We start from the raw sequence: 72,089 nt of genomic DNA, 5'->3' as shown, positions 1-72,089 counted from the left end.
GGAGGACACCGGAGCCGGTCAGTATATGCCCGGAGTGCAGGGAATTTCTATTTTATATATATATATATATATATATATATATATAAGAAGTAGAATCAGATTGGTTGCTGTAGGCAACATCCCATCTTAAACAGAACTCCCATATTAGTAAATTTACCCCCATGTGTCTTAAATAACTTAGCATGCTTGTATCAGTCTAAGAGCTAGATGCGTCATCGCTTGGAAAGTGATAAAATGGTGAGTGAAAAAGCACCAGCCAATCAGCTCCTAAGTGCCATTTTTCAAACACAGCCTGTAACATGGCAGTTAGGACCTGATTGGCTGGTGCATTTTCACTCTCCATTTTATCACTTTCCAAGCGATGACGCATCTAGCTGTAAGTTATTTAAGATGCCAGGAGTGCTGCACCTGTCAATATGTGTATGTATATGTATATACATTACTTTATTATCAATATCAACGTTTCAAATGCCTTTTATAAACACCTTTCGTCAGGATAATATGATATAAAACAAAGTTTACCTTTATACCACCCTGTGCAAGTGAAAGACACATGGTCACAGCTGCCCCCACACATTTCCGGTTACTTATTAAAATACGTGGAGTGACGCCCATTTTCTTACTGTATCACTGGTATTTCCATGTGAAAGGGAAGGTACCCAGGTTCCCTGATTGCTTTAATTGGATGGCCGGTCATCCATGGGAAAAATAATTTATATATATATATATGGGATCCGGTCTGAAGATCGACAGTATCTAGGTCGACAATGTTTAGGTCGACCACTATAGGTCGACAGTCACTAGGTCGACATGGATGGAAGGTCGACAGGGTTTCTAGGTCGACCTGTGCTAGGTCAACAGGTCTAAAGGTCGACATGAGTTTTAAAAAAAAAAAAAAAAAATAATTTTTTTCATACTTAACGATCCACGTGGAGTACGATTGGAACGGTAATCTGTGCTGAGCAAAGCGAGCGAAGCGAGCTATGCGAGGGGACGCGGTGCACTAATTTGGGATCCCGGTCACTCTACGAAGAAAACGACACCAAGAAAAAAAAATCCTCATGTCGACCTTTAGACCTGTCGACCTAGCACATGTCGACCTAGAAACCCTGTTGACCTTCCATCCATGTTGACCTAGTGACTGTCGACCTATAGTGGTCGACCTAAACATTGTCGACCTAGATACTGTCGATTTGATGAACCAAACCCATATATATATATATATATATATATATATATATATAAAACAAACAGAAACAATCCGGCACTCCACTCCAGGTATAAACAGCAGCTGCGGTGCCCTCCCAGCCAGTGACATAAAGTCCCAGGTATAAACAGCAGTAGTAAGGGCGGCACTCAGTCCAGACTTCACAACTTGATGAAAATTTTACTTTATTGGGCCAACATGTTTCGGGGAATAAACCCCGTCCTCAGGGCCAGACAAACCACAAGCAACACAAAACAGAGCTTATATAAGAAAGACAAGACTAACACTAATGCTGATCGTACTCACCTGCTCCACGGCGCCACCGCCCGCCAAGCCGTCCGGCCGCACTTCCGCGTCGCCTTCCAGTGACGTCACGGCGCGCCGCGTCGCAGGCGAGTACCCATGGCAACAGAACGACACTCCGCTCGGTCACCTACGGGGAGGCAATGGAGACAAATAACAATTGGTAAAAATGACATGCATGTAGTACATACAAACTGTTAAAAACAAAGGTGTACAAATAAATCCTGAGGAACTATGGTGATGCTAGACTGAGTCAATGCAGGATAGGACTAACTTATTACATTCAATGCAGATATAGCTGGACATAACTATAATACCTGATATAGGATAGAATAGTGGTTTTTTTTAGAGGAAACACTGCAGTCCCAGATTCTCATTGAGACCACCGGGTGACAGTGTGCCCAATTTATAAATCCACCTGGATTCTTTTTGTAATAATATTCTATCTCTATTCCCACCCCTTATCATACGGGGAACATGGTCTATCAGGATGGCTCTAATACTAGCTACCCTATGGCCCAGGAGCACACAATGGCGAGCAAAGGGTTGCTCACTGTCCTTCTTTTCAAAGGCCTTTTTTATGGCACTTCTATGGAGAGCCATTCTCTCACGGAACTGCCTAATGGTCTTGCCGACATATGCAAGACCACATGGGCACGTGAGGAGATACACCACATGAGTCGTGGTGCATGTCAGACGATATTTAATTGGAATTTTACGACCCGTAGAAGGATGATTGAAGGAAGTGCCTACTATTAATGTATTACAAGTGGCACATCCCAAGCAACGGTAACAACCAGCTTTAGCTCGTAGGAAATGAGATTCTCTATTAATGGCCAACTCAGTAATGTCTAGTTTGACTATGCGGTCACCTATGTTCCTCCCTCTGGTGTGACTCGGCAATAACGCCGTATTCTCCATGGAGGACATGGCCCCGTCAGTTTGTATTATAGGCCACATTTGTTTAGCTTTTTTTACTATTTGTCCGCTCTTGGTAGTATATTTATTTACCCAAGGGAACACTTCTCTATTGCGTTGTTTGCGGGCATGGTCAGGCTGCAAAACCTGCTGTCTGGTCATATCTAAGACACGTTTTTTAGAAACCTCAAGATCCCCCATAGGGTATCCCCTTTCCACAAATCTATGCTTCATGGTATCCAATGCCCTGCCTGTCTCCTCAGGGTCAGATGTGATTCTCCGTACACGCAAGAATTGGGAGTACGGTAGTCCCCTCAGCAGGGGAGGTGGATGGAAACTCTGAAACTTCAATACAGTGTTCCTATCCGTTGATTTTACATACAACGAAGTATTAAGCCTACCATCCTTGTTGGTAATGGTCACATCCAAATAATTGATGGCATCTTTATGCATTACATAAGTGAACTGTACTGGATGACTAGACATGTTATGATTATCCAAAAGGGAAATCAGATTTTCCATGGGGCCCTGCCATAAAATGAGCAAGTCATCAATATAGCGCCGGTAATAAAAAACCTGCATAGATACCTCAGGATCTATGGAAAACATCTGGCCCTCCAACTGGTACATAAATGCATTCGCGTACGACGGGGCCACCGCCGACCCCATCGCACATCCTGCGAGTTGCAACCAGAATTTGCCATTAAAGACAAAATAATTTCTATTGAGTATTTTATCCAAAAGGGACTGGAGGAGTAAAGCCGTTGTATCTGTGTACAACTTATACCGTCTTATCTTAAAGATACCACGGCTTTACTCCTCCAGTTGCAGGATCTGGGTCCTTTACCTGAGGAGTTGACTTTATGCAGCGCTGACGTCACTAGCCTCTATACGTGCATTCCACATAGTGCAGGTATGGAGGCAGTGAGGTCATTGATTGATAACAACCCCACTTACAAAGGGCCAGAGGTTGGGTTTTTCCTGTCCCTTTTGGATAAAATACTCAATAGAAATTATTTTGTCTTTAATGGCAAATTCTGGTTGCAACTCGCAGGATGTGCGATGGGGTCGGCGGTGGCCCCGTCGTACGCGAATGCATTTATGTACCAGTTGGAGGGCCAGATGTTTTCCATAGATCCTGAGGTATCTATGCAGGTTTTTTATTACCGGCGCTATATTGATGACTTGCTCATTTTATGGCAGGGCCCCATGGAAAATCTGATTTCCCTTTTGGAAATGTTTGGAAATGTTCTTTTTGTACGGTGAATGGTTAAGTTTTTAATCACTGGTGTACGGCCCGTTTGGGATGACGTCACCATTCAGTGCGACGGCGGGGTGGGTGTGCAGTCCCGGCCCTGACGCCAGCATTTCACTTGTGGTGGACATGCATAAAAGGTATGTTGTATTGTTATTTTGTATCCTGAAGACAATATATAAATATTGAAACGTTGATGCAATAGCTACTTTGCTTTTGAAGTCTGTTTATTTGGTACGAGTGCCGCACCTTTGCAAACTCTATATATATATATATATATATATAAATCATTATTATTATTTTATTTATTTATTTTTCTTTACCTTTGAGCCGGCACTCCTGCAGTCCCCTTGCTGCTGGAATGCTTGCTTGCGGTGCCTTCCTTAGTGGAGTGAATACCCCGATGCATAACTGAACAATGAATGTGGAACTCGAAGACTTAAAACTAGAGATGAGCGGGTTCGGTTTCTCTGAAACCGAACCCGCACGAACTTCATGTTTTTTTCACGGGTCCGAGCAGACTCGGATCCTCCCGCCTTGCTCGGTTAACCCGAGCGCGCCCGAACGTCATCATGACGCTGTCGGATTCTCGCGAGACTCGGATTCTATATAAGGAGCCGCGCGTCGCCGCCATTTTCACACGTGCATTGAGATTGATAGGGAGAGGACGTGGCTGGCGTCCTCTCCATTAGAAATTAGATTAGAAGAGAGAGAGAGATTGTGCAGAGTCAGACAGAGTTTACCACAGTGACCAGTGCAGTTGTTGTTAGTTAACTTTTATTTATTTTAATATATATCCGTTCTCTGCTATATCCGTTCTCTGCCTGAAAAAAAACGATACACAGCAGCAGCCAGTCACACAGTGTGACTCAGTCTGTGTGCACTCAGCTCAGCCCAGTGTGCTGCACATCAATGTATAAAAGGCAAAGCTTATAATAATTGTGGGGGAGACTGGGGAGCACTGCAGGTTGTTATAGCAGGAGCCCCCAGGAGTACATAATATTATATTAATTTAAAATTAAACAGTGCACACTTTTGCTGCAGGAGTGCCACTGCCAGTGTGACTAGTGGTGACCAGTGCCTGACCACCAGTATAGTAGTATATTGTTGTATGTATTGTATACTATCTCTTTATCAACCAGTCTATATTAGCAGCAGACACAGTACAGTGCGGTAGTTCACGGCTGTGGCTACCTCTGTGTCGGCAGTCGGAACTCGGCAGGCAGTCCGTCCATCCATAATTGTATTACAATATATACCACCTAACCGTGGTATTTTTTTTCTTTCTTTATACCGTCATAGTGTCATACTAGTTGTTACGAGTATACTACTATCTCTTTATCAACCAGTGTACAGTGCGGTAGTTCACGGCTGTGGCTACCTCTGTGTCGGCAGTCGGCAGGCAGTCCGTCCATCCATAATTGTATTATTATTATAATATATACCACCTAACCGTGGTTTTTTTTCCATTCTTTATACCGTCGTCATAGTGTCATACTAGTTGTTACGAGGATACTACTATCTCTTTATCAACCAGTGTACAGTGCGGTAGTTCACGGCTGTGGCTACCTCTGTGTCGGCACTCGGCAGGCAGTCCGTCCATCCATAATTGTATTATTATTATAATATATACCACCTAACCGTGGTTTTTTTTTCATTCTTTATACCGTCGTCATAGTGTCATACTAGTTGTTACGAGTATACTACTATCTCTTTATCAACCAGTGTACAGTGCGGTAGTTCACGGCTGTGGCTACCTCTGTGTCGGCAGTCGGCAGGCAGTCCGTCCATCCATAATTGTATTATTATTATAATATATACCACCTAACCGTGGTTTTTTTTCCATTCTTTATACCGTCGTCATAGTGTCATACTAGTTGTTACGAGTATACTACTATCTCTTTATCAACCAGTGTACAGTGCGGTAGTTCACGGCTGTGGCTACCTCTGTGTCGGCAGTCGGCAGGCAGTCCGTCCATCCATAATTGTATTATTATTATAATATATACCACCTAACCGTGGTTTTTTTTTCATTCTTTATACCGTCGTCATAGTGTCATACTAGTTGTTACGAGTATACTACTATCTCTTTATCAACCAGTGTACAGTGCGGTAGTTCACGGCTGTGGCTACCTCTGTGTCGGAACTCGGCAGGCAGTCCGTCCATCCATAATTGTATTATTATTATAATATATACCACCTAACCGTGGTTTTTTTATTGCGCCTCATTGCACCTCTTTTTTTCTTTGCGTCATGTGCTGTTTGGGGAGGGTTTTTTGGAAGGGCCATCCTGCGTGACACTGCAGTGCCACTCCTAGATGGGCCCGGTGTTTGTGTCGGCCACTAGGGTCGCTAATCTTACTCACACAGTCAGCTACCTCATTGCGCCTCTTTTTTTCTTTGCGTCATGTGCTGTTTGGGGAGGGTTTTTTGGAAGGGCCATCCTGCGTGACACTGCAGTGCCACTCCTAGATGGGCCCGGTGTTTGTGTCGGCCACTAGGGTCGCTAATCTTACTCACACAGCTACCTCATTGCGCCTCTTTTTTTCTTTGCGTCATGTGCTGTTTGGGGAGGGTTTTTTGGAAGGGACATCCTGCGTGACACTGCAGTGCCACTCCTAGATGTGCCCGGTGTTTGTGTCGGCCACTAGGGTCGCTTATCTTACTCACACAGCGACCTCGGTGCAAATTTTAGGACTAAAAATAATATTGTGAGGTGTGATGTGTTCAGAATAGGCTGAAAATGAGTGTAAATTATGTTTTTTGAGGTTAATAATACTTTGGGATCAAAATTACCCCCAAATTCTATGATTTAAGCTGTTTTTTAGGGTTTTTTGAAAAAAACACCCGAATCCAAAACACACCCGAATCCGACAAAAATAATTCGGTGAGGTTTTGCCAAAACGCGTTCGAACCCAAAACACGGCCGCGGAACCGAACCCAAAACCAAAACACAAAACCCGAAAAATTTCAGGCGCTCATCTCTACTTAAAACTAGAGATGTGTGGTGGGCATTATTCGTGTTTTGTGTTTTTTGTTTTGGATCTTGCTCCCCACTTGTGTTTTGGATCTGGATAGATTTTGCCAAAACCACCCTTTTGGGTTTTGGTTTTAGACATGGATGATTTTTGAAAACAAAAACAAAAAAACAGCTAAAATCAAAGAATTTGGGGGTAATTTTGATCCTACGGTATTATTAACCTCAATAACATTCATTTCCACTCATTTCCAGTCTATTTTGAACACCTCACACCTCACAATACTGGTTTTAGGCCAAAAGGTTGCACGAGGTAGCTTGATGACTTTACTAAGTGACACAAGTGTGCGGCACAAACACCTGGGCCATCTAGGAGTGGCACTGCAGTGTCAGACAGGATGGCACTTTTAAAAACTAGGCCCCAAAAATCTCATGATGGAAAAAAAAAGAGGTGCACCGAGGTCGCTGGATGACCAAGCTAAGAGACACAAGTGGGCGGCACAAACACCTGGCCCATCTAGGAGTGGCACTGCAGTGTCAGACAGGGTGGCACTTTTAAAATCTAGGCCCCAAACAGAACATGATATAAAGAAAAAAAAATGTCTTCCTGGAGGAATTTATAATTCATTTTGATGAACATCATCATCTTCTCCACTCTACGACTTATACGGCAGTACCCCTGGACTTATAATGCCGTATAATGCAGTGCTTTGATTTAAGACATATACTTTTTGGGGGTCGCAGCCTCATTGTCAGGATGATGCAAATTTAAAAAAATCAATGAACCTTAACCTTAATGTCAGAGGTACTCCCTGCCTGGCTTCTGGTCACATCTCCTCCAGTCCTCCTGCAAGTGACAGAACTCCAGTCTGTCCAGCATGCTAGGATAATGTAACCATAGTAACCCACATAAATAACTACACCAACATAATACATTATGTCAACTGTTCATAATATCAATTAGTCATACAAATATAACAATATAGTGAAAAATGTTTTGTCTGCAACCAATTACTTAATAAAGTGCTTGAAGTGTTGTGCATATAAATCAATATATAAAAATAATCTATATCTGGACCCGTGTATAGGGGGTTATTGGTGATGAGATGTCTAATCGCTGCCACACCTGCCCCATGGCTTATTCATGTACATAGACGCGTAACATTTATTGAAGCTAGTGTAATATCAGATGGAAGTTTGATTAGCATATCAAGTTTTTTCAAAAGCATAAATGAATCTTTTAAATGTGTATAGGTGTTCTATATACATTGTTGTAAAAACACATCACTTTATACTGATAAGGCCTTGCATAACAATCCCCTGGCGGAAAAAAATTGGTCAGTCTGGGGGGTTAAGCGGTTCCTTATGAAGTTTGGGAATCACATAGAAACCTGGAACTATCGGATATTCTTTCAACAGAGCTTTACTGACAGTATGCAGGATAATATTATCAGCCACTGCATATCCCAGTAGTACATTTAACTCCAACTTAAATTGAGTTGTTGGACCTGTTGTGAGACAGACATAAGTATTTTCAGCAGACAATAATCATACACATTCAGCTTTATATTTGTCAGTATCCATAGTAACTATCGCCCCATCCTTATCTGCACTTCTAATAATTATGTCTCCCTTGTTCCTAGATTTTTCAATGCTGCCCTTTCTGCACTAGGCAGGTCCGAATAATATCTGGGGCAGGGTTCATCTGCAGCTATTTACACCATCCTTTGAAAAGTCTTAATGGATGGGTTGGTTGAAATAGGTTCAAAGGTAGGTTTGGTTAGTTTTCTAACCTGTGCTGGTAAAGGTGGTGCCTCCCCACATTCTCTCATCGATTCTTGCTTATTAAAATGTTATTTCAATTTCCATGTAAGTTTAAAGGTGTCTATTTTCCACTGTAGTAGGTCAAGGTCACTGGTGGGAATGAATGACTGTCCCCTACTTAACACCTTACTTTCCACTGTTGTAAGCAGTTTAGAAGATAGATTAAATGCACATGCTGGATGGACCAGAGTTCTGTCACTTCCAGGAGGACCGGTGGAGATGTAACTGAAAGCCAGACAGCGCAGCGTGAGGCGGCGGGGAGTACCTCTGGCATTAAGGTATTTATTCTCTGATTTTATTACACTTGTATCATCCTGACAATGGGGATGTGAAGAAGCAAAAGAATTTTTAACCAAGGTTAAAAAATCGGGCGCAAGTTGGGCTGGTGTTCTAATTATAGCAGCTGCTAAATAACAGGTCTAGTCAGTCCTGTAAGCACTATAGACAATAAACAACAAACAAAGTAGCAGCGCTGTGAGATTAAATATATAAATCAATAAATATATTCATTAATCATGGTGGAGATAAAGACACGTGGAGCTGAATGAACTAAGGGTGAAAAAGGCAACAATTTAATAAAAATGATACATACAATGTAGCAATAAAAATAATAATTAATGAAAATAATAATTAATGAGAATGTTGATAAAATTACAGCAGACAGAAGACAGAATCACCATGGAGCTGCCTTGATTGTGCTATCCGTTTTCTTAATTAGTGTGGACTAAAATGACGGTATTTGGAGTTGGGTGACAACTGGACTTTTTAGCACAGTCCTGATGGCAACAGTGCCACATGAATTACCGCTGGAGGAGGGGGTTCTCTGGAGAGCGTCCCTTTAAACGGGTAGAACCAAAGCAATTTTGTATCCTCACCAGTATGCGGAGTCCTCAGTGCTGAGTAGCAGGGCTGTGTTACCAGTTGACAAGTTGTTCACCTGTTCCTCTGTACGTAAATCGTCGAAGTCCACTAAAGATCCGGATATCGTAAGTGCAGCTCTCAATTGATGAAGGTGATCCTGATTCAAAACACCTGACGCGTTTCGCTGCAGTACCTGCAGCGAAAACGCGTCAGGTGTTTTGAATCAGGATCACCTTCATCAATTGAGAGCTGCACTTACGATATCCGGATCTTTAGTGGACTTCGACGATTTACGTACAGAGGAACAGGTGAACAACTTGTCAACTGGTAACACAGCCCTGCTACTCAGCACTGAGGACTCCGCATACTGGTGAGGATACAAAATTGCTTTGGTTCTACCCGTTTAAAGGGACGCTCTCCAGAGAACCCCCTCCTCCAGCGGTAATTCATGTGGCACTGTTGCCATCAGGACTGTGCTAAAAAGTCCAGTTGTCACCCAACTCCAAATACCGTCATTTTAGTCCACACTAATTAAGAAAACGGATAGCACAATCAAGGCAGCTCCATGGTGATTCTGTCTTCTGTCTGCTGTAATTTTATCAACATTCTCATTAATTATTATTTTCATTAATTATTATTTTTATTGCTACATTGTATGTATCATTTTTATTAAATTATTGCCTTTTTCACCCTTAGTTCATTCAGCTCCACGTGTCTTTATCTCCACCATGATTAATGAATATATTTATTGATTTATATATTTAATCTCACAGCGCTGCTACTTTGTTTGTTGTTTATTGTCTACAATGGGGATGTGACCCTGAAAAGTAGATGTCTTAAATCACTACAATCCCGTATGTTTGAAGCCTTCTAGTGCCGCTTTCATTGTTCAGTTATACAGTATATATACTATGGCAGGAGAGGTAATTTGCCACCTGTAAGCTACACGTGGTCCTGCGGGTAGGAGGGAAGTGTGGATGGACCAGGTTCCCATCCTTTTGGCCCAGACCAGGTCTTTTAGGCTTCTTAGCCCAAGAAGCTGCTTCATCAGCCAGCACCTGGGTGCTGAGTTTAAAGCAGACTCTCCCCAATGAGTCAGGGCTCCTGAAGGCAGTTAGTGTCCAGGTGATAGGCCTGCTAGGGACAGTTGATCCAGGGGGCTGGGCCACTAGTGTCAGGATGCCGGGACCTGAAGGGTTCCTTATTAAGTAAGAGGGAGTGAGGCAGGGCCTAACCTCCCTGGTAGATTATTCTAAAGACAGTGATCTTTGTTTTATGTATATCTTTGTTTTTTAGCTACCTGAATAAAAGGTATTTGTTGTTTCTGCACAAGCCTGGAGTCGGTCGTTGGTGGAATTTTAGTAGCAGAGCACATACTAGCAAGACTCCTGTTACACTACCTGTGCAAGTCATGAGTGTCCCAGTTAAAAGGGATAGTGTGGTAAGCCTAAATAGGTGTATAAATCGGAGGAAGACCCAGTGGGCACCAAACAAGTGCAACCAATAATAGAGTTAGTGCAGTGCATGAATACTACCAAATCACAGGGCCAACCCGACCGTTACATCGCGGAGAGTACCATATGTGGAGGGTGCTGCCGCTGCCTTCTCATCTCCTCCCGAGGTGTGCTCGCACCCCTGCTGCACTGCCCAAAGAGAGAGCCTGGATCACAGGGTTTAGATTCCGCTGCTGTGTCAATTACAAATTGGAGGATTAAGACTCCTTGTGATCTATTCCAACCTTTTGGTACGCATAATACCCACAGAGGTGCTGAATATCCTTCAAATCGATACAACAATACTGAACCATGAGAGGTGTTTTTTATGTTTTTTGTTTATAGCCCTCCTTTGTTGTGAGCAACAGACTGAAGACCAGAGCAATAGTGTTTGATGTGCATGATACAAAATCCCTCATCTGGTACGCAGATTACCTTTATGAGTGTTTTTGCGTCACTAAACCAAGTGTGAAAATTACTGCACCATCAGGCGCTTGTCCTCTTCCGCTCTCTTTCCATATATATATATATATATATATATATATATAAACGTCCATCCAAAATACGGCACTCAGCGGGCTAAATCATCTGCAGTAAATCACAATGTAGGCAGCATAAGCTTTGCAACGTTTCGGCAATTTTATTTGCCTTTTTCAAGCAGCATAACCATTACCAAACAGTGTTATAGTGAGTCTTAAATACCCTTACCTCTCTCCCGCGCAACTCAGCCTCCCTCCCGTGTCCGGACACGTCATCACCGACTTCCGGGTGTAGCACACTTCTCCTTCCGCACACGATACTCCGTAGTTGCCATGGAAACCCGCGTCTATTGAAAGTCGCGCTTGTTGCCAGGTTTCAATCAAAGTCAGTGCGGCTCGGGGGCGCCTCTCCAGATAAGTCACCTGGCGTTCCGTATGCTGAGGATATGGGGGACCCAGGCATCGGGAGAGGGGAAATACCTTAAATCGTGAAAAAACAATACATTTAAAAACATGACATAAATATTAAAAACAGATAAGACACAGCTCATGTACATATATAATGAATAAATCCAAAGATAGAGAAAATAATCATTGTACGGTAAATTATCATAAAGGCATGGTTAACATTTAGTTAATTACTAATTCATATGAAAACACTGAGATTCAATTGGTCATTCAAACCCCTCGGTTTAACAGTATCAAGTAAATGAATCCATTTAGCTTCGCACTGTAAAAGTTTTTTATGTCGATCCCCTTGTCTCCCATCATTAGGGATGTGATCAATGATCATGTGGCGCAAATTGGCCATATTGTGTCTGGCTTCCCTGAAGTGCCTCGCAATGGGCTGATCTGACCCCTTACCATTCAAGGTCGCTCTGATAGCTGATCTATGCAAGGCCATCCGTTCCCTACATGTACGGATGGTTTTCCCCACATAACAGAGCCCACATGGGCATTTAATCAGATAGATAATATAGGAACTGGTGCAGGTTAACGGATGTCGGATCTCATATCTACGACCTGTATGTGGGTGAGAGAAATATTTACCCACTATCATATGGCTGCAGGTAGTACAACCTGTACATTTATGACAACCATTCACCCGTGTAGTTATACCTTCTTTCAATGTCATTTGTTTGGTATTATCCGTGTGCACCGTCCAGTCCCGGATATTTTTACCTCTCTGATAGCAATGTCGGATGTTAGTATGTTTGAGGGTTTTTATATCATTCTGTATCACGGGCCATAGAGTTGCACTACTTTCTCTGATCTTATTGTGTGCTACCGTATACCTATGGACCCAATTCAGAGAATCTTTGGACCCATCACTAATTCTTTTTGTGAACGTGCTATCCCTTGATTTCAAAGCAACTTTGGTTCTAGCAGAATTAAGATTATGGTCATTGTAGCCTCGTGCTCTAAATTTATCAGTCATGATGTTCAGGTTATTCTCTAACGTACTCGTATCGCTAGTGATCCTCTTTGCTCTCAAAAACTGAGAGTAGGGGAGGCTATGAATTGTTGCTTGAGGGTGAAAACTATCAGCCCTTAATAGTGTGTTTCTATCCGTTTCTTTAGAATAAATGCTAGTATGAATTCTGTTATCTGCATCTAATTGAATTCTTACATCAAGGTATGTGATTTCCTCCCGACTCAATGTGTATGTGAACTTGATAGGGCAATTCCGCCCATTAATTTGTCCAATCAAGTCAATCAGCTGTTGGTAAGAACCATTCCAAAATAGTATGACGTCATCTATATAGCGCTTGTAAAACACTATATAGTCACGTGCTTCACGAGTGAAGAATAATTGTTTCTCAAGGACTGACATATATGTATTAGCATACACCGGTGCCACGGGAGATCCCATGGCACAGCCGGAGCACTGGTTGTAATATTTACCATTGAAGTAAAAATAATTTCGTCTAAGGACTAGATCTAACAGCACCAAAAATAAATTAATATCAGGACCTTCATACAATGGATTGTCAGTCAATAAGATACCCACAGCTTCCAACCCCCCTTCATGAGGGATGTTGGTGTAAAGGCTGTTAATATCTAATGTACACATCCATGTGTTGCGGGGTAATTCACCCAAATCATTCAATTTTAATAGTAAATCAGTTGTATCCTTTAAGTATGTGCTCCCCGCCTGTACGCATGGCTGTAAAAAATGATCCAAAAATTTGGATATGTTGTTATACAATGAATCCCTGGCTGAAACTATTGGCCGTCCAGGCGGGTCGCACATACTTTTGTGGATCTTGGGTAAAGTGTACAACAAAGGTACCCTAGGGGCATCAACCTTCAAGTAGCTTCCAACATCAGAATCAATGACATAATCTTTTACAGCTTTATCCAATATCAAATCAATCTCTGCTTTATATAGATCAGTAGGATCGGAAGACAGGAGAGTATAGACTTCAACATTAGCTAACTGTCTATAGATTTCAGCACAGTACATTTCGACATTCATAATTACAACCCCCCCCCCCCCCCCCCTTATCTGCTGGTCTAATCACAATGTCATTGTTGTTACTTAAGTCCTTAAGGGCTAACCATTCAGCTTTAGTGAGATTGTTCTTATGGGGTTTAGGGGCTTTCTGGTCATTTAAGACCTGAATATCGAGAGTCTTAATAAACGCTTGAATAGCTAAGTTATTGGACACCGGGTCAAATTTTGACTTTCTTTTAAATGCTGAAGTCTTATTAGGAAGTTCTTTATCAGGTTGTTCCCCAAAAAATTCACGAAGTCTCAATTGTCTCCCTAATCTGTACTGTTCTACCTTCCATTCAAAAGAATCGAATGGGGTCGTCGGGACAAATCCTAATCCTTTATTTAGTACAGATTTTTCAGCTTCGGATAGAATATGGTTAGATAAATTAAATACAACCTCTATTTCTTTGCTTTTATGTTCTTTCTCCCTCTTCCTCCTGCATTGACCGCCCCTTCTCGTGTGTTTCCTCTTCCCCCGTGCCCTGCACGGGTTTTCACCCCTAAAGGGGTTTTTCCTTTGGAGGTAGATGGACCGTCCAGATCTGTGGAATCCTCTCCTGACGAGGAGGGGATATCGCTGTATCGCATGTATTCTTTACTAGCACGGTTTCTTCTATTGGTTTGCCATCTCCGTCCAGAGTAATTGCCTTCTTGACTACCTGATAGCCACCGATACACATTCATCTCTTCATAATCTAGATTAACTCTTTCAAATTTCTTCTTCTTGAACGCTATGAGATCTTTTTTATATGTCGTGACTTGTGAGCTGAGTTTCTCCATCCAGTTGCAGGCATGATCCTGCGTCAGCTGTTCCTTGAAATCTTTCTCCGTTGTTTCTATTTTGTTCCTCAACACTTGCAGTTCCCTTGCCGACTCTTCCACCACCAATGTCATTAGATCTAGGGAACATTTGTTGAGTATGGCAATCCAGCGGCGTACAAATTCTTTGTTATAACGCCCTATAGTAGGGGTATTGCGTACCCTGAAGCCTCTAGGGATTTTCTTTTCTCTGATGTATTCGGACAGAGTGATCCCATGCATTAGGAAATCAGTTTCCTTCATCTTATATTTCAATAGTAAATTAAATGCATCATCGTTAGAGGTAGTTCCTTCTGTATCAGCAAACCTTTCCTTGAATAACGCTGATTCGGTTTCATTTTCGGAGAAGGATAAAATTTCCCCCATGGGAACATCAGTCCATGTAAAACCACTGGCTTGATCCATATTCGGTGGTTTATCAGTAGCTGACACGGTTCACATGTACCAGCAACCAGATGAGCAGAATCTGAAAATGCTGTTCACTTTTTCCTCCACATGGTATTTATGAAGGGTATATAACAGGTTGTGGGTGCTGCAGGTTTTATGGGTTATCTATCAGATATACCTGAACAAACCCCAAATAACTTCGTACAACCGGCACTCACACTTCTTTCTGAATACTGCCGCGGTGCTCATTCAAAAAATGTGCAAACGTCCATCCAAAATACGGCACTCAGCGGGCTAAATCATCTGCAGTAAATCACAATGTAGGCAGCATAAGCTTTGCAACGTTTCGGCAATTTTATTTGCCTTTTTCAAGCAGCATAACCATTACCAAACAGTGTTATAGTGAGTCTTAAATACCCTTACCTCTCTCCCGCGCAACTCAGCCTCCCTCCCGTGTCCGCACACGTCATCACCGACTTCCGGGTGTAGCACACTTCTCCTTCCGCACACGATACTCCGTACGTTGCCATGGAAACCCGCGTCTATTGAAAGTCGCACTTGTTGCCAGGTTTCAATCAAAGTCAGTGCGGCTCGGGGGCGCCTCTCCAGATAAGTCACCTGGCGTTCCGTATGCTGAGGATATGGGGGACCCAGGCATCGGGAGAGGGGAAATACCTTAAATCGTGAAAAAACAATACATTTAAAAACATGACATAAATATTAAAAACAGATAAGACACAGCTCATGTACATATATAATGAATAAATCCAAAGATAGAGAAAATAATCATTGTACGGTAAATTATCATAAAGGCATGGTTAACATTTAGTTAATTACTAATTCATATGAAAACACTGAGATTCAATTGGTCATTCAAACCCCTCGGTTTAACAGTATCAAGTAAATGAATCCATTTAGCTTCGCACTGTAAAAGTTTTTTTATGTCGATCCCCTTGTCTCCCATCATTAGGGATGTGATCAATGATCATGTGGCGCAAATTGGCCATATTGTGTCTGGCTTCCCTGAAGTGCCTCGCAATGGGCTGATCTGACCCCTTACCATTCAAGGTCGCTCTGATAGCTGATCTATGTAAGGCCATCCGTTCCCTACATGTACGGATGGTTTTCCCCACATAACAGAGCCCACATGGGCATTTAATCAGATAGATAATGCTACACCCGGAAGTCGGTGATGACGTGTCCGGACACGGGAGGGAGGCTGAGTTGCGCGGGAGAGAGGTAAGGGTATTTAAGACTCACTATAACACTGTTTGGTAATGGTTATGCTGCTTGAAAAAGGCAAATAAAATTGCCGAAACGTTGCAAAGCTTATGCTGCCTACATTGTGATTTACTGCAGATGATTTAGCCCGCTGAGTGCCGTATTTTGGATGGACGTTTGCACATTTTTTGAATGAGCACCGCGGCAGTATTCAGAAAGAAGTGTGAGTGCCGGTTGTACGAAGTTATATATATATATATATATATATATATATATAAAACTGAACAATGAAGGTGGCACTATACACAGAGCTGGGGCTCACTCCTGTAGTGGCAATTAGTTATCACAGTAAGTGATTGGTTTAAAGCTGTCCATGTTCGTGAAATAATCACTTCTGGACTGAAAGTCTCTCAAAAACCATGCATTATGTCAACAGTACAGTATAACACATCAGAATGTGTTGCCAAAAAATATTGGTAGTATATCTCAGATGGAAACTAAGTAAAAAAGTAGCATATATGTTGCCTAATAATGGCTTCTACTATGGGTTGTCTATTCATACGGAAATTGGATGGCCAATGAGAAGGCCTTTGATAATTACAGCAACATATAAGATTAGATAAACTGTATCTGGTTCTGGCAGTTGTCAAACCTACAGAAATTGGTATTCCCCAAATGGCCTACAGTCCCAGAACTAAAAAGGACCTAATGCTGTAACACTTCCAAGCTGAAATGGGATTGGGCATTTGATAGTGTGGCCTAACCATAGGCAGTGTCAAATGCAGGATTTCTAGAGGGGGTTTCCAAATGCAATCCACAATTTCCCACTCTGTGGAACATTGGAGCAAGTGCAAGAGTCTGTGGTGGAGGTAGAAAAGTCTAGTAACAACCCTGGACATTAATGTAAACATTGGTATTTTTATACACTGGATACTGTATGGAATGCAGTATTAATATTAAATACTATATATAGTCTATAGTATAGGCTGTATCAAACATTTTTAAATAATATAAATAAGTGGTCGGGAAAAGGTTTACACCTACCATAATAAATAAATTCACAAACAAAATAGAACAAGTACTGCACTTTCTAAGCACACATTAGCCCATGTCATGGTAAGACTCCTGTCTCATCTATTTGGTAGCTAGTCTCTCGTCCAGTGCACTGACTGAGGACTCAAATCCACATATATAGCAAACTTGCTAGAAGAAGCTACTACTACTACTGGGCATGTGCAGCAGTATTTCTCAGTCCCTTAAACTGCATGATGTGGCAGCAGCTCTAGGAATCATATTATATACCATTACCCATTACTATTGTTCTCATAATTTGAGTCACTTGCCAAGAGGAGAGTGGTTTCTGGGAAAACAGACCTGCACCCCCTCCAGAGATTGCCTATGGTGGGTACAATGACAATTTTACCAGTGAGAGTACTTAGAAAAAAAGTGTTTTGTAAAGAAACATTTTCAATTATAAATATATGCAGGAGTACTGAGCTTTAATTATTGAGAGTAAATACTAAATAATAATGAAAAATAATTCTAGATACTTATATATTTGACTACTACCTCCACAAATTTATATCACCCTTAGTGCTTGACAAATAAATCACTATCCCAACATATCCATGCCAACTGCTATGGATCTGTAGCTACAAGGACCCCTTTTAACATCATTAGCCATAGTCCTTATGATAATTAAGATCTCACTACAACATAAGTTTAGAGCGAGGATCACCTCCATGCACAATGGGCAATACTGCTAACATGGATGTCAGGAACCAGCCAATAAAATACTAGTTCTTTATGTATATATAAACTACTGTCACTGACACTGTGTCTCTCTCCCCCTCTCTCCCTGACACTGTCTCTCTCTCCCTGACACACACTCTCTCTTCCTGACACTGTCTCTTTTTGCTCTCCCTTACACTGTCTCTCTTTCCCTGACACTGGGGATCATTCCGAGTTGATTGCTCTCTAGCAGATTTTAGCAGCCGTGCAAATGCATTGTCGCCGCTCACCGGGGAGTGTATTTTCACATTGCAGAAGTGCAAATGCCTGTGCAGCAGGGCACCTGCAAAAACATTTTGTGCAGAACAAGACCAGCTCTGGACTTACTCTTTGTGTGCGTTGATTCTAACGTTGGAGGGCTGGCTTTTGGCGTCACACACCCGCCCAGCATTCGCCCAGCCATGCCTGCATTTTCCCCGGCACGCCTGCGTTTTTCCAAACACTCCCTGAAAATGGTCAGTTGCCACCCAGAAACACCCCCTTCCTGTCAATCTTCTTGCATTGTGCCGTGCGACTGAAAGCTTTGCTAGAACATGTGCAAAACCGCAAAGGCCTTTATACCCGCATGACGCGTGTGCACATTGTGGTGCATGTGCATGCGCAGAAATGCAAATTTATAGCCTGATCACTGCGCTGTGAACAACGGCAGCTAGCGATCAACTCGGAATGACCACCACTGTTTTTCTCCCCCTGACACAATCTCTCTCACTTTCACTCTCTCTCACTGACACTGTCTCTATCTCCCTCTCTCTGTCAGAATCTCTCTCTCCATGATTCTGTCACTATCTCTCTCACTCTCTCTCACTGACCCTGTCTCTCTCTCTCTGACACACTCTTTCCCTGACACACTCTCTCTTTCTCCCTGACACTGACTCTCTCTATATCTCTATCCCTGACCCTGTATCTCTCTCTCCCTGACACCATGGGGGTAATTCCAAGTTGATCTCAGCAGGAATTTTTTTAGCAGCTGGGCAAAACCATGTGCACTGCATGGGTGGCAGATGTAACATGTGCAGAGAGAGTTAGATTTGGGTGTGGTGTGTTCAATCTGCAATCTAAATTGCAGTGTAAAAATAAAGCAGCCAGTATTTACCCTGCACAGAAACAAAATAACCCACCCAAATCTAACTCTCTCTGCACATGTTATATATGCCTCCCTTGCAGTGCACATGGTTTTGTCCAACTGTTAAAAAATGTCCTGCTGCGATCAACTCAGAATTACCCCCCATATCTCTCTCTCCCTGACAGTGTCTCTCTCTCCCTACAAAATCTATCTCTGACACTGTCTCTCTCTCTCTCCCTCTTTCTCTCCCTTACACTGCCTCTCTCTCCCTGACTCACTCTCTCTCTATCTCTGACACTTTATCTCCCTGATGCACTCTCTCTCTCCGTGACAATCCCTATTACTCTCTCTTGCTCCACTCTCTTTATCTCTCACTCCCTGACACTTAATCTCTCTCAGTCCTTCTTAATTCCCTCCCTCTCTTGCTCCTCCCCTGCCTCTCTCTATCTTACTGATGCCATCTCTCTATTCCTTCTCATCCCTTTTCTCTTTCTGGCATTCTTTTTCTTTCTTCTCTCTGTCTCTTTCTCTCTCTTTTTCCATGAACCCCCCTTTCTCTCTCTCTCTCTCTCTCTCTCTCTCTCTCTCTCACTCTCTCTCTCTCTCTCTCTCTCTCTCCCTGTCCTCTCCTCTCTCCTTTCAAACACTCTCTTCTTGCTCCTCTATCTCTCTTCCCCTGACACCCTTCTTGTCTATCACTCCCCTCATGCTCTCTCTCTCTCCTGCTTCCCTAAGGGGCACTTTAGTGACAACGGCAGGGGGGCTGTCAAGATTTTGCTATGGGTCCACAAAGTTCTAGTTGCACTCCTAGATATTTAGAAAAAAGCCTACATGGTGTATGACAGGAGAACAGTGTATTATGACAGTAACCTATATTTTTAGCATATGACTATTGCATACTATATTATATGAATGAGCCTTTTAAATGTACTGTTGTTATTTTGCAATTTTGGAAGAAATGCCATAAACCTATTAAAAACCTGTATAATCCTCAGGCTATGGACTGGTTTGTCATTTTGAGTACTACAGTGTATTACACAGTACGCATGGGAGGCACATGCCTAGGGGTGACACTTGCTGGGGGGGCACAGCCAATCCACATGTTTTACGACAAGTGCCGGTTTTTCTGACTGTCTGAAAAACAGCACTGTCATTGAATAAGTCGAATGCAAATTTGACCTATTTCTGTTGAAAAGTGCCGGTTTTTCCAACTGTTGGAAAAACCGGCACCAATTTAATAGATCCCTATGGATTTTTCTGACTGTCTGAAAAACAGCACTGTCATTGAATAAGTCGAATGCAAATTTGACCTATTTCTGTTGAAAAGTGCCGGTTTTTCCAACTGTTGGAAAAACCGGCACCAATTTAATAGATCCCTATGGGGCATATTTAACAATAACAGCAATCTTGGCCAATTAAATATCATTTCTTATTGCAACATATTGGGACATTCTTTGCAGGTGATTTCTTGCACATGACTTTCATTACTACCTTTCTTGTCAATACAGGAGGGCTGGCACATCATGCCAACCCTAGTCACCTCATTCCCATCCCCAGGACCATCATGCTCTATTCAACCACAGTAGAAGTGTCCCACAAACCTTTACTTTATAGAAATGTGTTAGTATGGTATGCCTATTCATCTCTCCCCCTCTTCATCCTCCATTATACACTCACCAGGCTGCCTGTAGTATGCCTGTGTTCTCAGATGTTTGCTGCTATAATCTGCTGAGAGCCAGCATAGAGCAATGGTCCTGCAGTCCTCCCTTCTGCCTCTGGGTGTCAGCTGCTTAGATGAGTGTCGTCTTCTACTTGGTGCTCTACTTCCCAGCATATCCATATACATGGGTCTGGCCCTGCAGGCCACAAAGTGATGGAGCAGGAGGAGCTAGAACAAGCAAAGCCTGCTAACCTGCACATGCTGGGAGGTGGAGGCACACTTATGCAAGCAAGCTGTGCTGAGTACAGCAGCACTGCACTACTTCTGATTCTGCTTTGATCTGTTTGGCAGTGCTGCAGATTGGCATAAAGTTACCAGCTGCAGGATCTGTTTGGAATCTATTTCACTCTCTCCTTTTTACTAAGCCTTGGATGGAGATAAAACCCACAGAGATAAAACCCCAGCCAATAGGCTCCTAATTGTCATTTCTCAAACCCAGCCTGCGACATGGCAGTTAGGAGCCGATTGGCTGGGAATTTATCTTCGTCGGATTTATCTCCATCCAAGGCTTAGTAAATAGACCTCTTAGTGGCCTATGCAACAGGCACTGACTAGCAGGGAAAGGGAACCTTTGGCCCTCCAGCTGATATTGAACTACACATACCAGCATGCCCTCCAATAGTTTTAGCATGGCCAAATAGCAAAATTGTAGCAGGTGTGTGTAGTTCAACAACAGCTGGAAGGCCAAACGTTCCCCACCTCCGGACTAATGGGTCAGTTTAATGCAGGCCTAAAAGTGTTAAATATTGCTGTGGCCCCAGGTACATGTCACCCTGCCACCTGGCCCAGCCGCCACTGCTTGTCAGTAAGTAAACACTTTGCAATAATACGGTGATGACAGTGACTATTATGAGACACTTGATTGTATTTTTTGTCAGGTAGTGTAACTCAGGGATACTTTGTATACAGTGCTACAGTCATTTCTTGATAAAATAAAATCAAGAAAAATGTTGTTTGCACCAATTACATTAGCACACCTTTATATCACAACTGGTCAATAACAAATATATTTAAGGTAACTTTACTTACTGCCGCTCACTAGACCCAATTGAGTTTTCTCAACATACAGTAAGGTTTTCTTACTCACTCCTTTGGATCTTTGACTTAATTAATGACAATACACATTTGACTAATTTGACAGAAATTTTATTGATTAAAAAAATCATTCAGGAAATAAAGCAACAATCAAGACTTCTCCAAAACATGGGCGATCCAATGAGAATGATATTCCCAGGAAATCATAAATATTGGTTTGCAAATATTCGGAAACAGTTTTCTCCTTTGGAAGCAGATTTGCTTCAATTGGAATCCTGTGACTCTGCAAAATAATAGGTAACAATATATAAATACATGTAAGAACATACTGTAGAATAGGCTTTCCTAACCTCGGTCCTTTAGGGACACCAACAATGCAGATTTCAGTGATATCCAGGCTTCAGCACATATAGTTATATTAAAATAACTGAGTTACTATTTGAGTCATCTGTGCTCAAGCATGGATATCACTAAAACCTGGACTGTTAATGTGCCTTGAGGACTGAGGTTGGGAATGCCTGTTGCAGAACCTTGAATGCATCAGTAAGTTACCACATAAAGTAGGGTGGCCATAATATCCCTTTAATCTGGTACACCTATGATTTACACAGGTTCTGTGGCTAGCTAAACTCTAGCCTGAATTTCATTTGGTTTTAGCCAGCCACAAAACCTGTGTAAATCATGTGTGTCCCAGATTAAAGGGATATTATGGTCACCCTACATAAAGGGGATTACTTAGGTTTGTTAGCAAAGCAAAAAAGTTAACAATTGGACAAAACCATGTTGCAATGAAGGTGAGGCAGATGTAATATGTGCAGAGAGATTTAGATTTGGGTGTGTTATATTGTTGCTATGCATATCATATACTGGTTGCTTAATTTTTACACTGCAATTTAGATTTCAATTTGAACACACCCCACCCAAATCTAAACCTCTCTGCACATGTTACATCTTCAACACCTGCAGTGCAACATGGTTTTGCCCAATTGTAACTTTTTTTGGTTTACTAACAAACAAACAAACAAACAAACAAACAAGACTGCCTTATAAAGATAGGTGACATTGGTCTACAGGGAGGGGCATGGCTAAAGTGACGCAAATCGTGTCATTTTAGCCCCACCCTCTCCCTACAGACTTGCGAATCATGGAATTTTTCTGAAGGCTCCCGAAGTTCCCTGCAGCATCTCCTCTCTGGGCTTCTCCAGGAGATTAGAAATGAAATGCCAGTAAGTATGGATATATATAACCACAAGTCCCACATATGCTAAACAGCTCTGCATACTGTAGATAACTATCAGAGTTCTATTTACAGTATATATGTATAGTGTATCCAGGCAATACCTATATCCATGTACTTTTTCTGTATGACTGATATCTATAGGATTTACACTGAGGATAACTGCATGTGTTTGATTGATCCTTGGATTACGTATATCTCATTGTCAGTTCACTTTTATGGGGCAATTTGTGTCTGGATCATTTGTGATGATTTGTGTGATATTATACTACAGGTGAACAACAAACCAACCGTGCAATTACCAGCTTGTGCCATATGTGTAACATGTATTACAACAATTTGAATACAATGTTTAAGAATTATATTATATATATTTAGTTCATGATGACTTACATGAATGATTTGTCTTGAGAATGCAGACACCTCAATGTCATTACATGTCTTTGAAGCAATTTATATATCTGCATTTTTGGCATGACTTTGTCACTTACTGTAGTTATGTTTTGCACCATATGCATTACTTGCATTGGAAATACAATACTGCAGGACATACTAGCCTACTCTCCCACAAGTTGCAGGAGACTCAAAAAATATTTAGACAGTCCCCCGCCCCTACAGAGGAGTAGCGGCATCTCCAGCTCCACACCTGCTTCCTATTGAAGTGGGCAGGATAAGAAGATAGACAGGAGAATCCTGCAGCAGAATGAATGGGATGGGGATAAAAGATCCACCACCTACCCGCAAACTGCAGCATTAGTGGGAGCGGCCTACGGATGTGCAGTCTGGCTTTTCCCCCTGCAGTGGCTAGATGTGTCTCATCTCCGGGCTACACCTAGGGGTGAGATTTTTAATGTAGACAAGTATGCTACAGCATCACATTCTATAAATGACACACACTGCATAAATTCTGTCCTAGTCTCTCAGAGATCTAATACACTAAATCTGACTGCTGTCCATAACAAATTAGGGGAATTATCACAAATTTTTCTGCAAAAAGTTACAGATGAACTCATCACCTATCTACTACCAGTGCAGAACCTGGGAGTGTGTGTGGGGGGAGGGATAGTGTTAGAGGGGCAAGTACCCCAGCCGCAGGATTAAGGGGGTGATGAGGGCTATGGTTGTTACGAAGCCTGATGTCTGAGTTTTGCCTTTGGGCCTGTCTCCCCGTCATCATGTGCTCACCTCAGACTATAGTGATCCTGATTTCGTGGGGCTTTTACTAAATATCTCCCAGGCCATCTACAGCTGCATCAAGTGCAGTTCCCTTAATAATTATGGCACCAGTTGTGGTGGAAAAAAACATTAGACATGCCTACTTTGATGAGGGACATGCTCCCCAGTAATAGCCAGGATCTCATCTCTCAGGGCAGCAAGTGACACAGTGCAGCCCACCCTACTGGCAAGAGCTCTACAGGCAGTAAAGGATCCCTAGTGGGTAGTGCTTGAAATAGATTGAGGCGCACTTCCTCAAAGATGTCCACCTTCTTGGACTGCAGCATCAGAGGCCTCCATTAGGACACTGTTTCATCAACCAAGTAGATGGTGTGTGCTCCAACACCCGGACAGTTTTAAATGCATATATTAAAAAAGAAGCACAAGTGTGTTTACTCACTGCAATCACTGGAAGCTCTCTGGAGCAATCTTATCACATGAGACTGCATATGGGTGTATAACGTGAATGCTTGTTTATACAATACCACTTATAAATGTGCTAAAATAAATGAAATTAATTGCATTGGTGATAATCTGAACTCACACTGCATACATGAAGTCATTTTTTTTTTTCGTTTCATCTTATCTATTTAATTAAAAAATATGATGTATATTATACATTATTTATACAATATACATTTCTTTGATTATTATTATATACTGTTTTCCAATACATGCATCATTATGAGGTCTTTTTAATTTACACCTACAATTAAGGATGGGGGGAGCCAAAATTCTGCCTTACCCCAGGTGATATAAATCCTAGTTTTGGCCCTGTTACTACTGATATGAACAAATATTTTGCTTACTACCATTGGACTCATTTTATAGAGCACGTTTGTCTATTTTGATGTAAATGTATGTCCTTTTATTTAACCTACAGTATTTTTAGAAATTTTAATAATTAATTATAATATAATATAAGTATTATTATTTTTCTAAAAGAGTGTCCCCACAATGATGAGAGTAGGTTTGTCTTCTATTCTGTGACTAATGATTTGGTTTTGCATAGATGTTAAAAAACATCACAGTGATGCTGCTCACCATACTGACATAATATATGGATGAACACAAATGTCTTGATATATGTAAAATGCACAAACTGTGCACCTGGAACAGAAATATATCATAATAAAAGGGTAAATATTTGTTGGTTAGTTTGTAATTTTTTAATTATTTATTAGGAACTCTATAGAATTGATTTTAAGATATTGTGTATTTCTATTGTTTGCTTCCTAAGTATATTACACAAGGGTAAGGGAGCCTCTAGTAAGAGCTATGCAGTTAGAGGTGTGCTTGCTTGTGTAAAGTGCATGTGCAGGACTGCAGGTTTGTCAGCGTAATAAATTGAGCCCTGTTCAGTGCATTAAAGGCAAATCACTTGGCAATATGACTTCAATTATACAATAATACAAAAAGAGTTACTGCCAGAGACAGCATTGTTCCTGCTGATAATAGTTTTGTATGGGGAATCCTATGTAATACATAATCATACGTATTCACCATATCAGAATGATGATACAATCAATGTTTTGGTAAATCTGTCTCTAAGCTGGTACATGCATGACCACATATACTGCCCCCATAACTGTAAGCTAACCTTTATGATTGGGGGCCACTAATGTCAAGACAACAATGTAATGCAAAGTTGACCTGGTGACATGTTTTGGGTAAATTGCAGTGAATAAATAAAGTAGACATATAGATATGACCAAAGCTTGATCAACTCAGCACTCCAGCAGTAAAGGAACATATTCATACACCCATCCCATTATATTTATATCTGTGACTCACTTACCATTTGCCGACTGGATTTCCAAGTGAAATTCCAAGACCTAGAAGACCTCCATCCTTACATGGAATAAACAGAAAAATATTCTAAGCAATGTAAAAAAAATATATACAATGGTATCACAAAGTGTTTTTCCATTTCATCAGGTTTTATAGAGAGTGTACATCCATGAGAGTCTAAAACATATTTTCTTGGATTTTTTTTTAAATCTGTAACTAAAATTCAAGGACAATAAGAAAGTGGGTATAATAGTGCCTTTATCTACTGTATACCAAATCCAAGTCTGAGAGGTAGGCAACATATGCTATAGTCCCCTAAAATCATATTGTACGCGACCATTGGGCACTAATGCATGCAGGTGATAAGACATGTATAACCAGAAGCCAGCTATGGAGTTACAGCTATCAGATTATTCCTATATGATCAGATTCATGTGCAGCCAGCACCATATGGGAATAGTGGTCTCAGATGGCAACTAAGGATACACGTTGTTAGGACAGATCTAGTCTTGCATATGGGGATCAGATGTCACTTTTTTTCCTGATATGATTTTCATTAATTAACATTCTCACTACTATTTGGGACATAACCAAACCCACTTTACATTAGTATTAGTAACACATTTTATTTTTCTAAAGTCAGGTATTTCTGTCTTTATATTGTTCACTGCTACTCTTACATGTTTAACATCACTATCAAATACATTTCTATTTTATATAGTATTTCACTCTTACCTTGTTACAAAGAATGGGGTTTAAAATGCCTCCTAAAAGAGTTCCCACGGTGTCTATCACAGTATTCTGAAATAAAATGATCCTATAAGTTTTGCTGAAAAATACACTGTGCAAAATAAATTTACCGTATTAACTAAATGATCCACACCATGCTTCCAAAATGGTAATCTGTCATTTCTCCAATATATGTGTTATGAAAACAAATCTCTGTCCTTTTGCACAATCCAAGGTTAGTTTTAGTATTATGATTTTCTGGTAACTTTTTGTTGGGGGGAGGGGTGGTAGTTTACCATTTACAGCAGCACTTAATGAAAGTTACATTTTATGTAGTTTATGGATCTATACATATTCTGGTAATGGGAGTGTGAAAGTGAAATCATTTTGGAAGAAGTGTTACAGATATCCAACCACATCTGATATCTATTTTTAATTTCTGCATTTCAGTGTTTTGGAGCTTAGTATTTTTATTATATACTGTGCATGAGGTGTTTTGAAATTATATAATCTCTGGCACAATCTGTAACATATTAATCCCAATGTAAATGAATGTTCATTTTTAATCATTATGAGATATTATTATCTATGGCATAAATTATATTACAATATATACTAAAGAGGACTATTGCTTCAAATAGAAAAAATAAAACCCTTCCTACAGTACATAAAATAATATGTTTATTAAATTGCCTTGTTACTAAATACTAATATCCAGAGATAACATTTACATTGTTAATGTGGTATTCACAATGATAAAACTCAGGGGTAGGCAACCTGTGTGCGCCAGCTGCTGTGGAACTACACATCACAGCATTCCCTGCTACTATGTTGATGTTAGGGCATGCTGGGATGTGTAACTGGAGTACAACAGGTTGCCTATGCCTGGTGTACATCACTAACTGATTTGTAAGTGTAACTGTAATTGGCCCCACTTACAAATATTGTTTTAAATTTGTAAATGTAACCATAATAAATGCATTAGACTGCTGCAGGCTTAGGAACTCCATATTTAATAAGACATAACACAAAAAATAACTAACACCATATTCACAAATGTTGAAATGGAATAAAAATGGATGTGTAGTTGTCAGTGACCACTTTTAAGATCTATTTTTTAATTTTGATAACATTAGTCTCTAAAATTAGAGAATCCTGTATTTTAAAAATGTGGTATTAAAAGAAATTACAATACTGAGTACAGTTCTGAGAATGTAACTCAAAAATTAAGTGTTAAGACCATTCCAACAGTTTGAATTTCAAATATTATGTAATTCAAACTTTATAGAGTTATACTGTATCACCAAAAGATTATGTACTTTACTTATATTTATACAGCACACCCATTCAGTATTCCACAGCACTCACCAACAAAGGATCCAAAGTTTTTTCCACAACACCATTAAGTAAGCCTATAGCTTGACCAGACAGACCAGCCTGGAAAATATTATATTGTTTCAGTTATACAGTGCAGTAAATCATATTGGAGGCACAGCACATATAGAATCTCCGAAATGTTAAATATGCTCCACATATGTCTTAGGTCTTTCATTAATGCATGAAAACTAATATTTCTATACTTTATTCCTGCTTAAAAATGGTCTCAGAAGATATATATTGTACATCAGGGTCATTTGCGAAAAACAATATTGTGATAGCATTCAATGCATGAACTGGCAGCTTTTTCAAGATATTGAAAAAGCAGCAAGTACTGAGTAGTGAAACGCGTTGATGTACCTACCTATACCCACCCACTGGATTGTGCAAGTTACCTAAAGAGTCTGAACCAGCTTTCAGATTTGTTAGAGGAAGTAACAGCTTGCTGGGGATTATATGAATTGGACATCCTTGCTTGGATCTCACCATCAGATGACACCACATTCACCTGAGGATTCTATATCTATATTCGGCCCCGGAAGTATACACAGGTACAGGCACATACAGGACTGTAAACTAATTTTCTATATACAGATGTGGCCATGCTCATCTAACTGCAATGCGGCATGCTGCATCGTGTGCCAGGCTGCAACGATTCACAGTCAGCAATTGCTTCAGCTATATCTGTATATGGACAGCCTTATGGGTGAGATGTCTGCTCATATTATTGATATATTAACTTTTGTTGTATTTGTATTTTTTAGTTTATGCTATTCTTATTTTTTTTATATTAAACATAATATTATCTACATCCAAATTATATGCACTTGTTTATAACTATTTAATATTCTGTCTAGAGCGCTACTTTTATTGTTGTCCTCTCTCAGTGCCTGCCTGCTTGTGTGTGGTTGGAGCAAAACAGCAGCCTCAGGGTAGATGAGAATGAAGGGATCCCTTGGTTGAAAGCCATGACAATTGCACTCTCAGCCAATCATTGATCAGATTAATGAGTTTGTTCGGCCTTTGAAATTGACACCCAAGTCCAAAAACCATAAGATCTGATACAGACAGGATGACATTTTGCATTGTTTTCAGAACCAAGTCAGGCAGGGAATTTTGAGTCCCGGCCTTGATCCACTCAGATTGGGTAAGTTTGGATGGTCTCGAATCTCTGAGAATCTAGCCTGCTCATCTCTACTTTATATTCATGCATTTGTATACACCAAATCAAGGGATTGAAGAAGTTCCGTTAAGTATAATTTTATATTTTAACTTACAACACTTAATGCTATCAAAAATTAACTATTTAGCTTTAAAGTGTCCTTATATTTCCATCAGTGTTATTAATTGTAGTTGTAAGGCCACATAAAATGTAGTATCCAGGTGGAGGAAATCGATTCCAAAGAGCACTTGATATGGAACATGGAATGTCCTGTTTCTGCATTGGAGCATGTAGATGGCCCATCCAGTGCACTGCAATGTGTTCACCTAGACTCCGCTCTCAGGAGATGCCTAGAAGAGCAGCTAGTTTTTCAGGGATTTAATTTGCAAGTACAGGTTGAGTATCCCATATCCAAATATTCCAAAATACGGAATATTCCAAAATACGGACTTTTTTGAGTGCAACCTTTGTTTTTTGATGACTCAATGTTCACAAACTTTGTTTAATACACAAAGTTATTAAAAATATTGTATTAAATGACCTTCAGGCTGTGTGTATATGGTGTATATGAAACATAAATTAATTGTGTGAATGTAGACACACTTTGTTTACTGTACAAAGTTATAAAAAATATTGGCTAAAATGACCTTCAGGCTGTGTGTATAAGATGTATATGAAACATAAATGCATTCTGTGCTTAGATTTAGGTCCCATCAACTCAATATCTCATTATAATATGCAATTATTCCAAAATACGGAAAATCTGATATCCAAAATACCTCTGGTCCCAAGCATTTTGGATAAGGGATACTCAACCTGTATTTGTTGAATATACATTTGAGTTTGTTTTTTTTTGTTTTTATCTGCATCCTTAATGGAGGTGAGTCTCATGTACAGTAATTAACTCATTCAATAAAAAAGATGAGTGGAATTAATTGTTCATACAGTATGTGTACAAAAAAAATTAGCTCAACATCTGTATTTCAGCATAACACACACAAGAAGACTCAGTTCTGGCTGGAGATAGGAATGTGGTTGGATCAAGGCATATGTAACTTGGTGACAGCTTGTTCTAGGGGCATAGTAATTTTACATATCAAAACTAAGATTTATCAGAATAGCTTACCGTGTTGAAAGACTCAGTCGCACAGCCAGCAGTGGTCTTAAAAATAGAAAACATTAATGGAAGTCTTTAACATGTTGCATGCATTTATGTTGTTAACAGATTATAAAGATTAAACGTGGTGTATGCAGAAGCATTGTTACAGCAGATTCACTAAAACGTTATTATACCAATGGGCGTAGTGTAATTCTTGGTGAGAAATAGCGCAATAGAGTGCTGTTAGCATAGAGCTTTGCCCCACTAACTTCAGAGGTTACTTTATTGTTGTCATTTAAAAAGAAATGGATTCCATTTGTAATCCATCATCAGTTCCCAGGATGTGAATTGCCAAAAAAGGTAATGTAACACTGTTGTGTACAATGTTTGTATATTAATATCACAGTGTTTGTGACATTGGGTAAACCATTCATTTTAATTATCAATTTTGATTTGTAATTTCTAGTTGTTGTAGGAGGCATGTATCAGTTTTAGACCATCTAGAATGTCCTACGTCTAGATAATAACTCATTAGATCAGAGTTACTCAGTCCCATTGACAAGTTCATGTTTTCAATATTTTCTTAGTTATATACATTTAAAAATGTTATTCCTTTCAAAAAGTGCCTCTTCCTTTGTCACTAACAGACCTTAAAGTAATATGTGTGTCCCTTCAATAAATGAAAATAAAAGCAATATCACCATCATATATTGCACTTTGAAAAATGTGGTACATATCAGCTAAACTGGCTCCTGGATTTATTCAGCATTAAATATATCCAACTTACATGTATGATATATATTAGAATAAATAGTAAAAGAAAAGTTTAAAAAATACACTTATGATACATTTTATCTGTTCACAATAAGGTCAAGTATTATCATGAAATTCATTGCTTAGAATTTTGCCATGATCGATGCGCTGCGAAAATCCGTAGCGAGCAATCAACTCAGAATGAGTGCGAACAGCTGTGCAGAGAGCTTTGTTTCTGCAAAGCACAGGACTTACTCAGCTGCTGAGACGATTTGGGCTGCTGGTGACGTCAGGAACCCTCCTCCGGAATGGGTGGACACGCCTGCCTTTCTTGTGACACTCCCAGGAAATGGTGATTTGCTGCCCAGGAACGCCTTCTGCCTTTCAATCTTCTTGCGATTGCCCCTGTTATCGCTTTCATCGTAGAAACTGTCACTGTCCAGCGACCCCTGTCACCGGACAGCATTGCGCTTGCGCATAGCATCCCACACACATGCACTGTTCAGACCTGATCGCACGGCTGCAAAAAAAATGCAGCATGCAATCGGGTCGGAATGACCCCTTATGCCTCTAGCTTTTACCAAGCACTCCTATCATTTATGTACAACAATATTTTTATCTATATATGCAGCCAGATTTGCCTGCTGTATTCTTTTAATCTTCAGTATTTATACAAATCTATAATCCAATTATCGCCAGTTTTATTCCCCCCTGAAGAAGTCCGTCTGGATGAAACTTGTAGTGTCCCTGCACATAGTTCCCAGAACAGTAGAATGTTATCCACCTATTAAGCTCATAACCCTGAGAGTAAGAGGTGTGGTTATAACCCCCATTTATCTGTTAATTGTGGAATACTTGCAGCCTATTGTATTGTGATATTTTATCTTTCATCTTTTACACTTTTATGTAAATAAATAAATAATTCCTTAAGATCCAATTGTATTACTGTTGGGTGAAGAATATTTTTAAAAGGGTATATCCATTCTTATTGTTATAATTATTATTTTATGATCTAATAGGATCATCCTGTCATGGGATTTTGGTTACCCTATCTTACACTAGCGCCAGCTGTCACTACTCTCTTTATCTACTATTTTGGTCCTTGCTAACAAGGGAATGTACTGGAGGTGCAGCTTGAAGTCATTGGTGCAAGATAAAGGCATTGTTTGTGTTATATAATCACATGTTTGTGGCAGCACTCCCCAAGCAAACAACAACTGTCCTGGTGCCCTCCTAAGTACCTCTTTACACAAGGCACTAATCTATCTATCTATCTATCTATCTATCTATCTATCTATCTATCTATCTAAAAAAAAATCATTTTCGCAGCTGGTTTTGTTAACACATAGGAGTCAAATTGCTATATGCTATACAGCCACATAAGGTTGCATATAAAGACATCAGTCCAGTGGGAGATCGGTCAGTCAGGTGGGCATGATAAGATGCCATTGCTAGTATTACAATGGCAACTTGCCACCTTGCACTTTATTGAATTTACCTCATATCCTTTGTCCGTATCAAGCTTTGTAGTTTATAAAAATGTATTGCACCTACTGTGTTTACTGATATAATATAGAGTAGCTGCTAATCATACAATCTGTAAAGTCTGAGAATTAAAGAAAATACTGTATAAATCTGTGATAAATAAATGTAATAAAATTCTTACCAAGACGGTTCCTAGGATTTCAATTTTAGAGCTGGATTTCTTAAACTGTTTCAACAAAATATATTTTTTTATAAAAATCAAAGACTTAAAAAGGATGTTAATACATCAATGTTACATAATTCCATGAGATGCAAGTAATATTATTCTCAGGTAACAATATAAAGCATAATGCATACTGTAGTACTGCCAATCATACAGAAATAAACTGCTGCTATTCTTTTTAGATGAATTAGTTGGGTTGATGGTTACAATGAGAAGTGATTGACTGCTGTCATATGCATGCTTATACTATTAATACTATACAAGTGTTTTTAATGTTAACATTTAGGGGGGAATTCAATTAGAGGCAAAAAATTCTAAATTCTAAACGTTTTGCCAATTTTTTTTTTCCGGGAAATACGATTTGGTTACTCAAAAATAAATACATTTTCTCACAAAAACACACAGGTTCAGTGAAACCTATGTGAGTTCACCAGCCACAGCCCAGTTTTCACTTCTGAGGCAGGTGAAACGAAAACCATGATAAGCTGCACCTTGCACAGGCTTATTGGGGCTAAATGGATAGCACCCATCAAAACAATCAATGATAGTGAGTAAATGAATTTCCCCCTTAATATGATTCTGTGATTTGGCAAAGCTAGTTATAGAGGACTCACAAGAGAGTGAGATGACAAAAGAGTTAGAGGGGATGTTTGTACAAGTGAACACTTATTTACAGGTGAACTTATGCTGCATTACTTAAATAATATAACTACTGTAAAAAAAAATACATGACTTTAATTCTTATATCAGCTAATACATTTTGGTACATAGATTGGAGACTTGTGTCAAATCTCATCTTATTGCAGTCTAAAACCTAACCTTACTTTTCAAATATTTTCCTAAATGTATTTTTTACGATAAAAAAAATAAAGGCATTAGCAACTCCTCAGAGTGCTTTACCTCGTGTGGAGCAATGGACGGGCAGGCAGAGGTTGGGGTGGTAATCCTCAATGCTGAATATGCCAGATGCTGCTCCTCCATATCAGTGGCTGTCTGGTAGAGTGGTTGTGCACTGTGGCACCACAATCCTAGCATACAGTACAGTGCCGTTACTACGTGTGTGCCAGGTGTGCCTGGTACACAGCGCAGTCACCCTGAGGGAGCAATGGCCAGCATTCTATGTCAGTGGCTTTTAATTACTCAAATTGACTCATTAGAAGCCACCTGTGCTGTGTGTGACGTGCTGGAGGAGAAGAGGAGAGGAGCAGCTCCGGAGGTAAGGGAGGAGGAGGGAGGGGGACTGGAGCCGAAGGAGCACTATGTAATTGGCAGTGGCGCCACTGCAGCTGTCTCTCTCCTTCGGCATTGGCAGGCTGGCGCTGCTGTGAATGCTGGGATATGCTTCCCTCATTCCAGCATTCACAGTGGCAGAGGCCAGCCAATGCGAAAGGAGAGGGACAGCTGCAGTGGCACCACCACCAATTACAATGTGCTGCTGCGGATCTGGCGTCCCCCTCCTCCTTCTCCCCTGCCCAGGATCTGCCTGACTGCATTTACTGAGGAGCCTGAGCCACTGGGAGAGATGGTATCTATCTATCTATCTATCTATCTATCTATCTATCTATCTCTCTGTCGGTCTCTCTATTCTGTCTACCATAATGTATAAAAAGGGGACGCTGTCTGCTGTAATGTGTAAAAAGGGGGATGCTGTCTGCCATAATGTGTAAAAAGGGAACGCTGTCTGCCATAATGTGTAAAAAGGGGGAAACTGTCTGCCATAATGTGTAAAAAAGGGACGCTGTCTGACGTAATGTGTAAAAAGGTGACGCTGTCTGCCGTAATGTGTAAAAGGTGGACTCTGTCTGCCGTAATGTGTAAAAAGGGGGACTGGCTGCCATACTGTGTAAAAAGGGGGACTGGCATCCGTAATGTGTAAAAGGGGCTCTACCTGGTCTAGTGGCGCTACTGTGTGGCATAATTTGAATAATAGTATGAATTGGTATAATTTTGTGGTCATACACCTTCCAAATGAAGCCATGACCCCATATTTTTTTGTGTATGCCTACGGTGCACACTGTCCCTATGGTGCACACTGCCCCTATTTTACATAAGGGGGTGCCAGTGCCGTTTCTTGCACACAGCGTTAAACTGCCTAGTTACATCACTGATACAGTATATCAGACTTGAGGGGCAACAGCTAGAAGTGTTTAAGATTACTTATTTGTCCAGTGAGGTTCTGCGGTGTCCACCTCTTTGTTGGTCTCTTCTGTCTAGTTTCTGGCAGTCTGCATATGCACAGTGCTAACACCCGTTGGTGATACAGCAAAGCCTGGGAAGGCTTCCCTGAACTGTAAAGGCTTTTCTTGGTCCCTGATGCTGTCAATAGGGATCATACTGCTAGCTCTAATGATGGTATAAGTGGTACAGTCACAAAGAGCCTTAAGGTTAGCAAAATACAGAATTGCATGGAGGTCATAACCTGTTTAGTAAGTGCTAAAAGGGTTAACACTTATTCTTAAAATGATCCCTATATGAGCGGCATGATGGCTGATATTTAGTAATGTTGTTGCTCTTGCCTTAGTTCTTCTATTCAGAGTGCTACCAGCATCTATAATATTGGCCGACAGCAGCTCCACTCTGTCTCCTACATGGATGGGTAACAGGTACAACACACTATAGGAGCCAGAAAGCTTCCAATCTCTGTTGATACATCCAGCATCCTGTCACAAAGCATTGTGAATGTTGGAGCTCAGACAAAGGGAGGAAATGGAGTGCTGTAACTATAAGCCAATAGGCTTAGGGGATGGGCACTGCATTGATCACTAGGCCACCAAGGATTGGACTGGATTGTCAACTAGCCCACATGACACTGCTGGACACATGGGGTGAAAAAGGAGATTCTGGTAGAAACATTTAAACATTTAAATGAATAACAGGTATGGAAGAAAATGTGGTAATAGGGAGGGATTTATGGTGATATTTTAATTGTGCAAGTGATATACTGAGTCCAACTTTCCAAACACATCTCATGCACAGAAATACAATACCTGGTTCAATAAAAGTATGACCTGTAACTGATCTGTAAACATGGATGTATTTGCACCTATACAGATGCGCTGTGTAACTCTTGCTCTACATAAATGGCCATAATAGATGTAGAGCAGGGCTGGCCAAACCAGTCCTCGAGATCTACCAACAGTACACATTTTCCAGGCCACCTAGCTAGTGCACAGGTGTAGTCATTACTAATTAAGATGTGCTGCATTCATTCCTAACTGACAATTCTACAGATCTCCAGGAGGCCTGGAAAACATGAACTGTTGGTAGATCTCAAAAACCGGTTTGGCCAGCCCTGATGTAGAGTATGGAACATTTACAATATATTCTCTAAGTAACATAACCATTGCCCAAGCAAAAATTAAAGCAGCTTTCTCTTAAGTATATAGAAACAATGAAGACACTTTTATTTTTACTGAAGTCATCTTGTTAAATAATGCTTAAATATATTTATCATGTGAATTATTATGATAAAAAGAAACAGTCTTACTTACTCCACATAATGCGTTCTTGATATTGTCAGTAACTTTTGGAATACCGTTCTAAAAGATTAAAAATGAAAAATAACTGAGGCCTTTGGTTATGAAGTGCAGAGTATACAATTGAAAGATGTTATAATTATACTTCAATTAATCAATAAACAGAACAAATATCTAACGTGTGCCAGAGAATATGATACAACAAGCAACTAATATATATGTAATTGGCTGCTTGCTTGATGCTATTTCCTTTATTTAAATGCAGACCTACTGTGCATTCTGCAATAACCTTCTGAAGGTGAGTCTCCCCTTAGTAAAAAACACATATAATTAGCACTCCACCTATAGGGGCTGCATTCATAGTCTGCAGGCTGTTTTTCCTAACAAGTTACACGTTAAGATTTTAAATTACATTTACAGGGCATGGAATCTGCAAGTATATGGTGATCCTGCAATGACATGGACATATAAAGTTGTGTTGCAGGAGAAAGATACTGCTCACTGGGGCATATTCATCATCACTCAATTTCTACAAATGTAGGTGAAAATGAACATTTTCACTTACTTCTGTAAAAATTAAGTTTTTGAGCCATTCATCATGAAGGTAACGCAGGACATATCACATATATGTTTTGCTTACCTTTCCCTCCCGAGCTATCCAGGCACTAGTATGACCCTATTCATCAAGCACCAAAAATACAAAATACAACATTTTCAGACCTTGACTGTGGGAGCATTTGCCACCTACAGATGGCGAGTGCTCCTGCTACCCTGATGTTTACCTATTGGAAGCAGTCCTGGCTTGCAAAGGGAGATCTTTCTGAATCCCTCCACTTCTGCCACCGGAAACCGGGGGCTTTGTGAGCCTGCATGAACTGTAACTCATGCAGGCGCATTAGTGCTAGTCCTGACAAATTTTTCCACAGCAATGAAAGTAGCAGTGAAAAAATTTGTGGAGACAGATGATTTTTGCATCAGCTGTCTCCGTGCCGGAGCAATGATGAATTGCTCTGGCGCTCACTGTGAGTCAGAATGTTAATTTTCAGAGGGGCCTGATAATTAGCATGATGAATATGCCCCCATGTCCTAGAATCCGGGGATTTGCTCTTTCTACTACTTAATTATAATTTAAATAATTCCATTCCCTCAAATTTAAATCTTGCTTTTGCATGTGGGTATACAGTATAAGTAGTCACATTCAGGGACTGTATATACTGTATAAACCAAATTATGTTCTCTAGCGTAAATTAATAAATATGATTAGTTGTGCTGTTATACTAAGCTGACAACTTTTTCTTAGATGCCCGAATAGATATGTTTTACTGAAATGCTTGTGTACGCAAACAAGTCTTATTTTTTTTTAGTTGTAAATCACAATACAAACCATAATGGGATATTTAGTAGTAGGATACCGTATAATCAGCTGCTTTTATTAGTAAATTTTATTTGTATTTAGGCATGGACTATAATATGTAACAGTTATTTATTCAGATGCTATAAACAAATATTATATATGGACCCAATGTAATAGGGTGCGAGTTTTATATGCTGGAAAACAAGCTCCTTCTCACACATTAAATGGTTCAAGTTTGTCCCAAAACTTGGCCCATGTAATAGCAAGGAATTTGCGCTTTCAAGTCTGTTGCAAAGTGTTAGTCCATGTGGCTTTTTCTCTATGTAACTAGCACCTTGTAATGCGAGTCTGATTATAATGTGCGAGTTTGACAGAAGCATACGCAGACCGGTGACATCTGTGCTGGTTTCTGTCTGCAAAAGTTAATAAAGAGTTTAAAAGAACATGACATGTGGTCCCCCCCCAAAGCATAACCAGCCCTGGACTCTCTGAGCTGGTCCTGGTATAAAAAATACATGGGAATAGTATTGATAGTTCTGAGTATTATGCAGCAGTGTAAGTAACCTATCTGTTCATACTCCAAATCATTATTTTGTGTCATTACAACGTTATGTCTTACTTTAAAATACTGTAATACAGTCAACACAATGGGCTGGATGTTATGCTGCCCGAGTTCGTCGGCCATTGGGGATGCCATCTGACTTTTTTTAAAAGGGCAATCACTTACAAGGCAAAACCATGCCTTGTAAGTAATTTCTCTTTTAAAAAAAGTGAGAGTTCGGCCAGCATTCCGCATGGTCATCTAACTTGGGCAGCATTACATCCTGCCTAATATATCCATACCTGTAGTAGATCTTGGACACATGGTGTGTTCAGGGCAGTTACCTGTATGTGAAATATATTCATTTACATGTTTAAATAAACTGTACTGCATATACAAATAATGAATATTTACACACACTCAGTCTTCACCATCTGCCTGCCCAGAATATACCCAGTGAGAATGGTCACAGCAGCAGAGGATGAGCTGATCTTGTGGGACACATGTCACCTTGTGTGACTGTGATGATAAGACTGCATATAACATAGTAAAGCAGATGTCCCTGGCCCCTCTTTCACAGGGGACTTACCCAGACCAGGTAATCTGAGACCCCTTTAGAAGCCGTGTGGTTCGCATCCACGTGGTTGGCCAGGTAATAATAATAGCTGACTATGATGATACATATATCACTATACCAACATCAGGATCAATACTGCTGTGGTGAGAAGAATGCACTGACACATTGCTTGGTAACTGCACTCTCTAACTTGGGTTATTGTTACCGATATCCCCATCATATATAAGACTAATTGACTACAGGCCATTTATCAGGAAATAACAAAGATTTTCTCCATCAGAGTTGTCTCAAACATACATTATCTGGTGGATATTCTTCATGAGTACAGGTCCGGCAAAGCCATAATCCAGCTCTGGGGCCAGGCCCAAGCATAGTGATGACAGATGAGGGAAGGTATAAGTACAGAGGGGAAAGAGCAGATAAAATGAGACAAAGTCCAGAAGTAGAATCTAGCAGAAATGACATATTATAGGAAGCCTAGTTAGTAGACAGGAGAGAAATCTACAGGCAGGTAAATGTGAACCCAACATGAGGAAAGCCAGCTATGAGAAGATGTAGCTACAGTAGAACCAGGAGTGAATACAATGAGAATAGTATGGGCACATTAATATGGCAAAGTCTCCAACTGTGCTAAATCTGCAGGACATATGTTTTAGTTTTGGTCCATAAATCTCAATGTACAATTACACCCTACCTACTAAATGTATTCTACTAGTAATGAGAAAATGGTTTTACTCTTGCTTTTCTGAATGCAAGTAAAAAACAGTTATATCATATAAGAAAAGGAAGAAATGAAACTGAATTATACAGCAACAGAAGGTCTTTAACAATTGGTGTTTCTATAATGGGTACAATGTGTATGGTGCACACAGGCCCCTGGGTCCAAGGGGCCCAAACCACACACATTGCTCCCATATTTTAATAACTACATTTCCAGAGTTCCGTATCGGGCGCTGCAGCCACGGTAAAAATCATAGCCAAACTGGCCGCCACACATGTGCAGTAGTGAAATTGGTCTCTGTAACATGGCAGGCGCCATGTTTCCGGAGACCTGTGCATGTGTAGTAGACTCTGGCACAATGCCGGAGACTACTGCACTATGCAGAGGAGGGGGCCCACCCAGAGTCTGCACAGGGGCTCCCTCTATGTAGAAACGCCCCTGTCTTTAACAATTCATAAGTATTAAAACAAAGCTGTATTATGCTACAACATAATTGTCTCCCAAGGCCCAGACCCATATGGCCATAAATCCAAGCCAATCTGTGAAGACATTTACACAGCACCACTGAGATGCTACATTCTGCAGTGATTCCAAGTAACTACTGTATTTCTTGTGTCCTTCACACATCTCACACTATATACCCTTTATGTATGGACGATTGCACAGTTTCACACATATTCATGCTTAAAGTAAATACATATTTCTCTTGTATTCTGTGTGTATGCCAAACTAAAACATCATTTTACTGACATGTGCATCCTGTACACAGTGTGCATTTATAGATTTTAAAGGAGTATATAAAATTAAATCTCTATATTCAATACACTAACAGGTCCTGCATAGCTCAGTAGCTCAGCCATCCTTGCAGTGATAAAAAATAGTTTTATTCAGTACACTGTCTGGTGTACTGATTGGATGGCTGAGTCACCCACCAGCATTATCACAACACTGCAATAATTGCTGTTTACCTTGGAGAAAGTGTGAATTGCACCAGCAGGGGTGATTTACTAGGGAAAACAAAGTCCCAAATATGGAACACCATTGATCCCAGGGCCGAACTGCCCATCTGGCACTTCTGGCAAATGCCAGGAGGGACAATGGTCTGGTCCCTCATAGAGAGAATCGGGAAGGCCGTGCACTGCACAGCTTCCAGCTCTCTAATTGTCTCCTCTCACTGCCCAAAATGTTTGTCTCTTTAAAATATGGGGGCATGCCATGAGTCCATGCCCCCCGACTCACAGCATGCCTCCATGAGCCATTCCCACACTCCCTGCGACGTGTGCACGCCTCTGTGTCATGCGCACATGTGCCTTTAGCAAGAGTGCACAAATGCCGTGGCTGAAAACGAGCCCCAGTCCATCCCTGATTGATCTTATCACTTGTGTGAAAAAGACTGACCCTTAAAATATAGGGAATGAAGTAGATAAGTCAATAAATAAAGGCTGTAATAGAGTACAGTGAGAAAAAGCATTGTTACAATGAAATTTTATCTTACCACTTTGCAAAGAAGTTTCACTACACCGCCAAGGTTAAGGCCCCCCTAGAACATATGCAGAAGACAAAACATTCAGCATAAAGCAAAAACTCTAAACAAAGTGTAAAGGTTTTTAAAAAAAACACAGCATAAAGGAACTACTGCGCATTTATTTTCATTAACTGTTGTATATTTCCTATACTACAAAATGCAGGTTAAGTAAAATCTGCATAGACATGCTTCTTTTTACATAAACCCTTATTAGAACTGGAGATACATCTATCCATAGTGATCTAATACATTTCCCCAATGTTTCTATTTGCATTTACTATAAAAAGAGCCTCTTATTTTAATAGTATGAGTGGTTTAGGAGAATGTCTTATGTTTTGGTTATATATGCAATGAATGTCATAGTTATTTTATCACTTAGAAAGTTTACGTGTTATTTATTTATTAACAGTTTCTTATATAGCGCAGCATATTCCGTTGCACTTTACAATTAGAACAACAGTAATAGAACAAAACTGGGTAAAAACAGACAGACATAGAGGTAGGAAGGCCCCGCTCGCAAGCTTACAATCTATAGGGAAATAGGCATAGATACACAAGGATAGATGCTATCTATAGCATAATGGTCCACCAGATTGCTAGGTTCTTAATGGGTTGTATGATGATACCCCGCAATGTTGGCCAAGTGTCAGGAGGGTGTGAGAGTAAAGAAAGACAAAATATGTGTTGTTATGTATACTGTACAGAGAGGATGTAATTAGATAGGGAAGAACTGAAGGCTATGTCGGTGGGTCTGGAATTTGTTAGGCTTGTCTGAAGAGGTGAGTTTTCAGGGAACGTTTAAAGGTTTGGAGACTAGAGGCAAGTATTATTGTGCATGGGAGGGCATTCCACAGAGTGGGTGAAACCCGGATAAAGTCCTGTAATTTTGAGTGTGAATAAGTAATGAGTGTGGATGAGAGACGTTGATCTTGTGCAGAGCAGAGAGGTCGGGAACGGAGAGGATTGTATAAGATTGTTAGATCTAGTGCACTTATTGCCATCAGGGGAAGGTTGAGCAATAATATGACTAATATCCATAGTTACTAGGAATGCCTAGGTCAGGTTCTAGATTACTAAATGCTCTGTAGTGCTCACACTGGTACCATGGACTGTAAGTCCATCTTGGAGTATAGAGCTGGTGTTTATTGGGCTGATTTCAAGTTAAGGGCAAATCCAGTTACTGGGTGCAAAATGTGTCAATGGAACAAAAACATTTTGAATAGAAGGAGGGAAAATATAAATTGCACTGATTCAGAAGGATGAAGGATTATGAAGGATGTTATGAAGTATGGAGGGCAGTCTAATCCTACTGTAAAGTACAGTGTAATAACAAAGCCATGTCTAATATGTGTGTGTATACAGTATGTGCTCTGTATGAAAAAAAACATTATTTTTCTATGCAATGACACAGATATGTCTGAATCAGTGTAAATTAAATTTAAAACCAGTGAAATGATTTCAGCATTATGACAGCAGTGGCATTACTAGGGGGGTGCAGAGGTATCTCCAGCCAAGGGATGACACCAAGTGCTGGCTCCCCCTCAGTGACAGGAGCCGGATGCTGCACTGTAACATTACATGCAGCACCCGGCTCCTCCATGACTTAAAGGCAGGTAAGCAATGTAACAAAGCAATGAGGAAGGCAAATCAGATGCTTGGTAGCATAAGCATATCTCCCAACTGTCCCGATTTTGGTAGGACATTCCCGATTTTCCCTGTCTGTCCCGCTGTCACACCAGCGAGTCACAGTGTCCCATAGTGGGGGGTTCAGTTGGGATATCCCACATGTCACTCGCTGCTCTGAGCAGAGCAGCAGTTAATAGATGCTGTGCGCATGGACACAGCGTCTATTCCCCAGCAAGGAGAGACAGGTGGAATGGCCAGCAGCTCACTGAGTGCTTTTCATATCCCCATACTGATGGAAACAGGGGAGTGGCTTGTATTCCTGGTTCTTGCCATGAGGAAACACCCTCTACCCATGAGGCCACACCCACTAATTTTAGCCGCACGCCTTTGGCACTCGAGGATGTCTCTCTCTGCTATTTAGACAATTTGGGAGGTATGGCAGAGGGAGAGGAATCAGTAGCAGTAAGAAAGAAGTAATAATGCCACTGTATAGGTGATTAGTACGGCCTCATCTAGAATACAGTGTTCAGTTCTGGAGGCCATATCTCCAGAAGGATATAACACATTAGATACAGTACAAAGAAGGGCAACTAATATGGTGCAGGGTCTACATCACAAAACTTACAAATGAAGAGAAGCAATAGGACACGAGGACATGCACTGAGACTGGAGGGGGGGAGGTTCAGGGGAAATTTGCGGAAAAATTATTTCACAGAAAGGGTAGTGGACAAGTGGAATAGCCTCCAATCAGAGGTGGTAGAGGCTAAGACAGTAGAGCAATTTAAACATGCATGGGATAGACATAAGGATATCCTTACAAAGAAATAAGGATCAAATAAGGTTAGTGATAAAAAAAAAAAAAATAAGGGGCAGACTAGATGGGCCAAGTGGTTCTTATCTGCCGACAAATTCTATGTTTCTATGTTACCTGGAAAGACTAAAAGATCTTAATGTGTATAGTTTGGAGCAGAGAAGGGAAAGGGAGGACATGATCGAAACTTTCAAATATATCAAGGGTTTTTACAAGGTACAGGAGGAAGAGATTCTTCAAAGGAAAGAAGTAATAGAACACAAGGACATGCAGGGGAAATGTAAGGAAAACTTACTTCACAGAAAAAGTAGTGGACCAGTGGAATAGCCGCCCATCAGAGGTGGTATAGGCTAATACAGCAGAGCAATTTAAACAGGCATGGGATAGTCATAAGGATATATTTACAAAGATATAAGGATCAAATAGGATTTGAGTTAACAATATGGTTAAAGAAGGGACAGACTAGATGGCCGAGTGGTTCTTGCAGTATCTTAACACAATAGAGATATGATAGATAAAATCTGATTGGTTGCTATGGGCAATACCTCCACTTTCATGTTTAGAAGCTTTAGGAAATCCACCTCCTAAATAAGGAATTGGGAGCAGGATGTGACTGGAGATTTTATGTAAGTAGTACACACCTGCAGCCAGACATGCAGAGACATTATCACAGACAATAGTGGGAGACAACATATCAATCTAGTCAGCCCATGTTAAGGAAATGTGTTTAGTGATGAAGTAGCAGCACAATGGCATTACAGTTATTCAGGACTATAGGTTAGGGCTAGAAACAAAGCTGCTTCATGAATAAACACTTTTTATTTGTACCTCACATATAAAGTACAAATTCTTGGTACGTGCTCGAAATTTGCCTTTTGCAGAAACACTTGGCTATGAAGATAAAACTTCCATTTCAAGACAGGACAAGCTACCTTTGGCTTTAGACATCTGGGCTTTTCTGGAAGCTACAAGGAAACTTTGATGTATGTTTCTAGTGCAGATCTAATGTCTCCAAAAGTGATGGGACAGTGATTTCCATACACAGTGAGAGGATTTGTCTGTCACAACTAATAAGTGGTGTTTTAATTAAACCTGTGTACTAACCCTAAACTCATTTATTATACAGTATGTCACAATAATGCTATGATTCAAATACTACATGACAGTGACATGATTGTGACAGTTTGCAAATAAATTCAATGTACAGTATAATATCTATATTTACAAGATGGAGAAAAACAATTAAAACAGTAAATATACTGTAACTTACCAATAACTTATTTACTGCTGATGTTAGTTTGTCCACATCCTCAATGTTACTAGAGAGTAGGTCTTCCTAGAATCACATTGAAAAATGTATAGATTAACTTACTGAACAAGAACTAAATGAATTTATCTGAGAATATACTATGAATTATATAAGTTTTACGATTTATTTTTGATACCCCTTTGCCAAATAACACTTCATGGCTTACTTAGTCATCATAATAATAGATAGCTTTAATTATTATAGCAATGTGTGTATTCAGATTGTTTTATCCAGTACAAACGAAGTAAAAATATTCTCTTTGAGCTTAAATATCAGAATCAGCACATCGGCCTCACCATTCACCATTTATCACCAGTCATTGGATTACACCATTACTGTAAAATAAACACGGTTCATCTACAGGGCCAGATTAACAATGTGGCGGATAGAGCTACAGCTCCAGGCCTCCACATAAAAATAGGTCCATCATTATGGCAGCATGATGATCACTAGCCACCAGCTGGCCACATAGTCAGCCATAAATCATAACTATTAAGATTGCATTTATATTTTATGCAATTTTCTATATTTTTACATATTTAGCAAGACATTACAGCTGATAGTGTAGACTGTAGAGGGTGTACACGCCCACATAGCTCTGGCCACACCCACACAGCACTAATCACACCTCCCCAGTTTCTCACATTAGGCCCTTGAATATTTTCAGCCCCAGGCCCATGTGGCCCTTAATCCGGCCCTGTTCATCTGCATGAGCTGGAAAAATAAAGTCTTTTTAAAAGGATAAAGCTTTTCAGATAACTACAGATTACAGTAGGAGCACCCTCTCCATGTGGTACATTCTGTAACCCCTGAGTATTACTGAAATATCTCTGTGTATCTGTATAAAGCAGTAACATTTTATATGTTACCTAGGAATCAGAAAATGCACTATCCGCTATATGACCTCATCCTTGTAGCTGCATAAATACCACTCACTATGTCAGAGTATACTGAGTATTATATACATCTTCTCTTTAGTATTTTTAAACAACACATAAAAAAATGACTGAAATGATGTCAAATTCATGGCTCATGTACTGGTAGTAGCAGAATGTTTAGCATGATAAACACTGACATAGTGGAAAAATAATTTTAATTTTATGAAGTATTGGATGCTTTTATAATGCATGTAAATGTGTTTATACATTGGGTCTTATTCAGGTTTGTTAGTAAACCAAAAAAGCACACTAATGGGCAAAACCATGTTGCACTGCAGGTGGGGCAGATGTAACATGTGCACAGAGTGTTAAATTTGGGTTGGATATTAGAAATGAAATCTTAATTGCAGTGTAAAATAAAGCAGTCAGTATTTACCCTGCAAAGAAAGAATATAACCCACCCAAATCTAAATTTCTCTGCACATGTTTCATCTACCCCACCTGCAGTGAAGCATGGTTCTGTCCACTTGCCAGCTTTTTTGGTTTGCTAACAAACCTGAATAATCCCCATAGTTATTACATTATCAATAAAAGCATTGAAATAAAACCTGTACATTATGTTTTGTCAGATTACATGAAATGTGGCTATATCAGTCAGAGTTGTGCCATAAAACTAAACGCACTCATTTGATTTACTTTAAACTATTTTGCTGGTGACTGATCACTACAATGTACGAGCTACAGTAATTAGGTGAGAAACTGCTTCCGCCTGATGTGTCTCTAGCTGTGAGTAGATCATTACAGTCCTATTTAGTACATCCTGCATTATTATTGTGACGTGGATGTGCTAATATCCCCTACACTCTCAAAGCATAAATTAGGGTGAGCATATTATACCTTTTATCTGGGACGCTCATGGATTACACAGGTTCTGTAGTTGGGTGACTTCAAGCCTACATTTCCGCTGGTTTTAATCAACCACAGATCCTGTGTAATCCGTGAGCGTCCCAGTTAAAAGGGATAATACGGTCACCCTACATAAATAAATAATTTCACTGAAATTTACTAACATTCTCTAGATAAGATAAGAGATATGAACCTTCCAGGCAAAAAGCTGGAAGCAAAGGGATGGCTTATGCTATCATTACTCTGCTTCTGGGGTCGGACGTGGCAAGTCTAATGTGCATACACAGCTGCCAGGCTGCTCATGTGTCAGTGGGGAGAGCAACTACTGCTCAGGCTACTATGGGCTAATGCCACCTGCATATATTGTTATCTACTGGGATCAAACCTTGGGGGTAATTCTGAGTTGATCGCAGCAGCAAGAAAGTTAGCAATTGGGCAAAACCATGTGCACTGCAGGGGAGGCAGATATAACATTTGCAGAGAGAGTTAGATTTGGGTGGGTTATATTGTTTCTGTGCAGGGTCAATACTGGCTGCTTTATTTTTACACTGCAAATTAGATTGCAGATTGAACACACCACACCCAAATCTAACTCTCTCTGCACATGTTATATCTGTCCCCCCTGCAGTGCACATGGTTTTGCCCAGTTGCTAAAAAATGTCCTGCTGCGATCAACTTGGAATTACCCCCCTTGTAATTCTTCTTGCAATATATCAAGTCCCATAGAAACTATGGTACTGTTTGTATCAGTGAAAATAGTGGAACAGCAAAACTCCCAAATGTCCTGATTTTCACAGGACAGTCCCTTTTTTGAGACAGTACCTGCTGTGTCCCACACCCACCCGATACACATTAAGGGGGTGCTAGAAATTTGCATATACTGTCTATCCAGAAAATATTTTTTTGTAATAAAGATACTCCTCAAATATAGCAATAAATCCAATTATAAGGTGTAATTTTGTACTTTGGGAAAAAAATGCTGCACTGCAGGGTGGGGGCATATATAATGTGCAGAAAGAAACACTGCAGTGTAGGAACAGAATTATCCAGTATATAGGTGCTATATGCTAAAGCTGGCAGCATTTATCCTGCATGCAACCAAACAAGAAAAACCCTTTACACCCCTTCCAATGTTTTGTTAGGGTTCAAACTTATAAACTTTAGCTGCATTTGTTTCAAACTCTGCATGAGGCCCTCAGTACCATGGGGCAACACATTCTACTACATCTGTAAACATGAAAACTTTCTGTGTGTATATTGCTGCTCTTCTAATATTAGTCCAAGGCAAACTGAAAAATGCATTATATATAATTCACATAAATAGTCCTACACACTAGCATAACTTTTCTAAATAGAACTATAATTTCCATATTTGAACATTAGAGGTTTTTTTTTTTAATTCAGTTGATCTCCATTTTAAAATAACATAACATTTTACAAATGACTAAATAAGAGGTGGGAAGCTGGTGATGAATAACAGCATAATATGTCATTTATAAAGAATACATCTCAGGGGCAAGTGCAGGATCTTAGGTGGTGGGGGATTTCCTGTGTAAAATGTTTAGTAGAACAGGTGAACAATTTGACTATATAGTTCATAGTGTGCATATAGCGTCTGATTCTGATTTGGTAGCAAGGCAGAAAAAGCATGTAAGTTTGTATCTGGAACAAACCATTATGCTATTCAAATATACATTTATATTTTTTCTGTGCAGGGTAAATAATACTGGCTGCTTTTGCATGTAGCCCACAAATGTTAAACAGCTTTATTTTTACACTGCAATTTAGATTTCAGTTTGGACATACCCCACCCAAATCTAAATCTCTTTAAGTCGGAACATGCTACATCTGCCCCACCTGCAGTGCAACATGGTTTTGCCAAGTTTGCTTTTTTTTGGCTTCAACATCTGAATAACCCCCATAATGTACATATGATGTGTCGTGTGTGAGAGTGGGAGGGAGAGTGAGAGAGAGAGAGAGAGAGAGAGACAGAGACAGAGACAGAGAGACAGATTAGCATAGTGTACAAAATATATTTGGACAATATTTAGTGACCAAACCAGCCATAGGTTTTCAAACCCTTCTGCTAAACACACCAGGGAGCTGTATACATGTAATTTTTGTATGTACAGTACACTTACCAATTTCAGTCCTGTACCCAAAAGAATATTAACATCACAACCAACACATGCCTGCGAATTGACCAGAAATGATAAGTAAAATATACTTTCACAATAAATATCATTACATATTTTATTACTTTACATCTGTCTTCTGAAAATTCTGCTCAATAATGTAATATTAAGTACAGTAAGTCAGTAATATATGCAGCATCCCAGAACCATTCTTCTCCATTATTTCAGTATAAATATGTAGCTGTACAGCATTCTTTTAAAAGAATTGTCTTTGTTTATACACAAAATAGAAGACACTTTTAAAATATGGAAATAAAAGAAAGGCATGTGCGAACCAATTATACAAAATGACCACTCTTGACTTGACCTCACTTTTCATCAATATTATATTCTCATTGTTATATTAAATTCACAAATATAATTGACACAAATTATGAGGACCAGCAGTGGGTACTGCTTGTCTATCGATGTCTAAACTATATTGCTGCATTATATCAAAGCAGCCATCAATGTTTGGCTACTACGGTTATTCAGACCACAGCATATATATGCCACCACCAGTCTTCCATCACAATATGTGTACCTCTCCTAATAATGGTAAAATCCTCAACCACAAACCATCAATGGTTGCTACTGTAACTATTGATGATAGATGGGGATCCCTAAGTGATTCTCATTCTATAATTTGTGGACAAAAATTGGTACCAATACTACATATCTGTCAAAACAATGTTTCCTTAACCACTAATCTGAACTTATTAACCATAGTCTCTCTTCATATACTATGTAAAATGTTTGTTCAGCAATCCCTTTGCAAGATGCAACTGCAACATTGTTATGATCCTAAAAGACACTTAGAAGAAAACAGATTGTTCAGAATCTAAGGAAGATTTGTAACATATTTGTATAGTAGAACCTTAATAGGTGTTTTAAATTATCTTTCAAATAACAAAAAATGTAAAATGAATTCTTCTATTGATCTTCTCATCACCACTGAAGTATTTACAATGGGTGCAATACTCACCTCTCCGGAGTTCACCGCTGGCTGCAGCATCTCTAAGTAAATCTCCGGTAAATGGGGTGGTGACATTTGTTCTGGAGATTTGCACATGTACAGTAAGGAGATCTCTGGGAAAATGGCCACCACACCATATTCCTGGAGATCTGCACATGCGCACTAGACTCTGGGACAGCGCTAGGATCCCCTGGTGACCCTAGTGCCCAGTGTCTACAGCCCTGCCAACACAACTTACTGACTCTATCCACTTTTACAGTAGCAGGTAAGGACGCATTAAGAGAGAAGGGGCCTGTGTGCAGTCTCCATCTGGACGCCCTACTCTCTAACCAGCAGCACCCTAGTGAGGACTAGTAGACTCTTCCTATTGTGCATGCACAAAACACCACGAAAATGGCCATTGTGCCATTTTCCTATGATTTGTGCAGCTCTGCCACTGACTGTGGTACTCCAGAAAATTGGGTATAAAATAAATGGGTGCAAAGTGTGCAGTGTGGGCCCCACTTGGACACATGAGCCCATGAACACTTTATACCCTGCACCCATTATAGATATGCCACTAGTAGCAGGAATATAATCAGCCACTATCAGTCTCAGATGCCATAAGTATCCTCCATTAGACTAGTCCACAAAATGCTAAAGCACACTGGGACTTAGGGCCTAAATCAGACAGGATCTCTGTTGTGCAAATTCGCAAGGCGGCCAATTACCGTTCAACTGTGCATGTGTATGCATCGTAATGCACATATGCGAAGCCAAACTGTGAAAGAATTCAGCATCTTTTTTGATTGCTAGGCGTACACAGGTTTTACTGACAGGAAGTGGATGTTTGGGGACGGTAACTTGCCGTTTTCTGGGAGTGTCAGGAAGAACGCAGGCATGCCCAAGCATTTTCAGGGAGGGTGTGTGACATCAGCTCCTGCCCCGATCAGCCTGTTTCTTTCACACTGTAGGAGTAGGTCCTGGGATACACACAGACTGGATTTGCAGCTGACCGGTGTATGCAATGTTTTTCGCCTGGCATACGCAGACTTGCATGGGGCGGATTTTCATTCTGTCTGGGTGGTGACTGATTGCAAATCTCTGCAAATTTGCAGAGGAGCGATCAGGTCTGAATTATGACCTTCAGCAGGTCATACACCTGAAGCTTTATTGCCCAATCTGGCTGGTTAGAATGAAAATCTGGTAATGCATGACAGCAAATGACAATTGACCATTTGTTCCCAAACACTGGAAAACAGACAAAAATGGTAAATTAGACAAATTGGTTAAATCCAGTTGATTTAACCAAACTGTCTGAAGGACCATTTTTGTCAGTTTTACATAATTTAGGAGCAAATTTCCAATTGTCATTTGCATCTATACATTACCAGATTTTTATTCCAACCAGCCAGATCCCACAATAAAGCTTTAGGTGTATGGCCAGCTTTAGAGGTTTACACAAAGTATTTCTGTGATTTTCCAAAAAATGTGTTTTAAATGCCTGATTGTTCTGCCGGCATAATATTTAGGACAATCACAATGTTGCAAATAGATCACAAATTCAGAGTCAACACTTTTTTAAACTTACTATTACCTAGCTGATCACTCCTACATAGGAAGTCACACAAGCAGTTCTGCTCAAAATGTGATCACATTACACATATTTTTTCAATTTTTAAAGAAACCAAGGGGCCTTTATGGAAGCTAGATTTCCACATAACATGCATCCTCTTCACATAACTGATGTGATAAAAGTACAATGCATACACAGGCAGGGGTGCCAAGAGGTAGGGGTGTGTACTAATTACCCGGGCTCCAGGTCTGATGGAGGGGCCCACTGGGGGCCCAGGTCCCCATCCCTTACCTGGAAAAAGCAGCTGCAGATCTTCTCCTCAGCCCATCACATGCTGCAGTGTGGGCAGTGAGGTGCTCAAAATACACATTTTTCTGTATTTTTTTTTTATGGGTGCATGGCCTTGCCTCCTTTGATTAGGCTATATATATATATATATATATATATATATATATATATATATATATATATATAAAAACCCTGCCAGGGACACTATAAGCAACTTTGTATGCAGCTGTGATGTGAATAAGATGCTAATTTCAAGAAACAATGTGAACGTCTGGGATTTGCATGGTGGAGATTGTTAGTGGTGCCAAATGACCCGAAAGGGATTTGTAATTAAGGATACATTTATACATATGGAATGAACCTACTCTAATCATACACCGAGTATTGTCATTATCCAGCTGCACATCCGTTGTGAGATTTGCAGTTCGCTCATGGTAAAATGCCACAACTGTGAATGTTCTACTGTCCCATATGGCCTGAAACTTCATAGTCACTTTTGTCCTTCCACTATATTGCACGGGTTATTACAGCCAAAATGTTATGCACACAAAATGTATATTTGCTGAATGGAACTCCTCTACTTTGTGTATATATATATATATATCTTACCCACTGAGCTATATAACATGTTGTACAGCTTAGTGGGGCAGTTTGAAATACCACATTGGTCACAGGAAACCATGTGGTCTCACAATAATTATATCATTGAGTACTGTCCTGAGTGTTTGGAGCCTCATACATTATTTATCTGCAGCGTATGTTCTGCACCTATCAGTGACTGACCTGTCAGCTGCTGTCAGATGTACAGTAGATTACCCTGAAGCCGTACTTCTAACATTGTCACTGGGCAAATTGGGTAAATATTTTTGTTGAAAATTGCTGTTTCTCAATGGGGAATATCTAGAGCATGATGAAATGATTAAATGCCTCCACAGTAACCCTCCTTCATGAAAAAATCCATTGTATTACCACATGTACCAATCATATTATTATTCATGTTAATAAATGTATGTAGAAACATTTACTTACAAGTTCAGCTTTCAGCGCAAAATACAATTTTTTAAATTCTTGGAAATTGAAAGCTTGACCCTGTAAAAAATATGAATAATACGTAAGTAAAAAAATGCTAGTAGGACTTTATGTTTATTTTATTAAAATGCAAAGGGGTATGTATACACATACTGTGTGTGTATATACACACATACAGTACACACATTTAATTGTAATAGAAACTGCAAATATCTTAAAGTACCAGTGTGAATGGTCCTTGATAAAGATTAATTTTGTTTCTATTTCAAGTTACAGGGATAGGTATAGAGAATTTCATTCACTTTCATTCCATTCTATAATTTTGGCTAATGGCATATTTTGTGTTTTGTGATCAAGTCTGTTTCACCCTGCTTTTCTAGTCATGGATAATTTGCATCCATAAAAAAAAAAAAAAAAAATATATACACACACACACACACACACACACACACACACACACACACACACACACATATATATAAAATACTGTGCTGACAAAGTCAAAACTAATTGCACCTAGTTGCAGCTAAATCGTAAACTATGGCTATAGAGCAGTGGTTCTCTTACTTAGTTCCTCAAGGAACCCTAACTGTCCAGATTATACAGCAATCCATGCTTGTTCCCAGATGGTATACTCAGACTGACTGGGGTATAAATAAAACATCACTGCTTAAGCATCTTTAAAATCTGGACTGTAAGTGTACCCTGAGGACTAATTTTGAGAATCACAGATCTAAAGCAATAAAGTGCTTGTTAATTACAAGTTTAAACTTGTCATTATGGAAATTCCTTATTTTCACTCTTCCTATTCTGTTTAAAAAAAGAGGTTTGGTCTCATCCAAAAATAGGTGTCTTAATTTTCCAATGGGGCATACTGGCAGGAATGCAAGTGCTTCATGGTTGTTAATTTTGTCTTTGTGTTCATCTGTATTTATCACTGATAATGTAAAATATAGAAATCAGCTTATTTACAGTACCGCATTTTCAGGACATGCACAGAGGAAGCTTTGAAGTGCTGTAACCAGTTTTCCAGTTTTCTATTAAAAAATACAACAAGAAATAAAACATAAGCTAGTATATAATATTTAGAAAAGTTCACGTGACAAAATAAAAGGAAAATAAAGATAGAAAATAAATGAGATGGAAAGGAGGATCTACTGGAAAGCATGAAAAGACATAAATAATGTGCATGAGATGAATGGGGCACATGATAAGTGCAAGAAGGGAGGGAGGGTGAGAAGAGGTAATAAAGACAGAAGCAATGTATATATTTCATATAAATACAATACTACTTACTACAAATGTAATTGACAAGCATGCTGATTTATCCCCAGGTTGCGCTACACACTTTGGATCAGGAACGGAATCAGCACCTAATATGTCATACAGTAATTAAACAGATAATAACATTTACAGAGGGTAAAAGACAAACATTAAAAAAATAAATCAATAAAAAACTTGCAGTTACAGATGATGTTTTATTCCTATTACATACTCACCTGTCCCCTGAGAGAGGGTTACAGCAACCAGCATAAACACTGTGATGAGCATCATGTTGAATACCTGAGATCAGCACACAGTGTATATGGCAGCCAGTAAAAGGCTTCTGCTTTTATACTATTAAAAGTCGCTGACTTCAAAAACATGAGCATGTCATCATCTGCTGGAATGTGTCCAACCAATGGTGTACGTAATGTACAGAAATACTGTTCTAAATCTTGCTGGCAGTAACTAAACATTCCTTGTGTGCCAATATTTCTCCATTCAGGGATAAATGTAAACATCAATAAGGTAAAGGTAATTCCTTACATACACATTACACATACATGTGTCACTTGTTGAACCACAAGTGCCAGCATGCCTGGACATCAAGTACACATTGTCTAAATATTTAAGTAATTTATTAACTAAAAACACCCAACACAGCCATTTTTTTCTCATTTATTACTTACAAAATATCAGTATATTGAAAGCGCATCATGTTCAGACTTCAACATCTCCAGCTTGGACTTCCAGCTTTCATGTACTTCCAGGTGAGTGGAGCCATTCATTTACTTGTAAATACTGCCTTTATATACATTTAATGGAGCCAGAGCATCATTGGTGACAGTATGATTAGAGCTACAGAGCTAGCACATGGTGAATGGGAACTCTCACCCGTGCACTGGATACACAGATATCACATGCAGCGTCAGGGAGAGGCTGGCTCATGCTGGCTGGTGTGACAGCTGGTGGTCATTGAGCAGCCATCTTAGAGGAGAGATGGTGGCTGGAGGCTGTAAGCAAGAGAAGTGGTTTTACCAGAGACAGCGCCGTTCTCCGTAACTGAAGATAGCCGCATCAACAGTCATAGTAGGGAAACAAGAAAGGATAACAGCTGCTACTGACGCACAGATGGTCAGCCCTTGAATCACTGGAGAGGCCTGTAGAAAATTACCCTGAAAAGACCATGTGTTTTAGTTATCCATTATTCCAGATGTCACAATAACCAACCTTGTACACTAGGGTGCAGCAAGACGTGTAATTAATAAATAGGTGCTGGCTGCCATGTACACAAAGAGAGACTTCTACATAGCTTAAAAGATTGGATGCTGCAGACAGAAGCAGCCTAGACACTGATCTACTTGAGTAATAGTTAAGTACAGTGTGAATTAGCTGCTTGTTGCTCAAGATAAATAGTTGGTGCACATAGAAAACAGCTTATTACTATTAATTGACAGCTGCAGCTCATGGACTAGTGAAATAGGCACAGCTGTATTAAGTGGGTCCATTACAAAAGCTATACCTAATAAAGCAAATGGCTGTCAGTGACCACGTTATGTAAAGGAACAAAGTTATAGACCATCCAGTAAACCTGTAAATGCAACAAACAAAAACGAGAAAGCGCTGTTCACTTTGGTAAAATATATTCTTTACTGATATGTATAAAAAACCACAATGCTATAACTACAAGCATATACCGGCCAGTATAAACTTATAAAACAATCAATACATGTTTCCTAGATCACACAATAAAATATTTCTATATCACCCTTAATTAATAAATCTATTATGGCTTACACTTGATATATTTTCTTATATATTGAAGAAAATACACAATAGATTAATCAATAATTTAGTAGGTTAAGCATGCATGCATTCCATAAAAAAACTGAAGAATGGGTTAGTATGTTTCCAGTTCCAGCTGCACAATGGGTTAATTTGTATCCAACGAGTCTCTTATGCAAATATTTGTTAGTTAGAGGCAGCGTGCAAGAATGTTACTATTTTTCATACGGAACCATAACCTCCAACCACTTTTTCCTTTTTGTGGGAGGTATAAATCAAGATTAGTAAGAGGTGTTAGATTCAGTCCAGAACAAGATATAATAGGCAAAATGCTCTCTAATTCGCCACAACCTCTAACCATCCACTTCACATACGGTTAGTTTGATTGATTAGGTGAAGCACATATAATCAGGTGAATCATTATGCTGTGATCCGTTTCCACAAGGACTAGAGTGCATTTAGCAGAAACACTCACTTACAACTTTTATCATTGGTGGCTGTTGTAATTGCCAGCCTGATTAAAAAATATATATATATATACACTCCTTCCCCTGTGCACTGGGGTTGGGAGAAAGCAGTTCACCAGCCGGTAATGAGGGTTTATGAGCCTCACAATTGATTGCAGCAGATAATGGAGAGTACTCTCCTGACTCACAACTCCTCTGGTATGCCCACAAACGCGTTTCTCCGCCTCCGGGTCCGTTTCAGTGGCTTCGTCAGTGTGTAAAGTAGCCGTCCGTCACCTCAGATCCTTAAATACCGTATTTGCCGGTTCGCGCATGCGCACTGCGCATGCGATTCAAGCCTCGTTTTCAATTTCACCCACTGAGCATGTGCAGTCAGCGGGTTTGTAAACCAAGCCTCCTTTTGAGCTTACTCCCTCTGGAAATAGCTATGCCACATACATTATCTCCCTCTAATATATAGTCATTACTCCACATGATTACATATCTATATATATACATAATACTCAGCTCTATCCTTATATTTAGATTAATATACAGGTGACAAGACAAGAACTTTCCTCTCTAATCCGTGTTGTAATTGTTCTAATAAATCTACATAAAATGCCATCTAGTGGCCAATATTTATATGACATCACTACACATGTATCATTTATTAATCGACAAACAGCTATCTCAATGTGTTAATTACTTTATTAATTTCTACCCCCAACAGTTATCTAAATTTAGTCCACTAAATTCCATTAAGCTCCACCGTATCATTAAGCCCTCCCGGCACCAATGTGTCCATTTTATAAATCCAGTACGCCTCTGTTTGTCGATTAATAAATAAATAGATAACAATAATAAAAAATAAATAAAAAATAAGAATGAGCCAAGATGAATGATGAATTGATAGAATCATGGATAAATGAGGAATTATTATTATGGGCTACTGGATCATTATGGGCTATTGATTTATATAGATTAAATGGGGTTCTGATTAAGTACATAATAATGAATGGTTGTGTTCAGAAATTTTTTTTTTCTGAGGTAGGAATGTGATCATGTGATAGTTTGATTATTTGAATATTAAGGCTATTAAATAATTGGAGTATATTAATACAATAAAACAAACGAACAAATGAATTATAGATGATACATGTGTAGTGATGTCATATAAATATTGGCCACTAGATGGCATTTTATTTTATTATTATCTGCTCCCCCTCCTCCCACCCATAGTACTCTGGGCAGAGCTTCACAAAATGAAGCAGTTGCATTGTGACATCATGATGCAACTATGTCATTTCATGAAACACTACCCAGTGAGCGGAGCACTATGGCCGGGAGGAGGGGGAGCAGGTAATATAAGGGAGCCACTGGTGTAACTAAAGCCCTCACCACTGCGGACGCTTGGCGGCGCCAGGCTTGAGGCACTTAGTGGTGGCACCAAAAAGCATGACACATAGAGCATGAAATCCCTAGCAACAAGCATTACACATCCCTGGTAATGAGCATGACACCCAGAGCATGAAACGCCTGGCAACATAAATTATACACCAGGCCACAAGCATGACACCCAGAGCATGAAACAACTGGCAATGAGCATTACAACTCTGACAATGAGCACGACACCCAGAGCATTAAACCTCAGTCAACGAGCATGGAACCCAGAGCATGAAACCCCTGGCAATGGGCAGATAATTTAAAAGTTATTAGAAGGCTTAGCAGCCATAGTTTAAGTCACAATGTATCACGGGCATCGCGGTGTGTGGCATAATATAGTACAGAAGGAATAATATGGTGCAAGGGACATTACTGTGTGGTGCTTAATATGGTAGATTTTTTTTCTTTCCTGTGGTGGCCAAGGTCTGCTGATGCAGGGTCGAAAACTAGTGTGTAAGGTAGTCTTTTCCTGCAAGACTATGCCCCTTTTATGGAGACTACACCCATTTTAGTGAGGGCATGCACAAAATTGCTTTTCTATGTCTATGGGGCAGGGCACATTTTAGAATGTCTTTGGGGGCGCATTTTAGAATGACTATGGAGGATACACGTTTTTTACTGTTCATACTGGGAGCCAAAGTATATAGAAATGGCCCTTGTCCTGATATCCAGTATATTATATACATTCATATTTTCTATATATTTAAAAATCTTGCAAGGTAAAAATAAAACAAAAATAAACCAGGCGCTGACTCCTCAGGGAATGCGAAAAACCTATAAATTAATACTTAGGATCCTTAGTATACTGCAGCTTCAAAATAGGAGATCACTGCGTCTCCATAATCAAAAAGAAGAAAAAACAACTAATGAAGCGCTGTAATGCTAGAAACTTACTTACAATTGATATTTATTAAACATACATTTCCCCACCATATCACATACCAATTACAGATAAAACAAACACACACACAGCCGGTGTCACTTAGTACATTAAAATATTTCTATAAAACACCACACTGGAGCATTGGTCATTAATTGGTTATTAGGTCTGGCACTTTATAGGTATCAAATAATTAATTAAGAAATTGCCAAAAATTAGTTCTTTGGCACATATAACCAAACAATCAATCTATATGTCCAATGTTCACACAATTTTAATTCTATAAAGGTAATTTATCCCAAAAGTATGATTAGTTCTTTCCAATTCATTCAAGTTAAATTGTAAGAATGGTGCTTAGGCTTATACTTTATTGCTAAACAATCAATCAAATCCTTCTAATATAAGGGACTCAAAATCAACATCCATTAGTTATTTCAGCTATATCAATTTGTTAGAAAAGCCCAAGAATCTTGTCAGGTTATTAGTAGTGATGAGCGAACTTCACCCATTTTACATGGTTCCGAGGCATACTCGGATCTTCCCGCCTTGCTCGGTTAACCTGAGCGCGCCTGAACGTCATCATGCCGCTGTCTGATTCTCGCGAGATTCGTATTCTATATAAGGAGCAGCGCGTTGCCGCCATTGCAGGTGATAGGGAGAGGACGTGCAGCGTTCTCTCAGTTTCTGTGTTCAGTGTGCTGCAAATATCTGTGCTCAGTGTGCTGCAAATATCTACGTTCTCTGCCTGAAAAATGCTCCATATCTGTGCTGCATTGTAGTATATAGTAGGAGGACAGTGCAGAATTTTGCTGACCACCAGTATTATATAGCAGTACGGTACAGTAGTCCACTGCTCTACCTACCTCTGTGTCGTCAAGTATACTATCCATCCATACTGTGGTGCATTTTAGTTGTGCGCAGTATATATAGTAGGAGGACAGTGCAGAATTTTGCTGACCACCAGTATATAATATATAGCAGTATGGTAAAGTAGTCCACTGCTCTACCTACCTCTGTGTTATCAAGTATACTATCCATCCATACCTGTGGTGCATTTTAGTTGTGCGCAGTATATATAGTAGGAGGACAGTGCAGAATTTTGCTGACCACCAATATATAATATATAGCAGTACGGTACAGTAGGTCACTGCTCTACCTACCTCTGTGTCATCAAGTATACTATCCATCCATACCTGTGGTGCATTTTAGTTGTGCGCAGTATATATAGTAGGAGGACAGTGCCGAATTTTGCTGACCACCAGTATATAATATATAGCAGTACGGTACAGCAGTCCACTGCTCTACCTACCTCTGTGTCGTCAAGAATACTATCCATCCATACCTGTGGTGCATTTTAGTTGTGCGCAGTATATATAGTAGGAGGACAGTGCAGAATTTTGCTGACCACCAGTATATAATATATAGCAAAAACAAAAACAGATTGATGTTTCCTTTGCGCCCTAAACAGCAAACTGCAGCTGAGGTCCAAACTCTCAAGAGTACAACCACTTGACAAATTCTAGAGACACAAACACAAAACGAGTGGTCCAACAGCGCTGTTTGTGTAGAGAATTCAAGTATTCAATCAATAAATGATTTGATGTAATTCCTGCTTGTCGGATGTACCTTACTCACCGACGTACAGTGAGATTTCCTCTTATAAAGGTATCTTTTTCCTAGGGAACAGACATCATAGGGTCATATGAAAATTCACTCACCAATAATGCGAGCCCTATGTTCTTGTAAAGATTTCTTTGTGACTACGCTAAGCCTCTCCACATATATCCAGGGATTCCTCCTCACGAAAATTATGACTGAACCATTACAGCTCCATAAAAAGCATTTTTATTATAAAAAAAATATAAAATACATAAAAGAAAAAACAGGAGTTACACCACTTCACTCCACAAGGACTCCAAACATTAACCAACAGCCAAATAAGTCCCGGGAAATTACCCCTGAGGAAGGAAACATTTCCGAAACTCATTGGTGTTTGGAGGTACAGGGATCCCCACTATCACGTACATAAGGAGTAAGATCTTTTTTCCAACTTACCCATTTTCCAAATTTTTCCTGGGACTTATTTGGCTGTTGGAAAATGGGTAAGTTGGAAAAAAGATCTTACTCCTTATGTACGGGATAGTGGGGATCCCTGTACCTCCAAACTCCAACGCGTTTCAGAAATGTTTCCTTCCTCAGGGGTCATTTCCCGGGACTTATTTGGCTGTTGGTTAATGTTTGGAGTCCTTGTGGAGTGAAGTGGTGTAACTCCTGTTATTTCTTTTATGTATTTTATATTTTTTTATAATAAAAATGCTTTTTATGGAGCTTTAATGGTCCAGTCATAATTTTCGTGAGGAAGAATCCCTGGATATATGTGGAGAGGCTTAGCGTAGTCACAAAGAAACCTTTACAAGAACATAGCGCTCGCAATATTGGTGAGTGAATTTACATATGACCCTATGATGTCTGTTCCCTAGGAAAAAGATACCTTTATAAGAGGAAATCTCACTGTACGTCGGTGAGTAAGGTACATCCGACAAGCAGGAATTACATCAAATCATTTATTGATTGAATACTTGAATTTTCTACACAAACAGCGCTGTTAGACCACTCCTTTTGTGTTTGTGTCTCTAAAATATATAGCAGTATGGTACAGTAGGCCATTGCTATTGATACATTACTGGCATATAATTCCACACATTAAAAAATGGAGAACAAAAATGTGGAGGGTAAAATAGGGAAAGATCAAGATCAACTTCCACCTCATGCTGAAGCTGCTGCAACTAGTCATGGCCGAGACGATGAAAAGCCATCAACGTCGTCTGCCAAGGCGGATGCCCAATGCCATAGTAGAGAGCATGTAAAATCCAAAAAACAAAAGTTCAGTAAAATGACCCAAAAATCAAAATTAAAAGCATCTGATGAGAAGCGTAAACTTGCCAATATGCCCTGGCCTATGTTCATGGCTAGTGGTTCAGATTCACATGAGGATGGAAGAATTCATCCTCTCGCTAGAAAAATTAAAAGATTTAAGCTGGCAAAAGCACAGCAAAGAACTGTGTGTTCTTCTAAATCACAAATCCCCAAGGAGAGTCCAATTGTGTCGGTTGCGATACCTGACCTTCCCAACACTGGACGGGAAGAGGTGGCGCCTTCCACCATTTGCATGCCCCCTGCAAGTGCTGGAAGGAGCAGCCGCAGTCCAGTTCCCGATTGTCAAATTGAAGATGTCACTGTTGAAGTACACCAGGATGAGGATATGGGTGTTGCTAGCGCTGAGGAGGAAATTAACAAGGAGGATTCTGATGGTGAGGTGGTTTGTTTAAGTCAGGCACCCGGGGAGACACCTGTTGTCCATGGGACAAATATGGCTATTGACATGCCTGGTCAAATTACAAAAAAAAAATCACCTCGTCAGTGTGGAATTATTTTAACAGAAATGTGGACAACATTTGTCAAGCCGCGTGTTGCCTTTGTCAAGCTGTAATAAGTAGGGGTAAGGACGTTAACCACCTAGGAACATCCTCCCTTATACATCACCTGGAGCGCATTCATCAGAAGTCATTGACAAGTTCAAAAACTTTGGGTGACAGCGGAAGCAGTCCACTGACAACTTAATCCCTTCCTCTTGTAACCAAGCTCCTGCAAACCACACGACCAACTCTCTCAGTGTCAATTTCTTCCTTAGACAGGAAAGCCAATAGTCCTGCAGGCCATGTCACTGTCAAGTCTGACGAGTCCTCTCCTACCTCCGATTCCTCCGATGCATCCTTCAGTGTAACGCCTACTGCTGCTGGCGCTGCTGTTGTTGCTGCTGGGAGTCGATCGTCATCCCAGAGGGGAAGTCGGTAGACCACTTGTACTACTTACAGTAAGCAATTGACTATCCAACAGTCCTTTGCGAGGAAGATAAAATATCACAGCAGTCATCCTGCTGCAAAGCAGATAACTCAGGCCTTGGCAGCCTGGGTGGTTTTAATGTGTGTCCAGTATCCACCGTTAATTCACAGGGAATTAGAGAATTTATTGAGTTATTGTGTCCCCGGTACCAAATACCATCTAGGTTCCATTTCTCTAGGCAGGCAATACCGAGAATGTACACAGACCTCAGAAAAAGAGTCACCAGTGTCCTAAAAAATGCAGTTGTACCCAATGTCCACTTAACCACGGACATGTGGACAAGTGGAGCAGAGCAGACTCAGGACTATATGACTGTGACAGCCCACTGGGTAGATGTATTGCCTCCCGCAGCAAGAACAGCAGTGGCGGCACCAGTAGCAGCATCTCGCAAACACCAGCTCGTTCCAAGGCAGGCTACACTTTGTATCACCGCTTTCCATAAGAGGCACACAGCTGACAACCGCTTACGGAAACTGAGTAAAATCATTGCAGAATGGCTTACCCTAATTGGACTCTCCTGGGGATTTGTGACATCGGACAATGCCACCAATATTGTGCGTGCATTACATGTGGGCAAATTCGAGCACGTCCCATGTTTTGCACATTCATTGAATTTGTTGGTGCAGAATTATTTAAAAAATGACAGGGGCATGCAAGAGATGCTGTCGGTAGCCCGAAGAATTGCGGGCCACTTTTGGCATTCAGGCACCGCGTGCCGAAGACTGGAGCACCAGCAAACACTCCTGAACCTGCCCCGCCATCATCTGAAGCAAGAGGTGGTAATGAGGTGGAATTCAACCCTCTATATGCTTCAGAGGATGGAGGAGCAGCAAAAGGCCATTCAAGCCAATACAGCTACCTACGATATAGGCAAAGGAGGGGTAATGCACCTGACTCAAGCGCAGTGGAGAATGATTTCAACGTTGGGCAAGGTTCTGCAACCCTTTGAACTTGCCACACGTGAAGTCAGCTCAGACACTGCCAGCCTGAGTCAGGTCATTCCCCTCATCAGGCTTTTGCAGAAGAAGCTGGAGAGATTGAAGGAGGAGCTAAAACAGAGCAATTCCGCTAGGCATGTGGTACTTGTGGATGGAGCCCTTAATTCGCTTAACCAGGATTCACGGGTGGTCAATCTGTTGAAATCAGAGCACTACATTTTAACCAACCAGTCATTTCAGTCACAGTCGTGTGGCAGACCCTGTCGCTGAAATGATGGGTTTGTTAAATTGTGCATGTCCTGTTTATACAACATAAGGGTGGGTGGAGGGCCCAAGGACAATTCCATCTTGCACCTCTTTTTTCTTTCATTTATTTTTGCATCATGAGCTTTTTGGGGACTATTTTTTGAAGTGCCATCCTGACTGACACTGCAGTGCCACTCCTAGATGGGCCAGGTGTTTGTGTCGGTCACTTGGGTCGCTTAGCTTAGCCACCCAGCGACCTTGGTGCACCTCTTATTTTCTTTGCATCATGTGCTGTTTGGGGACTTTTTTTTTAAATCGGCCATCCTATCTGACACTGCAGTGCCACTCCTAGATGGGCCAGGTGTTTGTGTTGGCCACTTGGGTCACTTAGCTTAGTCATCCAGCGACCTCGGTGCAAATTTTAGGACTAAAACTAATATTGTGAGGAGTGAGGTGTTCAGAATAGATTGGAAATGAGTGGAAATTATGGTTATTGAGGTTAATAATACCGTGTAATCAAAATGATCCCAAATACTATGATTTAAGCTGTTTTTGAGGGGTTTTATAAAAAAAAAAAAAACGAATCCAAAACACACCCGAATCCAACAAAAAATGTTTAGGGAGGTTTTGCCAAAACACATCCGAATCCAAAACACGGCCGCGTAACCGAATCCAAAACATAAAACACAAAACCCGAAAAATTTCCGATGCACATCACTAGTTATTAGCCCAGCTGTAACATACATTACGTTAGATTAGTACATACATACGTTAGATTAGTAAATCACAGTCTCGTGATTAAGCACAAAGCAGCCCAAGCTGGTAAGTTAGTGTAAACCTTTTTCCAGAGCTTAGAATCATGCAAAGCAGCAGTTTATTGGGCACTTCCTTAATTGTCCTGCACAATTTATTAATAAGCCATCATGTCGTTTCTTGAGATTAAATAATTATAAACCGCAATTTTGGTGAGCACTTTCAGACATGTCCCGCAAGAATCAGTTTGTTATTAAGCCGTCAAACAATGAGTTGAGGTTTCTTACTTAATGGTATCACATTAGAATAGTACTAATCAGTAAGACAACAGGCAAGCTGTCAACTATTAGGTAATATTCCTTTACTGCTGCAGCTAGGGTCTCCCACTGGAACTGGTCATCTCATCATACAACGTTCCCTCCTTGGAGTCCCAATCAGTGTACCGCAGAACAGCCACAGCGTTCTCCCAGAGCCTTAATGCCAACTCCGGATCCGTGTATCCACTCAATGCATTTCCCCACCTGGATCGTCGCCGGCTTCCTCAGGAGTATATCAGACCTCTCATGCTGGCCCGTTTAAATAGCGCTTTCTCTGGACACTTCCCGGCGCCACTCTGACTCATTTGCGTGTCAAGTGCGCTCCACCCGTCCTTAACTTCCGGGTGTTGCCTCGATGCACATAAGAAATCTGTGCGTTCCACTTGCATAATTAGCATACAGCATCATTCAAAAGACGTCCCGCCCAGACCTACATCTAATCAAATTCCATTACTTTAATGTCCAACAATATAGCTCCAGAGGTCTTATTAATTTTATTACTACATATATTTATAATTACTGCATAATATATGTGATCAATCCATCTCTAGAAAGAGTTCTAATAATAGCATATACAAAAAAATGGGGGGGGGAGGGTTATATAAATATTTTAATAATAATTAAATTGCAATATATATATATATCCCTTAACAATAATCCATGATGTCAAAAAATTATATATACAAAGACTCACATGAATGACCACAAGGAGTAAATGGGATATACATACTAATTCCATTAACCCATTAACTCTCCTTAGGTCCTACATTACTCATAAATACCTTACTTCATCAGATATATAGCAATTAACAGACCAAATTCCCAATCCTCAGAATTATTGGGCCACCCCCCTCCGTGGAAAGACCAAGACCTAAGTCACTTAAAAAAGACATATACTCATTCCCCACCTGACATGATAAACCCAAAGCACCTTACTGGAAATAGACATACATATATCCATTACCCATGCACTAAACCGGTACCAAAATGAAGTTAAAGACACATAAACACATCACCCACATTAAAGTAATACAGAACTACGGAACAGATATCTCCACAAAAATGGATCTAATCCATTAAAGATTGACCACTATTAATGAAAATTATTTAGCTCCACTGTATCATTTAAACCATGTGGTGTTTGCATGATTCTAAGCTCTGGAAAAAGGTTTACACTAACTCACCAGCTTGGGCTGCTTTGTGCTTAATCAAGAGACTGTGCTTTACTAATCTAACAGACTAAATTTATGTTACATCTGGGCTAATAACCAGACATTATTCTTGGGCTTTTCTAACAAATTGATATAGCTGAAATAACTATTGGATGTTGATTTTGAGTCCCTTATATTAGAAGGATTTGATTGATTGTTTAGCAATAAAGTATAAGGCTAAGCACCTTTCTTACAATTTAACTTGAATGAATTGGAAAGTACTAATCATGCTCTTGGGATAAATTACCTTTTATAGAATTAAAATTGTGTGAACATTGGACATATAGATTGATTGTTTGCTAATATGGGGCTAATAACTAATTTTTGGCAATTTCTGAATTCATTATTTGATACCAATAAAGTGCCAGACCTAATAACCAATTAATGACCAATGCTCCAGTGTGGTGTTTTATAAGAATATTTTAATGTAGTAAGTGACACCGGCCGTGTGTGTGTTTGTTTTATCTGTAATTGGTATGTGATATGGTGGGGAAATGTATGTTTAATAAATATCAATTTTAAGTAAGTTTCTAGTATTACAGTGCTTCATTAGTTCTTTTTAAATCTTGCAAGGGAATGAATTTAGGAGTTATTCATTGTTGATTCATTTCTGCACTTCTAAATTTTCATGGACAGACATTTCAATTAATGTTATATGCTGTTCAGCATTGTTGAGATTTCACAAAGCATTAATAGTTTATTAAAATGTTAAAAATAGAGATGAGTGGGTTTGGTTCCCTGAGAACTGAACACCCCCGAATTTCACTACCCGAGCCCAGATCCGAGTCAGGCTCTGGTTTTCTCGCCTAACTCAGAAACCAGAACAAGGCAAAATGTCATCATCCCGCTGTCAGATTCTCTTGCGGTTTGGATTTCATATAAGGAGCCACGCATCGCCGCCATTTTCACTCCAGCATTGAAGAGTATAGAGAGAGGTAATGTCTCTGTCCTCAGTGTCCTGCATCAGTACAGTGGTGGTGTCTTGTGCTGCATCAGTCCAGTCACAGTGGTGGGGTCCTCTGCTGCCATATGTCCAGTGCTGCTGTATAAGTCCAGTCCAGTGGTGCTGTGTTGTGCTGCATCAGTCCAGTCACAGTGGTGGTGTCCTCTGCTGCCATATGTCCAGTGCTGCTGTATAAGTCTAGTCCAATGGTGCTTTGTTGTGCTGCATCAGTCCAGTGGTGGTGTCTTGTGCTGCATCAATCCAGTCACAGTGGTGGTGTCCTCTGCTGTCATATGTCCAGTGCTGCTGTATAAGTCCAGTCCAATGGTGCTTTGTTGTGCTGCATCAGTTCAGTGGTGGTGTCTTGTGCTGCATCAGTCCAGTCACAGTGGTGGTGTCCTCTGCTGCCATATGTCCAGTGCTGCTGTGTAAATCAAGTCCAGTGGTGCTGTGTTGTGCTTCATAAGTCCAGTGATGGTGTCCCTGTGCTGCCGTATATGTCCAGTGGTACTGCCGTATATATCCAGTGATACTGCTGTATATGTCCAGCATTACTTCCGCATAAATCCAGTGATACTGTCGTATATGTCCAGTGGTACTGCTATAAAATTCCAGTGGTACTGGCATATAAATCCAGTCCAGTGATACTGCCGTATACAGTATGTCCAGTGATACTGCCGTATATGTCCAGTGGTACTGTTGTATAATTCCAGTGGTACTGACGTATAATTCCAGTGATACTGGCATATTATTCCAGCGGTACTGGCGTATAAATCCAGTCCAGTGATACTGCCATATATGTCCAGTGGTACTGCCATATAATTCCGTTGATACTGCCATATGTGTCCAGTGGTCATGCCATATAAATCAAGTGGTACTGGTGTATAAATACAGTCCAGTGATACTGCCATATATGTCCAGTAGTAATGCCATATAAATCCAGTGGTACTGGCATATAATTCCAGTGGTACTGGCGTATAATTTCAGTAGTACTGGTATGTAATTCCAGTGGTACTGCTGTATATGGCCATGGGTACTGCCGTATAATTCCAGTGGTACTGACGTATAATTCCTGTGATATTGCTGTATAATTCCAGTGGTGCTGCCATATAAATCCAGTCCAGTGGTGCTGCCATATAATTCAGTGGTGCTATCCTATGCTATATATGTTTTACTCCAAATAAAGGGGTTATTGATATTTATTACAAATAATTTTCACAGGGTTTGCCTGCTTTCTCCTGTACTGCATATTGTTATATAACTCCAGAAAAATAATGCAGAACAAAAATATGGAGGATAAAAAAGGAAAAGATCAAGAACCACTTCCTCCTAGTGCTGAAGATGCTGTCACTAGTCATAGCATAGATGATAAAATACCATCAACATCGTCTGCCATGCCAAGGCCGATGCCCAATGTGATAGTAGAGGGGATGTAAAATCCAAAAAGCCAAAGTTCATAAAAAGACCCCAAAAAATAAATAAAAATGGTCTGAGGAGAAACTTAAACTTGCCAATATGCCATTTATGACATGGAGTGAAAAAGAATGGTTAAGGCCCTGGCCTATCTTCATGACTAGTGGTTCGGCTTCACATGATGATGTAAGCCCTCATCCTCCCAATAGAAAAATGATGAGTTAAACTGCAAAAGCACAGCAAAGAATTGTGCATTCTAAGATGGTATCACAAATCCCCATGGAGAGTCCAAGTGTGTCGGCAGTTGCGATGCCTGAACTTCCAAACACTGGACGGGAAGAGGTGACTCCTTCCACCATTTGCATGCCCTCTGCAAGTGCTGGAAGTAGCACCCAAAGTCCAGTTTCTGTTATTCAAATTGAGGATGTCACTGAAGTACACCAGGATGAGGATATAGGTGTTGCTGGCACTGTGGAGGAAGTTGACTATGAGGATTCTGATGGTGATGTGGTTTGTTAAAATCTTGCACTGGGGGAGACAGCTGTTGTCCATGGGATGAATAAGCCCATTGTGATGCCTGGGCAAAATACCAAAAAAGCCACCTCTTCGGGATGGAATTATTTCTCCAAAAATCCAGACAACAGGTGTCAAGCTGTGTGTTGTCTCTGTCAATCTGTAATAAGTAGGAGTAAGGACGTTAACCACCTAGGAACATCCTCCCTTATACGTCACCTGCAACACATTCATCAGAAGTCAGTGTCAAGTTGTGAAACTTTGGGTAAGAGTGTAAGCAGTCCACTGACACCTAAATCTCTTCTTCCTCTTGTACCCAAGCTCCTCCAAGCCACACCACCAACACCCTCAACATCAACTTCCTCCTCAGTCAGGAACATTAGTAGTCCTGCAGGCCATGTCCCTGGCAAGACTGAGAAGTACTCTCCTCCCCGGGATTCCTCCGGAGGATCCTTGAGTGGTACGCCTACGGCTGCTGTTACTGCTGCTGCTGTTGTTGCTGCTGGTAGTCAATCATCATCCCAGAGGGGAAGTTGGAAGACCACTTGTACTACTTCCAGTAAGCAATTGATTGTCCAACAGTCCTTTGTGAGGAAGATTAAATATGACAGCAGTCATCCTGTAGCAAAGCGGATAACTGAGGCATTGACAGCTTTGTTGGTGTTAGACATGCGTCCGGTATCCGCCATTAGTTCAGTGGGACTTAGAGATTTGATGGAGGTACTGTCCCCCCGGTACCAAATCCCATCTAGCTTCCACTTCACTAGGCAGGCGATACTGAGAATGTACAGAGATGTCAGAAAAATGTTTTCAGTGTCCTAAAAAAATGCAGTTGTATCCACTGTCCACTTAACCATAGACAAATGGAACAGGGCAGACTAAGTACTATATGATTGTGACAGCCCACTGGGTATGTCCTCCCGCAGCAGCATAAACAGTAGTGGAACCAGTAGCAGCTTCTCACAAACACCAACTCATTCCTTGGCAGGCTCTGCAATGTATCACCACTTTCCATAAGAGGTACACTGCTGACAACCTCTTGCGTAAACTGAGGGACATCATCACACATTGGCTTACCCCAATTTGACTTTATTGCGGAATAGTGATATTGGACAATGCCACCAATATTGCACGTCCTTTATATCTGGGCAAATTCCAGCACGTCCCATGTTTTGCACATACAATAAGTTTTGTGGTGCAGAATTTTTTGAAAAATGACAGGGGAGTCCAGGAGATGCTGTCTGTCACCTGAAAAATGTTGTGCCACTTTCGACATTCAGCCACTGTGTGCCAAAGACTGGAGCGCCAGCAAACACCCCTGAACCGGCCCTGCCATCACCTGAAGCAAGAGGTAATGAGGTGGAATTCAACTCTCTTTATGCTTTAGAGGATGGAGGAGCAGCAAAAGGTCATTCAAGCCTAAACGTCCACCTGCAATATAGGCAAAGGAGGGGTAATGCTCCTGACTCAAGCACGGTGGAGAATGATTTCCATCTTGTGCAAGGTTCTACAACCCTTCAAACTTGCCACACGTGAAGTCAGTTCAGACACCGCCAGCTTGAATCAGGTCATTCCCCTCATCAGGCTTTTGCAGAAGCAGCTGGAGAAATTGAAGGAGGAGCTAAGACAGAACAATTTCACAAAGTATGTTGGACTTGTGGATGGAGCCCTTCATTCGCTTTGCCAGGACTCAAGGGTGGTCAATCTGTTGAAATCAGTGCACTACATTTTGTCCATCGTGCTCGATCCTAGGTTTAAAGCCTATATTGTATCTCTCTTTCTGGCAGAAAAAAGTCTACAGAGTTTCAAAGACCTGCTGGTGAGAAAATTGTCTACTCAAGTGGAACGTGACCAGGCAATACCTACTTCTTCTTTTTTTCCCGCAACTGGGGCTGTGAGAAAAAGGATGAAATTTCCAGGCCCACCCGCTGGCGGTGATGCAGGGCAGTCAGGAGCAAATGCTGGCATCTGGTCCGTACTGAAGGACCTGCCAATGATTACTGACATGTCTACTGTCACTGCATATGATTCTGTCACCATTGAAATAATGGTGGGTGATTATATGAGTGACAGCATCCAAGTAGGTATGTCAGACAGTCCGTATGTATGCTAGCAGGAAAAAGATGCAATTTGGATGCTTTTGCACAAACTGGCATTATTTTACATAAGTTGCCGTCCCCCCTCCAGTGTGTACTCTGAAAGAGTGTTTAGTACTGCTGGTAACCTTGCAAGTGACCGGTGTAGGTGGTTACTTCCACAAAATGTGGAGAAGAAGATGTTCAACAAAATGAATTATAAATACCTCCGGGAAGACCTTTACCAGCAGTTGCCTACAGAAAGTACACAGGGACCTGTGATGGTGGATTCCAGAGAGGACAAATTAATACTCTGTGAGGAGGAGGATGTACACACTGAAAGAGGTACGGAATCGAAGGATGAGGTCGACATCTTGCCTCTGTAGAGCCAGTTTGTGCAAAGAGAGATTGATTGCTTCTTTTGTGGTGGGGGCCCAAAAAAACAAGTCATTTTGGCCGCAGTCATGTGGCAGACCCTGTTGCTGAAATGATTGGTTTGTTAAAGTGTGCATGTCCTGTTTATATAACATAACAGTGGGTAGGAGGGCCCAAGGACAATTCCATCTTGTACGTCTTTTCTTTTTCACATAATTTTAGGGTGCTGCCCTATATGGGGAGCTGCCCCTCTGACTTATCAGTCCAGGGGTGCTGTCCCACTGCAGTTTAAGTCCATGGGTGCTATTGCCTGTCTGCTGTGCTGTGTAATTCTCCAGGGTTGCTGCCTATGCTGTATAAATCCAGAGATGTTGCCTCATAATTCCAGGGTTGCTGCTGTAATTGATCCTAGCTTTAAATTAAAGCCTAGAGCAGAATATGAAACAAGTTTCAGCATCACAACCAGATTTATGAAAACATATACAGTAACCGCAAAGGTAAAAATGGAAATTGCAAGTTTGACGAAGTGTTTTTTAATAAAGTAGGGAGAGAAGATATAGCTACTAGAATCAGTCAAAGTCAGTCAGATTTAGAAGACACAGAATCATAATCCAGGGGAACTTGACATGGCAACCTCCTACTCCTACTACTGCTGGAGAGAACTAGATTTTCCAAACACACCTATGTATATATGTCTGCCATATAATTCCAGGGGTGCCCTGTCTGAACCCGCCCATTTAACATAGTAACATAGTAACTAAGGTTGAAAAAAGACAATTGTCCATCGAGTTCAACCTGTTTGTGGTCTCCTATGCAGTTTTATTTTAGGACTAGTTATTTTTATTTGGACTAGTTATAGTAACTTTAATGCATGACTAGGCACCATAACCCTGAATATCTTTATCCAGTAGG

The 72,089-nt window shown here is 40.3% G+C and overlaps 1 protein-coding gene and 1 long non-coding RNA gene across 2 annotated transcripts; both read right to left on the bottom strand.

The window, feature by feature from the left end:
• Positions 1-21,961: 21,961 nt before the first annotated feature.
• On the bottom strand, positions 21,962-30,527 carry LOC134956795 (uncharacterized). Its single transcript, XR_010186178.1, has 5 exons — positions 30,491-30,527; positions 28,194-28,262; positions 26,832-26,897; positions 26,104-26,156; positions 21,962-22,136 (listed from the first exon to the last, which is right to left on the bottom strand). It is a non-coding gene; the product is annotated as an uncharacterized LOC134956795 (long non-coding RNA).
• A 4,607-nt stretch (positions 30,528-35,134) lies between these two features.
• Positions 35,135-54,238, bottom strand: LOC134958755 (uncharacterized). Its single transcript, XM_063941495.1, has 10 exons — positions 54,170-54,238; positions 53,967-54,043; positions 53,648-53,707; positions 52,671-52,730; positions 48,790-48,840; positions 44,826-44,891; positions 41,089-41,133; positions 38,598-38,639; positions 37,972-38,167; positions 35,135-35,343 (listed from the first exon to the last, which is right to left on the bottom strand). The coding sequence occupies exons 1-10, from the start codon at positions 54,222-54,224 to the stop codon at positions 35,135-35,137; spliced, it is 861 nt and encodes a 286-aa protein (XP_063797565.1). The 5' UTR covers positions 54,225-54,238.
• Positions 54,239-72,089: the final 17,851 nt, after the last annotated feature.

This window comes from Pseudophryne corroboree, chromosome 9, assembly GCF_028390025.1.
Source record: "Pseudophryne corroboree isolate aPseCor3 chromosome 9, aPseCor3.hap2, whole genome shotgun sequence".
NCBI lineage: Eukaryota > Metazoa > Chordata > Amphibia > Anura > Myobatrachidae > Pseudophryne > Pseudophryne corroboree.
Note: the sequence above shows the minus strand (reverse complement) of the source record. Positions and strands in the feature narration are given on the sequence as shown.

Excerpts from the sequence above, each read along its gene's own strand:
- LOC134958755 (XM_063941495.1), bottom strand. The coding sequence starts at position 54,224 with ATGATGCTCATCACAGTGTTTATGCTGGTTGCTGTAACCCTCTCTCAG. Across the intron at positions 53,708-53,966 it reads GCTTGTCAATTACATTTGTA|AAAACTGGAAAACTGGTTAC; the intron begins GTAAGTAGTATT and ends ATTTTTTAATAG. Across the intron at positions 41,134-44,825 it reads CAGCAGTAAATAAGTTATTG|GGGGGCCTTAACCTTGGCGG; the intron begins GTAAGTTACAGT and ends CATATGTTCTAG.